Source organism: Microtus pennsylvanicus, chromosome 1 (assembly GCF_037038515.1).
Source record: "Microtus pennsylvanicus isolate mMicPen1 chromosome 1, mMicPen1.hap1, whole genome shotgun sequence".
In the NCBI taxonomy this organism is placed as follows: Eukaryota; Metazoa; Chordata; class Mammalia; order Rodentia; family Cricetidae; genus Microtus; species Microtus pennsylvanicus.
In genome coordinates, this window is record NC_134579.1 from 222,825,401 (window position 1) to 222,897,489 (window position 72,089).

At 35.6% G+C, this 72,089-nt stretch overlaps 5 protein-coding genes across 5 annotated transcripts; 1 reads left to right on the forward strand and 4 right to left on the reverse strand.

The window, feature by feature from the left end:
• Positions 1-5,081: 5,081 nt before the first annotated feature.
• Positions 5,082-6,008, reverse strand: LOC142842731 (olfactory receptor 4C11-like). The gene has a single exon (XM_075959431.1). It carries the CDS (start codon positions 6,006-6,008, stop codon positions 5,082-5,084), a length of 927 nt encoding a protein of 308 aa, XP_075815546.1.
• An 8,723-nt stretch (positions 6,009-14,731) lies between these two features.
• LOC142835377 (olfactory receptor 4P4-like) lies at positions 14,732-15,664 on the reverse strand. The gene has a single exon (XM_075948905.1). The coding sequence runs from the start codon at positions 15,662-15,664 to the stop codon at positions 14,732-14,734; it is 933 nt and encodes a 310-aa protein (XP_075805020.1).
• Positions 15,665-27,325: 11,661 nt separating this feature from the next.
• Positions 27,326-28,255, forward strand: LOC142842732 (olfactory receptor 4C46-like). The gene has a single exon (XM_075959432.1). The coding sequence runs from the start codon at positions 27,326-27,328 to the stop codon at positions 28,253-28,255; it is 930 nt and encodes a 309-aa protein (XP_075815547.1).
• An 11,747-nt stretch (positions 28,256-40,002) lies between these two features.
• On the reverse strand, positions 40,003-40,929 carry LOC142842734 (olfactory receptor 4P4-like). The gene has a single exon (XM_075959433.1). The coding sequence runs from the start codon at positions 40,927-40,929 to the stop codon at positions 40,003-40,005; it is 927 nt and encodes a 308-aa protein (XP_075815548.1).
• A 23,509-nt stretch (positions 40,930-64,438) lies between these two features.
• Positions 64,439-65,380, reverse strand: LOC142835487 (olfactory receptor 4C15-like). The gene has a single exon (XM_075949006.1). It carries the CDS (start codon positions 65,378-65,380, stop codon positions 64,439-64,441), a length of 942 nt encoding a protein of 313 aa, XP_075805121.1.
• Between the last annotated feature and the right edge of the window lie 6,709 nt (positions 65,381-72,089).

The following is a 72,089-nucleotide window of genomic DNA, read 5'->3' on the forward strand; positions in this document are numbered from 1 at the left end:
ATACCTTCTACAAATTCTAGCCAATTGATACCATATTAGACATTCAAAACTTTGCAGGGATGTGAATATGTCATTCCTATCACAAATAAAAAAAGATAATGAGAATACTCATTTTAGCTCACATAGTCTTTTGGCTTTTTTATGGAGAGTTTCTTTTGTCTATTAGTTCCAAACTCAACAGGTTGTTCAAAGAATATATGAATAGTTTCTAGTAAGGTAATTGAATATAGAATAAGTAGTTTTGTACTTTTTAAAAACATAAAAATTAATTCCACATACATTCATACATATATTCATCCATCCACCCATAGTGCATAAATACATATATGTACATATGAATTAAATAAAGACAAAAACTATAACATTAATAATGCTAAAAATAATTAAAACTACAAGAGAAAAAACTCTCAATCACTACTTTTAAACTATGTAAATAGAAAAGTAGAAATTCACAAAATGTGATAAACTCTTGGACAGCAAAGAACATTAAAATGCACATTGATAACCATCTGACAATTTTCAATTAAAGTCGCAACCAATTATCACTATTTATCTTCTTAAAAATCTAAATTGGAGGCTGGGAGGAGGTGGAAATTTTTTTTCTCAATAAAAAAAAATAAAAAAAAAAACCAAAAAAAAAATCTAAATTGGAAATAAGAAAAGGGGTACAGAGTCAAATTATAAAGTAATTAGAATTATAATTTTTTTCTTAAAAAATGTATTACTTTTTGTGTCCTGTTCCATTTTGTTTGAGGTAAGGTGTAACTGTGAAGAAGAGGATGGCCTCAAACTCAAAGCCAAGTGTTAGAATTATAGCTGTATATATCCATGAAAGTAGTTGCCTGGAATCTGACTCTGTGTTTCAAATTCCAATCCCATTGTTGGAGGGTTCCTCTCTCCATATTTAGCAGACTATCAGGCATAGAGAAAATGGTAAAATGAAACCCATGTGAATTTTAACTAATTCCAACACTAAGAAATGTGAAAATTTTTAAAGCAGTGAAATTTTGAGTTTGGACTCTTACATTTAATAAAAGTTTCCTGTTTCTACTTCATGCTATTATATTGCCTGTAAAACACAGCATCAAAATACTTGAAGGCTCTAAGAATAATGAGACACTGAACTACTAACATAACTATCAAGGACTGAAGCATTTTTAAATTTCTTATAAATTTTAGAGCTCATTTGTGTTGCTCATATCATCTGTGCTGAAAACTCATCATGAAAATTGGTGGCTTAAATTAAAGCACATTTAAGTGTCAGACAGGGACCATGACATTCAATAAAACCTTTTTTCAGATGCCAGAGTGGTCATAAGGTTAAGGTGGTAGTGTTAAAAAAAACAGAAAAGAAAAAGAATAAAAGCTTTGTTTCATAAAATATCTAATAGATATCAGCAAATATTTTCTAAGGTGTTAAATGAATGAATCAAACTTAATTCCACATAAATAAAATAAACATGATAAATAGTTATATTTATCATGGAATATAAAAATTAATTTCCCCCTTATTTGATTCAGAGTACAAGAAGTATCTTAGCTTAAGCTATAAGGAGAAGTATTTTGATTTTCACTGTCACTTTTACTAAAGAATGGGAAAGTCTTTGCAGATGAATTTGTAAATATAAAACAAATATTTTGCTTGATACTGTCTCACCAAGGTTTCATTTGTGTGTATATATACATAATATTATATGCATTATGTATACATTATATACACATATATACACAGAGAGAAAAGAGACAAACTTTATATCTTGGGGTTTTTTTTTCATAGTCATAAATTACTGCTAAAAGCTCTTTCTAAATGTATAGATCCCTCTTTAACAAAGTACTTTGAGAATTAAATAATCTCTCTTTCAATTATTCTTTCACTTATCATCATATGCATGACTATATCCCAAAATTATTAGTCATATTCCGAGATTTTATGCTGAATAATAAAACAACCAGAATACTCCTCCATAGATAGTGTTAAATAAAGATAGAGTATGTTTGTATACAGGAGTTTGTTTTTTCAAGGTTTATCAGCTATGCTACTATTGCCCAATTCCAACCTGTGAGCCTCATACTATTCTGAGCTGTCACTGGGGCTATGTCTTGTTCCTTGGCTCTGCCTGGACCTACTCTGATGTTCATGGCTCCTGAAACCACTGAATACAGTGAGGATAGGGCTGTGTAGAACTGGCAGTACCCTTCACCAGGTACACCACTTTGGAGGGCAGCACAACCCTGTACCTCCCCGGGAAATCAGAGCAAAACTGTTCCTGATGGTGGAGATGCATGTAAGCTGGCCCTAAGTATGCAAGAGTTGAAGAGCTAGTTCCTTGGTCTGTCATTCTCAAAGTACTTTGAGAGATATCCTCCTTGTTCCTAGTACCTCATTACTTGACACCTACAGCAGGGTGGAAAAGCTGGTTCCAGAATCATGAGGGTGGGAGAGCTGATCCTACCTCTCACCAGCTGTAGCACTCAGAAAGGCAGACTGTTGCACCTCGCCTGGGCAGCATAGTAGAACTGACCCTATTAACAGAGGCACAGGTAATCCAGCACCACAAATGCACATGGAAGATCTGACCTTATCTTTTGTCTGCCATATGGTGGAGGGAGCAATGGAGAGAAGACCTCCCCCTTGTAGTTTTTTGTGGATTTGTTGCTGCTGCCTGTTGTACAATTCCCATTCCCAGGGGGCAGGGGTAAGAAGAAATGGAGGCAACTACGTAGATTTTGAGAGATTTCAATCCAAAAGCTCTTTATTATAAAAGGGTCTGGGACTTTTATGGGGTTAGGGAAATTAAGCTGTGGCAGGAACATTTCTGGTTGGTCCTTTTGAAACTAGCAGTCACTGCTGGCTTGTTGTGATTGCTTAGGAGTGCGCTCCAATAGTTACTGTGCTTTTGGTCCACTGACAGTTAATTTTGGCGAATTTTCTTTATTCATTGTGAGTTTGCTTGCTTGTGCTTGCTCTGTTGCCCCACCTCACCCCCTCTCTCACCTCTCATTGCTTGTAGTGGATGCAAATTTGACACTGAGGTCATGAGAATGGGAGAATTAGCATTGTTCCCTCACCACCAGGAGCTTTAGGGAGAGCATGCTCTTAAGCTTTTCTAGGCAATATAGAGCTGACCTTGTTGGTGGTAATAAGAGAGGGAAAATTGAAACAATCCCTTCCCCTGTCATCCTGCATGTGGCAGCATGGATGAGTGAAAAATGTCCTTTCTCTGCTCACTCTATGACACCTGTGGCAGATGAGATAGCTGGGGCCCCTGGGCTAGAGGAAGAGGAAAACTAGCCCAGCCTCTCACCAGCTGGAACACATGCAAGAGTGAGCATGGCACCTCAACTGGGCAGAATACTAGAACTGGCCCTGCTGGCAGGGGCCCAGGTGAGCTGTGCATGTAGGTATGAATGGAGCAGAGCTGCCCCCACTCTCCCTGGTATGCCACAGGGTGGCGAGGGTAATGGAAATAGGCCCCTCCCTTTGCTGCAGGCTTTATTGTACCACCAGCCCCCAAATCATGGCACAGAGACTTATTAATAATTTAACCTCGACCATAGCTTCAGCTTGTTTCTAACTAGTTTTTAGGAATTAAGTTAACCCATTTCTAGTAATCTAAATCCAGTCACAAAGCTCATAGTCTTTACCTATCTTCTCCTGCACATCATGCTTCCTGTGCATCTGGCTAGGTACTTCACTATTCTTCTTCCTCAAGACCTCTCTGTTCCCAGAAGTCATGCCTAACCTCTCCCTGCCTTGGCCATCCAGCTCTTTACCACACCAACCACAATGATACATCTTTACAGAGTATAAAGGAAAATTCCACAACACCCCTCATCACTTGGTGCCTATGACAGGCAGGAGAGTCAATCTCAGAGACATGAGACCAGAAGAACTGTGTCTGCTCCTCAGGAAGTACAGTAATCAGAGAGTATGCCCTGTAACTCATCTGGGAAAAACAGTAGAGTTGTCTCTGGTGATCTGAGTACAGGTGAGCCAGACTCAAGCTGTGAGAGCAGGAGAAATGGTACTGCTCTTTGTTCTCTTCTCCTTGATCTGAGCTAGGCAGGGCAGTGCTTGAGAGCTCATCTGGCTGGTAACAATGAGGAAAAGCTGGCAAGATGACCAACCCAGCTACTATCCAGGCCTAGAACAAGGACTAATAGCTAGCCCAACCCCAACAACTATCTCACCTAGGAACTTCTAGAACGTAGGGGCAGATGGGCAGAACCAAAACTACAGGAACACTAGAACACAAAGCAACTACAAGATATCCAAGAGGAGGCTCAGTGAGAGTTGACTTTCAACAGCGTAGCTGAAGCCAGGGGCCTCAGTCCAGATCAATGACTCAATGCAGTGAATACTTACAAGTAAAGATGTGTTAACTAAAGGGTATACTGTGTGACTCAGGAGACAACATCATACCTTCCATTCTATATATATAGTGCTTTGCTGGAAGGGATAATTTTTTTTTTACCTTTTAAACTTTGTTTTTGAGAAAAGATTGAAAAGGCAGAGAGTAATAGTAAGGAAGGGAATGAGAGATATTGGGATGATATGAAATTCATCAAGAACCAATAAAAAGTTTCATAAAAAGAATAAGGAGTGTGTAAAAAGGAAGAACATGCTAACACATGCTCTCGCACACACACACAAACTCAAAAATAATAAACAATGACTGGACCTTGAAGGAAAACATCCATATTTGTGAATACAGTGCATGTCTTTGATTGAAAAGGATATTAACAGAAAATTCATGAGGAAACATTACCACAGCTAGAAAGAAAAAAATCTATACTAAAGGAAGTCATTTGAGAGAAGATAAACATTACAAGCTCTGAATCTAAGTTTTTTTTCCTCTCTAAACATGGACCTACTAGCCATCAAAATTTATAAAAATGTGACTGAGATAAATATTCACTTCTTCCTCCTATGTCTTCTTTAACAAAATAATATCTTTATATTTACTTCAGGATATATCAATTTTCCCATTCTCTAGAAGAAACCATTCTCAGGCCATTGCTATTCTAATCATATAACTGAAAGATAGATTTTCATTATTAATACAAATACATTTGATTCTTTATATATCTCCTGAAACTTTTCTGCTCCAGAGCTTTCTCATGGCATTTTTCACTTCTGCATTCCTGAGTGTGTATATCAGAGGGTTGAGAAAGGGTGTACAAATTGTATAAAACACCGATATCATCTTGTCCATGGGGAAGGTGGTTGCAGGACGTGTGTATATAAATATGCAAGGCACAAAAAACAAGATGACTACAGTGATGTGGGAGACACATGTGAACAGGGCTTTTTTCCTCCCTTCAGCACTGTGATTTCTCAAGGAATAAAGGATGATGACATATGAGACCATGAGCATGAGAAAACTCACTGTGCAAAGGGTTCCACTGTTAGCCACAAAGAGAAGGTTGATCACATAGGTGTCTGAACAGGCAAGTTTCAACAGTGGCTGCAAGTCACAGAAATAGTGGTCAATCTCGTTGGGACCACAGAAGGGTAAACTCAAGGCCAGAAGTGTCTGAACTAAAGCATGCACACAGGATCCCATCCATGCTATGGCCACCAGCATCCCACAGACCTGGCGACTCATGATGGTCGTGTAGTGAAGAGGCTTACAGATGGCCACATAGCGGTCAACAGCCATTAGGATGAGGATGAAGATCTCCTGGGCGCCAAATAAATGTAATGCAGAGACTTGGATTATGCACTCACTGAAAGAGATAGAGGCTGCCTTCGTAAGCAAATCCACAATGGTTCTAGGGGCTACAGTTGTAGAGAAGCAGGTGTCAGACAAGGATAAGTAGAACAGGAAGTAGTACATGGGACTCCCAAGTGCCTGGCTTGTCTTGATGGTGGCAATGATCAGCAAGTTACCCACTAATGTCCCCATATAAAAGAGCAGAAAAATGGCAAGCACTATGTTTTTCCTCCTGGGGTCCTGTGTCAAGCCAAGGAGAAGGAAATTGGTAACATTAATATTCAGCTGCATGACTCATGAATGAGAAGGAAAGAGTATAAAATGTGTCATCTGCAAAAGACAAAGGAACTAATTTGAACAAGTGGTAAAATAGATTATATAAAATAGAAGTATTTCTTTCTCATAACTATGCTTTCCAATCTCTGTCTTCAGTGTCGAGATCTTTAGTAGTATCACAGAAGCTGATGAAATTAACACTTTCTCCATAATACTATCCATATATAAACTCACTGACTTTAGCATGGTTCTGATTAATTTTGCAGTTCAATTAATATAAAATAAAATGCTCACTTTTCTTTATTATTTAACTAATTGTTTCATTGGCAAAAAACTCTGATGGGGCATCATTTATATAATTTATTTTCCTTTATTTAGAATATTTTGAGTGTCCCTTAGTCATGTAAAGTTGTCTAGACCTTACATTATATAAAAATCTTATTTTCAATTTATATTGCACATTAATGATCTACATTTATAAGCAATACTAAACTCATGTGTAGATAGTGTTCACTGAAATAAGAACAAGAAATGCCTGTAAAAAAGCAAATAATCTGGTAATATCTTAAGGAATTCTAAATATTATCTTGCAAATTGTGTGTGTAGATAGAAAACAGTGTTCCTTGATAAGGCTATTAAATATCTCAGTGTCTAATTTTCTTCTACTTCTGAAAAGCATACCTTAGACTATTCAAAGGTTTTGAGAATTTACTAAAATGAAGGGGTATTTTATATTGTCTAATTGTATATATTTGCAAAATAAAAATACTAATACTTAGAATACCCTAATGGTTATTGCTAAATTTGTTGTAATATCAGGGCACAGTAACCATCTCTAGTAAAGTATTTTATATTCAGGCATTTAAAAATTCCACATTCTCGGGTAAGAGCAATGTTTCAAAGATGATGATAAGTATGGTTTTATAGAAAGGGAAGAAGGGTAGTCTATATTTGACTTTTTGTTCAACCTAATTTTATATCTGGAAATTATGATGATATCAAGTATGAAATATCATTTCTTTAAGCAAAGTCTATTTTTTAGCAGGAAAAAAATCATAAAACTTTCAAAATAAACATTTCTAGCTTTTGCTTATGAAAATGTCATTATCATCATGCAAACTGAGATGCAATACAGTTAATATATTCTGGAAGGTTCACTTATCCAGAGTGCTCTTTCTGATTTCTGCTAACACCTGCAGTTCATTGTAATGAGAACTGTGAACTGCTCTAATGCAAAATCTGATAACTGAGACAGACACAAAATTACCTTTATATGCATGTTTCACCTCACCCTTGGAAATTAAATCACTTAACCAAATTTTAAAAAGATCATTCTCCCACTATTTTAAATGAATTACAGTTTTATGTGTATGAACATTTGCCATGCATGTTGTGTGAACTCCATGTGTGTGCCTGGTTCCTGAGAAGCATGAATGCTCTGCCTGCATGTGTATATCCACATCATACGTGTTCATGATTCCTGAGAGTTTTAAAAGAGATCACTGGCATTTTTTTTACTTCTTTATAAATTTATGCATTATTGGAGAATATAATTATGTGTATCTTTCACATAGCTCCTTTTGTGGAAATCTATGCATATTCAGCACTGCTCTTAGAGCTAAATTCAGTGTCTTTTACAATGTAGAATGTTCATGATGTCTCAAGTGAAATAGTCTCTATTACATTTTGAATGTGATGATACTTATCTAATATTATTAATGTCACTCACATTATAAAGACATTCATGCAGCTAATGTATTGATGATTTTATCTATTATGTACAGAAGATAACAAAGGCATTCAAAATTTATGAAGCCAAGAAAAAACTCCAAACTGAAGAACTACAAAACTGAGATTCATCAAAATATCTTAATGAGCTTTCTAATAGACTTGAAGTGGAAGGTCCCATGTGTTGTACAGCTTAGCATAGCATAAGATGTAGGCTTCCAGAAGAATGGTTGTCTTAACATAACAAACAGAGACATTAATCCTTAATCTTTGAGTTATGCAAGGATAATCTTTTAAAAAAAAAAGTATTCTCCTTTGACTGTAGGATGTGTTTTGTTTGTTTGCTTTTTGCTTTGTTTTTGTGGGTGTTTTGTTTTAGTTTGGGTTTTTATTTATTGTTTTTATTTTTATTTATATTTTGGTTTTTATGCCTATAAACCATATCTGTTCCCATACCTCTCCATATATAGCAATGAATTCAATTCTTACATTTTTTTCAGTCATTAAAATGTACCACACTATCCTCAAGACAAACAACAGCAGAATACAGCATAACTTCTAGAAACAACTGCACTTACCTCAACTATTCAAATAAGATAAAAACATTTTAGACTGGCTACACTGGTTAAAATATAGTAAACCCAGTTTGTAGGTGTTGGATGTGATGGATAAGATCTGAAATACCAGAAAAGGCAACAAATACAGAAGGGTGGAAATTAGTGACTGTTGGCTCCTTCCACGAATCTACACTGCTTTGCAGACACTGCACTGGGAAGAATCTGCTTCTCCAAGATGCTATCTTAAGGAATCAGCTATCCTGAATTCAGTGGCACTGTCTTTGTGTATTTCAGAGACTCTCACTCCTAAATACACTTCTATGCATAGGTTATCATAGTCTGAGAATATTAACTAACTGCCCTAATTTCTTTAGCATTTAAGTGCTTAAATGAAGAGTCACATAATAAACACTTCTCAAAACTCTCAAGCTAGGTTACATAATCCCATGATTCAAGCTAAAAGGAGAACTGGGAAACACCTGGGCAGAGATATAGAAACACACAAATTCAATACATTTAAAGTACACTTTCTGCATCAAACTCTCTTAATTGTCAGTAATTACTATGCAGTCACTCTTTTTGAGTCTATACAGATAGTAGGTGCTTTTTGAAGGATTTAGGACTAAAAAATGATACCTGACATTTTTGAAGAAGTAGCTTCTTATTGAGATTTTAGGAACACCCCATACATTACTATACTATACTATTATTATTATTTACATATTTAAAGGATTTCATCACTGTTTTGGTTTATCTGAATAACTTTTAAAGTAAATCTCAGGTGTATGTCTAATGTAAGTCAAAGATTTGTAACTTCATTTTAGAAACATGTAAAGAATATTCATACTATGCTATTATATACAGTACTCTGCTCAAGTATTGTACTTGCACATCACAAAGCTGCCACTTCCCAGAAGTGCTGTCCATTATTTCATATCAAAAGTTTCTCAAATTTTGCTATAGATACAATCTTTTAGGTTTATTGTGTATATGAATAGTTCTTAGTCAATCTAATCTCATCCAGAAACTTTACATGAACAGAATTTTTCTGTAATCATGTCAAGAAACAATCTTAAGTTTTAATATAGCAAATGCATCCTTTTCTATGTACACAATATTGATGGACTTTCACATACCTGTTTCTTATATGGAATTCATGGATTTTAGAGCATAGCTTTATTTCAAAGATAGGAATTAATATTTATCATAAAATAATCCTTTAAAAGTATACTGAGCTATTAAATTTACTGTTTCTTTTCCAAAGGATAGCTAAGTAATCTTTTATTCACACAGCATATTGAAACACATTAAAATGCATATTTACTAAAACTGTAATAATATATCTCTGAACTCACGATGCGTAAATAATCTCTCTCACCTGTTAGAGGACTGGCTACATGAGTCTCACCTGTCCAACACATTTGATAGCAGCTATCCCACAGGATGCTTAAAAGAAAATGTTTCTTCTGCCCTCCAGAGGGACTATATTAGCATGTACTGGTACAGAACATTGATGTTGTTGGTAGCATTATCACCTGAAATTTCTCCTCTCCAGATAGTCAAACCACTCCAGAGACTCTAATGCATCTAATTACACTGTCTGTTTAGATGATAGCAATATTAAATGAATCATTTTTGAATTCACTAGTAAGACAGGAGTTACGGTACAAAGGTATTTTAATTTACATTAAAGTTGCCAGAGTAGAAAAAAAAAACAAATCTATGAATGGGTAGTGGAGACAATAGTAGTAACAAAAAAATAGAAAATATTATTGGTACAAGAGAATTTGAATCATGAATCCTTGCTTATATGTATGGCCTTAAATTAGCCTTACTACCTTGGATTGGGATGTGGAGAGACTGTAGTAGTTTGCATGGTGAATTTGCAAGGTAGTTGCTAAATATTATCAAGTAGGGAAGTGTTGAGTGATGAAACCCAAAGTCTATTCTGTGGACTACAGAAGATACCTTTCAAGATATCAAAACTGTTAACAATTTCTCTGAGGATTAGTATCAATACAGAGCTCTGAATCTCACTTTAAGAAAAAACCCTCTACATTTGTTTTACAAACTCAGGTTATTAGAAACAGTTGGTTCCATTTTTCAGATCTTAGTGTTACATAAGATAAATTAAATATTACTCAGAATCTTGAGTTAAACTACATCAGAATATGAAAGAGAAAAATCAAACAAACAAAAACCAAATCAAAACAATAAAGTAGATAAGCTACAGATAGCTCCAGCTCCTTGTAGAGGAGTAAGTACAAAAAATTAGGCATTTTAAGTTATAATACAAGAAAACTCTCAGGTTTAGTAAGAGAATTCTGTCTCATGGGAAATGGAATATCTTCAGAAAGAATGTCTAGGGTATCAGGGCATGCAGCTTAGAATTTGGTCCATTGTGCTAAAATAGGACCAGAAAAGAGAGAAAAAAGGAAAGGTTTCTGGGTTGGAAGGCGTAGAACAGGTATCTTAGCAACAACGGTCTGTAAGCAACTACATTAGTAAGAGGGGCTTCTGGGGCATATGAAAGCCTATCTCATCCAGAATACAGTCCTCCCATTTTACTATGTTTTATGTGCATCATTCATAGACTTCTTCAGTTGTTCCATTGAAGCTCCCTGGAGTCCTTTCAAAAGGTATTTTGAACCGAATGTGGTGTGGGACATCCTTTTGTCTATTTGTTTGTTCTTGGTTAATGGATAAAGAAATTGGCTTAGAGTGATAGGGTAGAACAGAGTTAGGCAGGAAGAACTAAACTGAATGCTGGGAAGAAGGATGTAAATCCAGGGAGAAACCATGGAGCCTCCGGAGACAGACACTAAGAATTTTACCCTATAAGCCACAGCCTCGTGCCTATACACAGATTAATAGAAATGGGTTAAATTAATATGTAAGGGTTAGGCAATAAGAAGCCAGAGCTAATTGGCCAAGCAGAGATTTAATTAATATAGTTTCTGTGAGATTATTTCAGGTCCAAGCCAACAAACAGCTGGGCCCCTTCTCCAACAGATTTGGCATGCCAACGTGGTGGACTAAATCCGTATAAAACCTAAAAAAGCTAGAAAAGGAACTAAAGACACAGAAAAACAAAGTTTAGCCTCATGATTTTTTTCAGCTGGTGGTGTGCTGCAGCTCCCTTAAGGGAGGTTTTCCTTATTGAGCCATAGCAGGAAAAAAGCCAAACAGTTTTAAAATGCAGAATCCTGGGCTGTGCTGCCAGCACGAACTCTGGCTATGGAGCATTTGAGTAGCATTTTTCTCCACCAGAGGAGACTGGATCAGGTCTTCAAGGCTTGCAGAGGTAGGAGAGCATGATGAATTCCCGCCACCATACACAGAGATATTTCCAGGCTGTGCAGTGCTCTGCATGGCAGATTTAGCTATTACTCAGATAAAAAGGTTTTACGTGCTGAGTGCTCATTCTCAGAGTTAAAGTACTCAGCGTTATTCCTTCCTGGTGGCAAAAGACCTGGCAGTAATGGCACCTCCACCATTTTAAAAGCAGAGAGAGGCAGAGCCAGCATCCAGAGAAGCTGTAATCAATCTACTTACCGTTTTAAAAGCTCTTCAAAAAGAATTAAAGATAATGTAATAAGGACAGATTCAGATATAAATCTGAATTCGGTTAGAATTTCTAGATATATGAGATATATTTCAGTTAAATAGGTGTTCTTCAAATCAGATACATGTAAAACAACTGGAACAGATTTACACCTTGGTGTCAAAACAAAAGGCTATGGCTTTGGGGTTAAAAGATGGACATCGAAAATAAATAAATAAATAAATAAATAAATAAATAAACATTTTTCCTAGGGCATTGTTATAGCTAGATGAAACACACATTTAAATCTAAATTCATTGAACCAAAGAGGTTGAGTGAGTGGAGGAAGAGGGAACTGAATATACTTGTAGGGTTCTATAACCTCTCCTATGCTAATTTGTGTCTAAAAGCTGGGACAAGTAAAATCGACAGAAAGTTAAGCACTACAGAATACTGTTTGCAATCAGGGCCCTATCAGTTCATCAAGACTGCATTTTCAGTGCTAAAACTGTAAACCTCTGAAGTTACATCTGAAACCTGTTTATCCTCTACCACAAAGCCAGTGAATGAGGAACATCTGTCTGTACTCTTAACAGGAAACTTAACTAATGAACCAGTGAGCTACCAAGCTGGTTGTAGCCTTATGGGAGGAATTGGAAGGAAAGCTGCTAAACTGGTAAGGCTATCAGTATCCTACTCACCCAATGCCATCAGAGCTGAGAAGTGAGCCTAAGTGAGACAGATTTCCAACTACCTAGAAAGTCCCAAATTTCTCCGTGGTTACTGTGGGACCAAAGATCCAGAAGCAGTAACTGTCTTTAGATGCTGAGTTCAGAAGATCTGACAGACTTCTCTGTGGGTAGGAATTTGAGGAGAGTGACCTACTTTGACTTGGCAAAGTGGAACAATTGATCCTCCAGTGTCGTGTGTGTCTTGGCAAGGTCTTAACATTGGTTTAAAGAATAAAGCAGCAATACCACTCTTGGGAATATACCCAAGAGAGGCCTTATCATACAACAAACGTATATGCTCTACTATGTTCATAGCAGCATTGTTTGTAATAGCCAGAACCTGGAAACAACCTAGATGCCCTTCAATGGAAGAATGGATGAAGAAAGTATGGAATATATACATATTAGAGTACTACTCAGCAGTAAAAAACAAGGACTTCTTGAATTTTGCATGCAAATGGATGGAAATAGAAAACACTATCCTGAGTGAGGTAAGCCAGACTCAAAAAGAGGAACATGGGATGTACTCACTCATATTTGGTTTCTAGCCATAAACAAAGGACATTGAGCCTATAATTAGTGATCCTAGAGGAGCTAAATAAGGAGAACCCAAAGAAAAACATATAGGCATCCTCCTGAATATTAACCTTCATCACGCGATGAAAGGAGACAGAGACCAACATTGGAGCACCGGACTGGAATCTCAAGGTCCAAATCAGGAGCAGAAGGAGAGAGAGCACGAGCAAGGAACTCAGGACCGGGAGGGGTGCACCCCCACACTGAGACAATGGGGATGTTCTATTGGGAACTCACCAAGGCCAGCTGGCCTGGATCTGAAAAAGGCTGGGATAAAACTGGACTCGCTGAACATAGCGGACAATGAGGACTACTGAGAACTCAAGAACAATGGCAATGGGTTTTTGATCCTACTGCATGTACTGGCTTTATGGGAGCCTAGGCAGTTAGGATGCTCACCTTACTAGACCTGGATGGAGGTGGGTGGTCCTTGGACTTCCCACAGGACAGGGAACCCTGATTGCTCTTTGGGCTGACGAGGGAGGGGGACTTGACTGGGGGAGGGGGAGGGAATGGGAGGCGGTGGCGGGGAAGAGACAGAAATCTTTAATAAATAAATAAATTAAAAAAAGAATAAAGCAGTTTCTTGCTGCATAGCTGGTTTTGTCATATTTAAAAAATGCTTCTAGGTGAATGTTCTTCTCTGGCATCAGTCAGGAGATGCAGGATTTTTTTTTTTGCCTAGATGTGAACAATATTCTTCTTATAAAGATTCCTTAAGTAAGAATGGCAAAATTCCATGCTTAAGGCCATTGCATCTATTTTTTTTTGAGTTCAGACCTACTCCTCTCTTAGATGTAAGCCTGCCCTTTCTGATTATCTTACATCACGCACATGCAGGACCTCACATGAAGAAAGGAATGAAAGAATGTATCTCATAGGACATGACTTCTTATGACCTCAATTTATTAACTGAGATCTTCCATTTGTGAAATATTACAGATTGACACATGTGCCATAAACATATACTCATATGACTATTACAGGCTAGTAAGCACAGAGGACTAGAGTTCCACATATGGAATGTCTTCCCCAAACTTCCCAAATCCCAAAACCTATAATCATAATAATGTACCTATTTCAGCATAGTGAGTTCTCACATTTTGTATTTACCCAAATTAGCTGTGGAGTAGAGATATGATAATATGTAAGTATAATATGTTCAAAGTATACTAATACATATGAGAAAATTCCTTTAGAAATTTCAGTATCACGTACAATGAATACATGACAATAAAAAAATAAACTCAAAAATGACTAAAGACAAACAAGTGAGAAAGATGAATTAAATCCTATAAAAACAGTTCATGATATTTTTCTGACACAGAGGATTGAAGTACTTAAAGATGAGCTTCAATTTAGTGTGTGTGTTGAGGCGGGGGGTAGCTACAAAGGAATCTAGGACTTTCGTCCTAAGCAAAGACTCTACCAAACCAAGGCCATTTTTGCAGTTTTCACATTCATCTGATCATCTCTGGATGAACTTGTTGCTTTTTTGACCAATAACTCCCATTCCCCTCTCCCCCACACATACACATGTAACTTGTGCTTTCTGTGATCTTTCAAATGATAGCTGACCAGGCTCACAATCACAAGAATGTTTCATTTATTTAACTCTGAATGTGACATTCGAGACCACACCTTGTGCATGGAACTTTTCATCTCACTGTTTCTCAGAGTGTAGATGAGGGGATTCAGCATGGGGGCAATCACAGTGTAAAACACAGAAATTTCTTTATCCTTATTCTCACTTCCTGCAGGTAGAATATAAATATAAATACAGGGCACAAAAAATAAAACTACCACCATCACATGAGAACTGCAGGTTGAGAGAGCTTTGTGTCGCCCTGCAGATGATCTTGTCCTCAGATTATACAGAATGAGTATGTAAGAAGCAAGTAGTAGAACAAAAATGGCAATGACCACGATTCCAGCATTGGCAATTACTAAAATGCTAACAACATGGATATCTTTGCAGACCAATTTCAAAAGAGGCTTGACATCACACAGGTAGTGATTGATGTGGTTGGGACCACAGAAAGGCAGACTGAGCACCATGAGAAGTAAAGCAATAGAGTGCCAGGAACCCACTGCCCAGGCCATAGCAATTAGCTTATCACATCTATTTCTGCTCATGATTATCAAGTAGTGCAGGGGTTTGACAATGGCAACATAGCGGTCCAAGGCCATGGACACCAGGATGAAGATTTCCACACCTGCTAGCAAGTGGGCAGTGAAGAGCTGGGTCATGCATTCATTATAGGAAATGTTCTTTCTTGTAGCAGTCAAGTCCCTAATGAGCCTGGGAACCACAGTGGAGGTGTAGCAGAGGTCCATGAGGGAAAGGTGGCATAGAAAGTAGTACATTGGTTGTTCAATTAAGTGACTGCAAGTGATGGTGACTAGAATGATGGAGTTCCCCATTAAGACAGCCAGGTAACACAACAAGAACAAGAGAAAGAACAACAGCTCCATTTGTCTATTTTCCCAAAGGCCTATGAAAACAAACTCTGTGACATTTTTATGATTTTCCATGAACTCTAGTTCAAAATGCTGAATTGAAACCTAGTTCATCCGAAATTTAAAAAAAAATTAATGGCACAACTTTAAAGCATATTTAGTTTTATAGAAATTTGAAGATTGAATAACAATCATCATATTTAAATTTTTAATAGCAATTAATTTCTTGAGATAAAATGTATAATCATACTCCCAATGTTTAACTACATATTATTAATAATTTTTCTATGCATAGAAATTTTATAAATATTTTTCATATATTTAATTTATATAGAACCAGTTAAGTACTGTTCTGATATGCATTCTAAATGTAAAGAATTATAGAAATAGTCGAGGTAAGCTAATAAAACACATCTTTACATATGAAGCATATCTAAGTGCTGAATATATTTCCTGCTTCCATTCTATTAATTCCATTGTAATATTGTACAATAACAAGAATTCCACTATTTTTCCCTGTGAATAAAAAAGTTATATTATATTATAATTTTCTGGCATTTATTAAATATAACATATTTTAAATTTATTTTCTATGTATGTCATATATGACTTATCTATAAGAACCCAAAGTCAAAATTAGCGTTTCATAAATCATGTGGAATCAAAAATCCTTTTCCAAAATGTGCAAAGCTCTTAACCACACCAGTGAAATAGCCTGAGTTAGCTGACAAGACTTTCAGGGCTTTTCTTTGGATAATTCTAATAAAGCTCAAGGCACAGAGAATCTATGGTTAAAAACTTGTAACTATATGTTTGTCATTTCAATAGAAAGTACATTTTTATAGTCCTTTTAAAATATAAAGCACATTTTAAAACTCCAGAGACATGTTCATTTCCTAATGACATGACCTGCTCTTTTCATTGCATACTGAGAATATGGTGGATATGTGATGTTGACATTTTGGAAAACAAAAGGAATAAGTGTTTGTACCATGATTTAACAGTGTTTCAAGGTTCTCTTCAACAACACAATAATTTATTTCTTAAAGACTACAGATTTAAACAAATCTGGGTTTTCAGTAGATGCAGTAAGGCCAAAAGTTTGTCACAAGAACAGCTCAGATGCTGTGAATTTATTTTTCTATGAGTGAGGAAATCTCCATGCAACATGCTTCAACTGGTGAGAAGATGTGACTCTCTGGATTTTGTTTTTTCCAACAAGGAGATTGGTTGTCCTCATATTAAGCAACTATTAAATAGACAAAAGAAAATATAACTTTATATTAGTCAGTTCAAGTTCATATTATCTGAAAAAAAGCTGTGGAATGAAAATTCAAAGAAATATGCATAAACTAGAGAATCAAAACTGTACAAAGCACAAATCTTAATAGCTCAAAGTTTTCTGAGATATTGAAGGAATCATGGATTTTTAACATAAAAATCCAGGGTTATCTTACTTGCGATGATCAAATTATCTATCCAAATGAAGATCTGTATGTACAGAAATGCTCCAAGATTATTCCATAGAGTACTAGAAGTCCAATGAAAACATACCATTATATTGAAAGATCCAGAAGTTCTACTCTGTCCCAATGTCCATTTTGTTCTATTTTAAATTGACTTATAAGAAGCAGGGAATGAAGGAAGAGAGATAGGGAAGGGATAATGGAGAGAAAAGAAAGGATGATCCAAAGAAGGAAGGATGGGAGATGATGGAAGATCTCCTGGAATGAGGGAGGTTGGAAAATGTATGCTCATTTGGGGTCCAACTCTGAAAATACATCTAATGATGGCAGAGAAGTTATAGCAACAAGAACGTCTCTAACTATGAAGTCAGAAGTATAAACTGGATAACCTTGTTGCATCAATATCCAGGAAATGGAGGGAGTGTTGTTGTTCCATTGATAGCATTTTTATTTGTAGGCCTTTCCATCCTCCTCTTCTGCATGGTCCTTCATCCTTCTATGACCCCACCCCATCTAGCTAACCTCCTTGCTCTATTTATAACAGTTAGTTGATGATTGTCATGTCAAACACATGCTATTCTTTTTTTTTATTTTTCTATTCCTACACAACTGAGATCAATATCTTCCCCTTCTCTCCTTTTTCTCTCACCCCCTTTCCCCTCTTTCTACCGCACTTTTACTCTCCCCATTTTCTCATCTCTTCCTCTGCCCTTCTGCATTTCTCTCACTTTCTCCCCCAAGCCTCCTTCTCTGCCTCCCCCTTTTTGGTCTTTCTACTCTCTCCTTTTCTTTGTCTTTCTTACATATACAGCAACTTTAATAATCACATTTAGAGAAAACTTATTTTACCTTATTTAGTAATGTACCTTTTATGTAAGCCCTATTTTCTAAAAGCCTGCTATTTATTTATATTTAAATAAAAAGCCCTCGATCAAATTGTTTACAAAGATATGTTAACTGCTTTATTACTGGAAAAAATAGAAATGTAGGACAGCAATAAAGTGTAACACTTGATATTTAAACAAAAGGCTAAAACCATGAGAATATGTTATTAGTGTTAAATTTCAGGAAGAATGTTCTATAATTTTTATGCTTTATTTTATAAGCTTACCTTATTAGGGAAAACTGTAAAACTACATAATATCAATAATTTGTGTAATTAAAGGAAAAGAAGAGTTTACGTGTTTTATATTTAACATTAATAATTCTTTGAACACAGCATAAAATAGCTTTCATCACCTTTCTTATTTTTTCTTCATGGTGACTTGATGAGCCCTATGCATTTTAACTTTTGCCTGTTTTCTAAATAGACACATAACAGAACAAGCCTGCATAGGACAAACAGGGAACTTGTAGCTCAACATTGTTTGCCTATTTCTGAATATCATAATTTTAAAAATTATTTAAAATTTTAGCTGTCAAATTAAATATCCCTAGAATTGCCACATAATTTTAAGTGTCTTATTTAAAAAAAAACTGTGAGCAAAGATATGTCAGGAAGTGTATATATATGTAGCACTATTCACAATACTTACTTCTCTCAAGATCCAAATTTTTCTGGGATAGCTTATGTTCTTTGAAATTTTTTCTTTTTTTTCCTGTGACCTTTAGATGAAACAAAAGAACAGATGTCAAAAGCACCTATTTCTCCCATGAATCTTTAGTCCACTGTTGCTTTTAAAGATTCATTGCCTGAAATACTTTAAGCTAAAATACTGGGGAACCCAAGGGAAACAGTCTCAGGAGCATTTTAAGCAATATGTCTGGGCAGTAGTTACAGCTGTGAATGTAAAGTCAATATATGGAGTGTTCACACATTAAATAATTCTTTCATATATGCATTAGATCTTTGACATAAATTCTCCAATGTTTATGCTGGTGATAATAAAGTCCTGTGACTTTTTTCCTTTTCTGTTTTGAGATATATTTTTTAAAAAACAGAAGCTGGTGATATGTGATGGGTTTATGACATATGCAATAAATGTTGGATTACTTCTCAGGTAACTTTATCCCTATTCAGGGAAAAACTTTAAACTGTTAAATTATCCCTATCAATATTATCCTAAGGTCATCATTTTATGAAGGTTTGAAAATTATTCATCAATGTTTAATTAAGTCCACTGGAAATTTAGATGACATATATAATACTTTTTATTTATAAGTACTCACTAACATTGGTGTAATGCTTAAAAGTGGAAAAATCACCAGCACCTAAACAATTGTCCATGTTACTTTTAATATACATAATTACTTTTTCTCTTATTAGAAGCAACTTGCATGATATTTGCAACTTAAGCTGCACATTTTTGTGAATAATTCATTGGCGCTCAAATGCTTGGTAAGAATTTCCACATAAAGCCTGAGAAAGCTTTACAAAAAAGGGTACGAGACAGACAAGAACAGAGTCAAATGCAGCCTCTTGGTTTTCTCAGGTAGTCTGTTTTTGCTGTTGGTGAGCGGAAGTGCTCCTCTTTTAAGAGGGGTTTTCTGACGCAGCATTAATGGCATAAACCTCTCAGCTTTTTAAAGAGGGTCTGCCAACAAACACTTAAATGATGTTTATGAGCAGTCAGTCACTAGCATGCTTTTTGGTGATAGCATGGATCTAGAAACTCCACAGAGTTTTGGCAAAACATGTGCTTCTTGCCTGTACCTCTACAAGGTAAACTCTCAAAAACATAAGGAAAGGGATGGAGCAAGCTGGTAAAAACCAGCCACTTTAATCCTAGCTATGATGCTTAGCAAATTAATGATCACATGGTCAGAAAAAATAGGGATAAACATGAAGGAAAGATGAACATGATGGAAAAAACTCTAAATGATTTACTGTGTGTGTGTGTGTGTGTGTGTGTGTGTGTGTGTGTGTGTGTGTGTGTGTGTGTGTAGGGTTGGGAGGAAAAAAGAAAAGGGATAGAAAAAGTCCTTAAAAATAGAGGAGCTGGGCATGGTGGCACATGCTTTTAATCCCAGCACTTGGGAGTTAGAGACAGGTGGTTCTCTGTGAGTTTGAGGAGCAGCCGCGCATATCTACAGAGTGAGTTCCAGGACAGTTAAAAGCACAAAGAGAAAACATGTCTCAAAAAAGCAAAAATTAAAATTAAAAAAATAATTTTGGGCAAGGTAATTTTTTTGGGGTGGTTATTCTTGGTAACCATTCAGGAGGTTGTGCTTTATCAAATATTTGTCTGGAAGGATACCACAGATTCTCATCCTCTGTGGAAACAAAAGAAACCTTGTAAGAAAAAAAGCCATGGAAAATGCACAGAAAGTCTTAGTGCTGTGTGCTTTGTGTTGTCTTTGAATTTTTTGACTCTTGAGGAAGGAGCAATGATGTGAGAGTTCCCTCTGTGTGCTGTATTACCATTAATGAATAAAGAAACTGCCTTGGCCTATTGATAGGGCAGAACTTAGGTAGGCAGGGAGGACTGAACTGATAGAAATGGGTTAAATTAATATAAGAGTTAGCCAATAAGAAGCTAGAGCTAATATGCCAAGCAGTGTATTAATTAATATAGTTTCTATGTGGTTATTTTTGTTCTAACCTAGCCAGAGGCAGGGAACAAACAACCGAGCCCTCCTCTTACAGATTGGTGCCCTCATGGCAACTGAATTCACTTAAAACCTGAGAAAATTTGAAAAGGAATTCTAAAAACAAAAACACAGAGCTTAACACAGCTTCTTGATGTTTGATGGAGGTGTGCCACAGTTCCATTAAGAGAGATTTTCCTGATTCAGCCATAGCAGAAAAAGTTGGCTCTCTGGGCTATGCTACCAGTGTGACCTCTGGCTCTAGCGACAGACCATTTGGATCAGGTTTGTGAACAAAGTACTATAGCTTGCTTGGTGGCAAAGCGGACCAGCTAAGTGCCAGGAAGTAGGGCAGTGCACCTGTGGCTCAGAGACACAAGTGGCTCTCCCATGATGGGCTAGGTAGAGCAAGCATTGATTTACTGTATTTGATCTAGTAATGACACAGCTTAAAACAGGGCAGGGAACCCTGATTGCTTTTCGGGCTGAGGGGGGGGGGACTTAATTGGGGGAGGGGGAGGGAAATGGGAGGCGGTGGAGGGGAAGAGACAGAAATCTTTAATAAATAAATAAATTAAAAAAACGCAGCCCACTTGAAAACAAAAAAAAAAAATTAAGAAGCACTTACCATTTTAAAAAGCATTCCTGGACAGTAAATATTTAGAGATATGCAATAAAGACAAATTCAGATGAGTCATACTTTGGATAAATGGATGTAGTCTTGGAAGAGAGAAGAAAAGGAGTATAGAGTGTCATAAAATAAAGTTAATGCTTAAAAAGAGTAAAATCTTTAAAGAGACAGAGTACAAACAGTCACAGATTAAAAGGAATAAAGAATAAGCCACATAAAGAGGAAAAATTAACAGAGGATCTGGATTATGTATATTATTGTGATTTCTTTGGAATTTTTTAACTGTGAAGGAGCTAAGTACAAAGAGACATTTTATTGTATGGGCTATTAAGCTAAACCAGCTTGTATATTATAACGGTATCATGACTTCCAAATTTGGGTTTAAGGATATGTTGCTTTGAAATAAAAGGTTTCTCTTTTGTTTCCACAGAGGATGAGAATCTGTGGTATCCTTCCAGACAAATATTTGATAGAGCACAACCTCCTGAATGATTACCAAGAACACCCCCCCAAAAAAATTACCTTGCCAAAAATTACTTCAACCAACTGCTGACTGAGATGAACCTAGCACACAGGATACACCATGAAAAACCTGAATAACAATGCCCCAAACAGCAGGAAGCAGTATGGACAGAACTACACCCATATTACCAAATATTGTTTATAATTATTTGTTTAGATTAAAAGGGTGATATGCTATAGATATGAATAATTTGAATTGGTATGGATCTTGGTTTATTGATACAAATTTAAGGTCAATCTTGTTGCATGTATATTTATACTCTTGATTAAGGTATTGTGATTGTGTAGCTCATTTAAAAAATGTAATGTATAATTAAGAATTCATTAACTTTAGTTTGAAGTATATTAACTTAGATATTAGGATAGTTATATCAGCTTGCTTCTTATGTCCATTTGATTCGAAAATCTTGTTGCCAATACTGTACTCTGAGTTAATGTGTGCCATTGAGGTTGAGATGTGTTTCTTCTATGCAGCATAAAAATAGATCCTGTTTTGGTAGCCATTTTGTTTAGCCTATGACTTTTTATAGATAAATTACATCCATTGATATGAAGAGATATTAATGACCAGTGATTGTTAATTACTGATATATTTTGGCTTTTGTGTTGGCAGTGGTAGTGTGTGTATGTTTTTTCTGTCTTTGGGTTTTGCCTGTGTATGATTATCTATTGCCTGGGTTTTGTGGGTGCCGCTAACCTCCTTGGGGGTTTTTCTTCTAGTACTTTATGTAAGGCTGAATTTTTGGATAGGTAAATTGCTTAAATGTATTTCTTTCGTGGGAGAAAGAAATATCTTGTTTTCACTGTCTATGGCAATTGAAACTTTTGCTGAGCATAGTAGTCTGGGTGGGCATCCATGGTCTCTTAGTTTCTGCAGAAGGTCTAGGACAGATACTTTAAAATATATAGTTGGAGTATTTTAGTAGTCCATACAATAAAATGTCTCTCTGTTGCTGCTTCATCCACAGTCAAAAAACAAAGACAATATACTAGTATACATAATCCAGACTCTCTGTGTATTTTCCATCCTTATGTGGATTTTTTCTATCATCTTTCAATGTTTAGTATCTTTACTTCTTTACTCTATGTATTGTCTCATTAATAATTTTGTTCTATTTTTAACTCTATTTACTTTTTAAAATAACTCTTTATATTATTTTCCTCTTTCTCTCAAGCCTATGTATATTTTTTTAAACAGACTGTGCACTACTCTGAGGTTTATTTTTGTCTGAATCTGTCTTTATTACATATATGTAATCATTTTCTGACAAGGAGCACTTTTTTCTTTGCTAACCATGCATGGCTAGAACCAACTCCTGGGCTCTGCCTGTTTGATCCACCCAGTCCAACATGGTAGAGGCATATTCACCACCTCTGCAAGCCATGCTCATTGACCAAGTTCCAGGGATGCAGTGGATCATGTTGTCATTAATCAATCTGTAACATACTGCTCACAAACCCCATTTAAGTGTTCTGTAACTGCACCAGTATGAACTAGGATGCTGTCTCTCAAAGGGGATGTGCAGGTTTTGGTGCTAATGCTGAATCAGGAAGCCTTCTCTTATAGAATCCTATCTGAAAAAATGTGGCTACAAATAAGTCATACTTAACTGTTTTATTATATCTAGAATGCTTTCTCAAGCTTCTTAGGGTTTGTATGGATGTTGTTGGCCCATGTTGGTGCCATTTGTACACAGAGACTGCTCATTCAGTTCCCAGCCACCCATTCCAAATAATAACATGGAAACTATATTAATTACAACATGCTTAGTGAATGGCATATTATGAGCTAGCTATTATATCTTAAATTAATCCAATTCTATTCATCAGTATATTGCCACAAGGATATGGCTTATGAGGTAAGGTTTGGGGTTTCTGTCTCCTTTGACAGCTACATGTTGTCTCTTTGACGTTGCCTACTTTCTCTCTCTTTGTCTTCCAGCCTAGATATATTCTGCCCTTCCATATAACAAAGCCACATTAGTCATTAACCAATAAGTGCATCACATATACAGGAAGACATCCCTCATCAAGTGGAAAGATTTGGTTTGACATGGGTTAGGGAAAATATAAAGAGAGGTGTCAATGAGAGGAGTGATAATGAAATTGGAAATCTGCTTAAGCGCCATTAACAACTAGGCTCACAACCAAGACATAAGAGTAACTAGCATGTTTAATATAGATGTATTAAATTGTCAAAGACCTAGTTGGATTACTGAGAAAAAGCAGAAAAAGGCATCCTACACTTGGGAAGCAGAGGTAGGCAGATCAGCAAGCAGTTCAGCTAATTCTCTGATTCATATTGACTACAAGGTCAACATAAACTACATGAGATGATGGATTAGAAATGATAATTACAACAATTTAAAACTAATCATTTTAATGGATGATTAAATGTTGAATCACCAATAATACAAAGAGATAAGTTTGAAACCCACTGTTTGTGGAAGTTTGTTTGTTTTGTTTCAGACAGGACTCCACAAACTAGCCCTGCTGGTAAGTATAACATGGAGATGAGTATAATATGGAGATTTGTAGAGATTCTGCAAAGATCAAAAGTACCCAGAAAGGTAGAATAAAAAGTTTTTGCAGTTGTATTTTTAAAGGCTGGCAATTATATGCCTTCATTGGTTTAGATATTAAGCAAATTTTCAGAAAGAATATCACATTGGTAAAATGCCAAGTATACCCAATGTCCCATTTATCATAGGAGAAGCTGTATTCTACTGTTAAAACTAGAATGAGGACACTGTAGCTTATATGGCATTCAGTATTGTTAACAAGTGTTATATAGGGAAACGAATCTACTAAATGCTGTCTTTCCATTCTTGGGGAATTCTGTTTTCTATTGAAGACTGGGTAAGTCATACGTATTTTCCAAAATACTGTATTCTAAGAAATAGCTTTTCCATCAAAGAGATAATTAATTCCTGGGAGAGAAAGCACAGTAACGAGATTGTTGGCATTCACAGAAACTTCCTTAAATACCCTTGTAATTCAGGATACAAATGCAGTATCATTGCACATCACATATCCACAGAAATATTCACCATGGGTCGAGTAGTTTCTATAGAAGCTTATCTGCAATCTTGCCAGCCCCTGCCTTTTATAATGAAGGACTACTATCAGAGAATAAAGACCATCTCTACATAGTGTACTAAAAGAATTCATTATAGATTGAAACCCCATGTTGTCAGGGAAATATCTTTACATTTAAGAAAGAGGAAGAATTTTTCTATGGAGACACTATTTAATACATGCTTGGATGTCTGCAAAGATGCCAAGATTGCACACTGAAAGTCCACCATCCCGGTCTCTTCTGAATACTCAAAGCCCATACTGGAGCTGGATCTGTGATGGAATATCTTTAAGGACTGCTGATGATTAGTTGATACTGTGACTTTTTGTATACAAGAGTTAGTTTGGTTTGTCAGGTAAAGACAGAGTACTTCACCCTCACCCTAATTTTCACAATATTTGGTAAGTATCATTTACTTAATATCATACAATGTGAGACCCATAGATGAATAGGTGTACTATATCTCATTAGATCTATCACTGTTTTACCTTGAGACACCTCTTTTAACAACTAAGGCTAATCAGTTTGGCATGACCACACACTGAAAATCCTAAATATAAATATTAAGTGAGTAAATATATGCTTATGATTCCAAGTACAGGAACAGATAATTAATTTGGGGGTTATGTTTTATAGATATTTCAAGTCTATGTTGCTTCTTTGAAGTATTAAAAGGATTCCTCTTAAGTTGTTGGAAAGTTAAATGTTTCTTGATATTGGTGCCCATGCTATCAATTATATTTATCTAGTAATTGTATTTATACTTTAAGAAATAAATTGTAACCTTGTACTTGTTACTAAATGCCTCATTCAAACTTTCCCATTGTATTAAATTTTCATAGCATATAATGTTATACCATTATTATTATTATAATTTTATAAACTGAAGAAGAAGGAGGTGTGTGAATTGCCAGAAAATAAACCCAAGGTGACTAGAAGAAGAACTAGAATTCTCAAATTTTTCCTATAATTCTTGAATTGAAGTACTAGGTCACTGTTTATAGCATGTTTTCCCAGTGTTCCCAAGAGTTTTGCAACCTATCCTATATAGTGATATATAAGAAGAGTGACCAAAAGATGTGCTAAGATGAAAAAATCCTTCCAAGAATACAGAAACACTCATTGTCTTATTGAATGAAGTGTCAAACCATTATGCCTCACCCTATGACCTAGCCTATGTATATTCATCAAAGGAAATTGTTTCTGAAATGATATACTAGTAAGTCACTATGCCATATTTGAAGTAGTTTATAGACCAACATTTGTTTAACATAATAATATGGTTGTATAGTTGAATGATTTGAAGCATTTAATACTTTAAAACTGGAAGATAAAAATAGAAGAAAGAAGCAAAGTAGTATAATTAACATTGCCATTTTATCTGTTTATATGAGGAAGGAAACATAATTTCTTTGTTATAATATTTCCAAGAAGAAAACATGATAATTTGTAGAAAATATATTTCAACAGTTTCTTTGGTGTATATGAAGAACTGAACCAACAAGTGTTTAAAAAATAATCATTAGCTAACAGCCAGTGTTTTGTGATCTCATTTAATGTTTTTGTTTTTATACCTAGAGAGCATTTTCTCTTAATTGATAAAGAATAACAACAATACTAGCTATTTAAAGTGCTAAAAGCAGTCTTGGGTGCAAGGCACATAGTAGCCATGGCAGGAATACGGTCTTGTTATGGACTATTTCAGAATTATCATGTAGGCTTAAGCATTAAAGATTCTTTTACAATAACCCGTATTTTCTCTGTACCCTCAGCACTATCTACCCTAAATTTTTGCATCAGTTTCTTTTCTGCTTTGTTGCTTTATATTGTTGTTGCAAATACATATAACATGGAATTTGGACATGACTCAAAATATTTGGATTTTCACAAGTAATTTTAAAATGGTCCCATTACTATTCTGTTACTAGAACTTCTCCAACATCTAATGCTATTAGCTTACCTAGCAGCTACTAACTAGGGAGTGCCAGTGTGTTTCAGTCAAGGCCAAAGCTCAGTTTATGATGTTAGTGCTCATGTTTCCTTCTTACTCAAGTTCACTAATACATTTCTACTCAAATCATGATTTCACTTCTCTTACTGTCCATTTCCTACAAATAAGCTGTAAATATTTTCACTTTAATGGACACGACACTCCACTCAACAACTATACACCCCACTATGCTTTGTGGATTTAGCTGCCTCTGGGAATATATTTAGAACTCCTCTTACATTATGAGTCATCCCAAATATTCAGCACACTTAAGATTTTCTAGTATATTTATATACATTGCTCATATACATACTTCCAGTTATTTTCACTAAGGAGAAAACTTACAGTCTTAAGTAGTAATTAGTATCTAGAATTTTTTCTGAATTTTTTACAAAAAAATCTGGTTGCATTTTATTGATTAACAGAATTTAATCACTATTATTGTAATATAGAAATTAAATAAACATGAGGATGTGTTAATTTTCCCCCAGGAAATATGATTGCCTGTCTCATGAACTAGATGGAATACAGGAACAATGTAACTGAGTTTGTTCTCCTGGGACTCACACAGAACCCACACATGCAGAAAATTGTTTTTTCTGTATTTTTGGTAATCTATATCTTCTCTGTGGTAGGAAATTTGCTCATTCTGGTCACCATTACAAATAGTCAACTGTTGGATTCCCCTATGTACTATTTTCTGGCCTATCTCTCCTTCATTGATGCCTGCTACTCATCTGTCAATACTCCTAAGCTGATTGTTGATTCACTCCGTGAAAGGAAGTCCATTCAGTTCAATGGATGTATGACCCAAGTCTTTGGGGAACACTTCATTGGAGGTGCTGAGGTCATCTTGCTTACTGTCATGGCCTATGACCGCTATGTAGCCATCTGCAAACCTCTGCATTATGCAGCCATCATGAATCGACGACTCTGTAATATACTTGTGGGAGTGTCATGGGCTGGAGGCTTTCTTCATGGAGGTATACAAATTCTTTTCATTGTTGGACTTCCTTTCTGTGGCCCTAATGTCATAGATCACTTTATGTGTGATCTGAACCCTTTGCTTGATTTAGCCTGTATTGATACACACATCCTAGGTCTCTTTGTTGCTGCCAACAGTGGCTTCATCTGTCTGTTAAACTTCCTCCTTCTGCTCATATCCTACATGGTCATCCTGTGCTCCCTAAGGACCCACAGTGCAGAAGGAAGACACAAAGCCCTCTCTACCTGTGTTTCTCACATTATAGTGGTGATTTTATTTTTTGTACCTTGCATATTTGTGTACATGAGACCTGCAGCTACATTACCCATTGATAAAGCAGTTGCTATTTTTTATACTGTAATAACTCCCATGCTAAACCCATTAATCTACACCTTGAGAAATAATCAGATGAAAAATGCCATTAAGAGATTGTTTAGTAGAAAAACTCAGCCAGAAAACAAATAAACCAGCAATCATGCAACTTCAGATGAACTGGAGACAAAATGACGTGGATAGTTTGGATGATCTCAATTTGGAAGACTTACACAATTACATAAATTGTAATTACATAAATACATAAATAATTACATATATAATTGTCAAACGTGGTGTGTTATACTGGGGGAAGCAGAAATGAGTGCCCCAGATGCAAAGGGGCTACCTCAGGTTCTGTATTTGTTACAACAGACATATAACCTAAGCAACACACACACACTGTTCATCTGCCTTATGTCAATTTCCAACAGACTATATTGACACTCTTCTAGAAAAGCTCTAATCTGACAAGCTAAGTTTATAGAGTTTTTCAGGTCAGAAAATTCTGGCTACTACTTTCAATGTTGTTCATTATGTAACTGTGCAAACAACGCTTTTGGAAGTTATGTCCTGACCAGTGATCCTTTGCCATCCCATAATTTCATTAGTAAATTAGCGTAGATATTTTCCAATTCAGTGACTTTTCCCACAGTAAGGTTTGACTGAAGAGAATGATTAGAGAACTAGTCAGGGCATTCACAAAAGTTTACAGTTTTTTATCAAATTCATAGTCTCTGGATAAATTAGTCTAATCATGCAGGCATTTGTGATGTAGTATATCAGCTCACAGATCTCATTTTGAGATACATGTAAACCTAGACATAAAAGTGAATGTGGGCCGTTGAAGTAATTCCAAAGGAGGATTATGCTATCTTGCAGTAACATGCTCTCACAGAAGGCCATGATCGATTTCTCAGACAATGCGGGATTAATCCTTCTGACCTGAGACTACAAGGTGCAATTGAAAGACAGTTTTGTTGCATATGAGGACATGTTTATTAACCATTACAAATACTCGTCTTTTCCATTATATTATTTTAAACTCATTCAAGAATGTAAGCCAAAACTTGGGGCTTGACTCTTTATAATCTCTGTATAAGAAGTTTCTTGTTTCTATTTGAGAATTCTTTAAACCTGAAATGGGAATCTGGTTTTTTATTAATATTTTTATTATTTTACATATCAACCACAGTTTTTCCTCCCTCATCTCCTCTTGTTCCCTTCCCCACCTCCTTTTTATTCCCCATCTAGTTCTCAGAAAGGGTAAGGCCTTGCATGGTTGTCAACAAAGCTTGGTATAACAAGTTGAGGCAGGACCAATCTCCCCCCCACTGCATATGGGAGTCACAGAGATCACACCTTGATCCAGAAAAGTACACTTCTGAGTTTTTATGCAAAATCCTGGAAATCGGACTCCCAAGCTAATGAATGTTCTTAATGCCATAAAACATTACCCAAAATAAGCAATATATGATAGAGAATTATATACCCATTGCCATATGGTTGCATGCAGAAAATGTGATATAATAATTTAATGAAATAGTATCGAACCTTAAAAATCATCAATTTTTACAAGATATTTTAATCCTGTTAGTATTATTTTAAGAAAGTAAGATTTGTAAAACCTAACTTTGTCAAACTCAGGGCTGTATTAAACTATTCTCCTGATAAGCCTACTGTATAAGTTATACTTGTCAACTTTAACATAAATATTAAATTTTGGTTAAATATTTTGTACAGCACATATCATCTTCATGTATTTTCAGAGTTGACAAAATTATGAAATTATAATCAACAATGTTTTAAAAACTACTTCTGACAAAATGAAAGCAACTTATTTAGGACCACCTCAAAATTGTTGGAAATTGTGTTGTAAAAGAAAGCCAATATCTATATATATTTCTAATTTTATAATTTATATCTATTTACAGAAAACATAGCATTGTAAACTTAGAGTTAAGTGGCAAGTTTTTTGAGCTTTGTCTTACCAACTTGGCAATTAGATTCATAGATTTAGGACTCAGAATGTCATGTTTCCATTGGCAGCAGTTCTTATTTTACCTGACACTGTAATTAGTCCTAAAAGCTTCTATGACATGTTACTATATGACCTAGATTCACAGTGCTATACAATAGACCTAAAGTCACTCTTTGTGTCTAACATTGTCCTCTTACCTACATATAAACACCACTCCTTGATCTTTAAAATCCATGACTTAACCATTTCTCTGTTTCCTAAAGTCTTATGTTTCAAGTATAACTGTGATCACATGGTGTCTATCTTATGTCAAGCTTATTTCAGTCAACACAATGTCCCCATCTTGTTCTCATTGTAAATGATAAGATTTACTTCTAATTTACACACACATATATATAGCACTTCACTGTCTATTATATTCTTTGTAAAATTAGATTTTGATGGCAACTTCAGTTGGTTACATACCTTGTCTATTGCTAGTAAAGACACAGTAATCAGTGATATTAATATTTCTTTAGACATACTGTATTCTGTCATGTGTATATGTACTCAGTGTAATTGCTGGCTCATGGGTATTTGTGTGTTTGTGTGTTTAAATCTCGAAACAGTACTTTGTAATGGCTACATTAAAATATATTCCCTTACTATGTTTCAGTAGTTGAACTTTTTCTATATCTTTACCATCCTTTGTAATCTTTAGTATTCTTGATAGAAGCATTTGTAATGGGGTTAAAATAGCATCTCCTTGCAAATTGTCATTTTCATTCTTCAGAAACTGATGATATTGAACACTTTATGTTGTATAACAATATTTTTCAGAGATAGTCCATCCCACAGAAAAGCACCTTAAGACAGAAAGTAAACAACAAAAGATAGCTTCAGGAAGTTACTAATCTGACCTAAGTCACTAGGTCCTCTATATCAAGAGTAAACAACGGAAACTTACTGAGAATCACTTTTAGATAAGGCAAGCTGCAAGTACTGTAATAAGTCCTGCTGTCTGAAAGAAACAGAAACCACTTCTGCCAAGAAGAGGTTTAAAACACTGAGCAACCAGAAAAGGACACTCTTCAACCTGCTGATCTGCCTGCAGGTGCAAGATGCTGTAAGTTTTCAGCTTTTTTGAGTGAAGGAGACCCCACACATAGTGGGAATTTCTGGATAAGGCATAAACCACACCTAAACACCTATATTCACAGAGAGATCACTTATTAAGCAAGGAAGCAATGTTAAAAGTAGCTGCTTTGTGACTTATGAGGCCCAGAACAGCTTGGTCACCCCTACTGCTGTGATAGACTTGACAAAAACCAGTCAAGAGAGTAGTCCTGATTTTCAGTTTGCTGGCAGGAAACACCAGGTTCCAGGAAAAGCTATAAACTGACACCACTCAGGGCCTGGATAGTATATAAAAGAAAGTACCTGATAGTCTGAGCATTTCAACCATTACATAAGATTAGATAAGATCACTAGGCAACCCTGAGTCCAGTACACACCTATTCCCCTTTTGTTAGGACACCCATACAAATATCAGCCAAACAGTGTCTTGAACACTGGAAATCCCTTCACCCCAACCTTTACTATGATGAAAACCCTACCCTGCCCAAGCTCAGAACTCGCTGCATCAGACACATGGAGGATCTCCAAGCTCAAGCTTGAATAAAGGCTCTTTGCTTTTGCTTGAGGATTTAATCTCTGGGGTCATCTTTGAGGGTTACTGGTGTTTTGGGAATAACACGACTCAGGCAGAAAAACAGCAACAAATGACATAGCAGGTGTAATATTTAAGAGAAAAAGAAGAGTTCTGTGTTCGAATGGGAAGTGGTTGTGAGAAGATAAAAAAATTCAATTTATTGGTCTTATATTTCTTAATTGAGAGGATGGGGACTTATTAAAAAATGACTTCCCCTAGACTCCTGTACTTAGCATCATTAATGTAAAATACTCCTGGGAATGCAAAGGAAAAAGTCATGCTATCAAAATCCTGTGTGAAAACGGATTTTGTAACACACAAAATGAATCTGGACCAAGGTAAGTAACTTTCTAAAATTCTAGGGAGAATCTGCTGGAAGTCATTGAAATGCATATCTGCTGTAAATGCTCTGAATTCTTATTTCAATTTCCAGATAAGTGAATTAAGCTCCTACCTTTATCAACATGTGAAATAGAGTAAAATGTATATAAAAGTTTCTGTCTTCATTTGTAATACTCTAATAAAGGTCTTTCATTTATAAAAATTAAAATTACATATAGTTTTGAGTTAGGTGATATTAGGATGGATGGAAGAAAAAGATGATGAATGTTTATATAGAAATATAGATACATAAAAAGCAAGAAGATGGGTAGATAGATATGATTAAACTAAAATGGTTAACTGATTTATCACCTTATGTATTTTGCAGTAAATATATTTAAAATGTGCTCTGAATATTTTGAAATGCAGTATGTTACTATTGTTATCTATAGGTAACATTTATATAATAAATCTCAAGTTGTTACTCAGGTCTATGTTTGACCTGACCAACACTTGTCTGCTACATCCCAGTGTTTTAGAAACTATCACTCTGCTGTGAATCTGTCTTAGATTTTAGTATAACTGAGATTTTTCTTATGAGAACAAAGATGAGGACATTGTGTTGACTGAAATAAGCTTGACATAAGATAGACACCATGTGATTTCAGTTATACTTGAAATATAAGACTGAAGGAAACAGAAAAATGGTTAAGTCATGGATTTTAAAGGTCAGGGAGTGGTGTTTATATGTAGGTAAGAGGACATTGTTAGACACAATGAATGACTTTAGATCTATTGCACATCACTATGACTCTAGGTCATATAGTAATATGTCATATATTTTAAAAACTTCAGAAAATAAATTATTCATCTATCATCTTCTACTCACCTGTTCATCATGTATGTACCTATTTGTCTTCTTTATCTCTATCATAATTTTACATTTCAACTCATAGCCATGTATAATGTTCACCATGCTCAGGCTGGCTAGAGTTCTTTCAGATGGTATGCAGTTATAGTTAGACAGAATAATTTGAGATGCACATTAATCTTTAAAAATTGTGTCTGGGTGGTTTATCTTCATATATGCCAGTGCATCACATATCCGCAGTGCCTATGAAGAAGGCACTGGAACTGAAGTGACTGTGAGCCACCTGGTAGGTGATAGGAAACAATAATTTAAACAAGAGAGTACAAGGATCTTTCTCACTCAGAGTAAAGCAATTTATTTCTAATCACAGAGGTTTATTGTCATCTTGACACACAAAAAAATTATGTAGTCCACCTTTAGTATTCTTCAATGAAATGTAATACACAGAATACACCTTTTATTACAAAAAGTTGGAACAGGATTGCGAGAAGAAATGGTTACAACAAAACAAAAGAAAAATGAAACTGAACAAAATCAAAATTCTGTACCTTTCTTTCAAAATGTAGCAATATATTGTGAAGATGCGTGTGCCAATGGCCTTGAATGTCTGCATTGCCAAGCCTCTTTTGTTCCACAGAGGTTCTGTCTCTTGGGCCAACAACATTTCCTTGTAACAAATCTACTATTATTGTAATTGCAAAAATCTTTTGATAACCAGTGAAGCTTAGAGTTTATACCCCCAGTGGCACATATCATTTTAGCAGATGGTCTGCAGAATATGTCCTAAAACTTTGCTTTGTCTTCCAGTCTAAGAAAACTTTGTGCAAAGCTCCATGATATAAGTGCATTCTGCACAGAAGCAAAAGCTGCCATTAGGGGTCTGAACTCAGGACTTTGGGTTCTGGGGGCAAGAAAATTTGCCTGCTGAGTCCATTTAAGACTCCTGCCTCCTCTCTATCTTACCATTTATAAAAAGCACAGGAAACCTCTCTTTTCTTTTTCTTTCTTTTTTTTTTCTAAGACAAAGTTTCTCCGTGTAACAGTCCTAGATATCCTGGAGCTTGCTTTGTGGATCAGGTCGGCCTTGAACTCATGGAGATCAACCTGACACTTTCTACCAATGCCAATGAATATAGACATTCATCAGGAGCAATTGTGTCTCAAGTCAAAAGAACCCCAAGTTACTTAAATGCCGTATTCTACATTCTTTGCAGAGGTTGAAGATTACCTATCTATGTGGAATACATTCTCTATGTATCTAGAGAACCCAATTAGTCTAACTATCAGTATGATAAACATGGATGACTATTGACCTATTGTTCTTTATACCTATATAGCTTAAGGACTAAGTTTCACATTATAATATTAGACAATCGTTAAACAAATGAGGACAATGACCTCAAAACATAAACAATGTATAAGTATTTTGATCAGAGGTAGAAATGTATTCTTTATACCTATATAGCTTAAGGACTAAGTTTCACATTATAATATTAGACAATCGTTAAACAAATGAGGACAATGACCTCAAAACATAAACAATGTATAAGTATTTTGATCAGAGGTAGAAATGTATAGTGCAATATGATAACTATGTCCTAAAATTGTATCAATATAAAATGTCTTAAACAGTGGTAGAAACTTGCATGCACAAAACATGACAAAGTAACTGCATAAGTCTACAACTATTGTAAACAGAAATAGGTACATATTCAATATAACAAATATAATTTGAATTTGTAAAATATACAAGAATCTATAGCAATGTAAATTGTCTATAAATAAAAGCTCACAGGTATTCACTCTATTTCTCACTATTATTATTAGTGTGAGTAAACTCACACTAATCTACCTATTATCCTCTTCCTGATTTTTTTTCAAAAGAAATTCCTGAGCCTACATAATTTTGACCGCAACCCGCAACTCTATAACAATTATATTCAATCCCTAATTGTTATTCCTAACCTTGAGGACAAACTTTGTTGGGAGAGGGGATGTCATCTTATAGAATAATTTCCATCTGTCTTAGGGGCAATGTTCTTTCTATGGAATCCTGTAGAATAACTTTTCAAAAACAAAAGCCTGTGTGAGACATTTTATATTCACAATACAGCAAATTATTAAGTGTCCTTTTTTTACAAACCTGAGTTAGCAAATCAAATAAAAATTTATTTTTTAAAAAATCAAGGAAATAAATTACTTGCTATGTAATGACTGAGTGTTTTTAGTAATGTTTACAATACTTGCTATAAATTAAATTTTTGTTCTGTAATGATAATATATGTGCTGTAGACAGAAATTCTTATTTGAGAGCATAAACTCTCTTCCCTATATTCTCCAAAATCTTGCATTTTTTACTTTCAGATTAATATTACATTTTACCCTGATGTTCACAAACATACTTCAAGAATAATTAGAGACCAGTAAATCTTTCTCCCTGAAAAAGAAATTTTGCCTTAGGAAGACCTGTAAAAATTATATTGGTGAATAATGGTTATATAATTTCATTAAAATATATTTCAAAGTTTTAATTTGTTTTTTCTCATTGGATAGGATAGCTTCAATATTTGTCTTGAATTATAAGAGTTATAGTAAATCACATCTAATATGTAGTCTTGAGTGTCACTCAGAGGGCTTTACTATAGAGTAGAATGTATGCATGGATTAATAGACTAAATATTAAACCTCTTACCAATTAGTGTGAATGCATTTTAAAATACTGATAATTTAAGTTATAGATTTGTAATGTAAGATATAGAATGTTGTAATCCAGAGCATCAATTTAAGGTAAATATAAATTATCCTTTTAAAATGGGATTACTAGGGTTCCAGAAAGGTGGCTCAGTAGTTAAAAGTGCATACTGCTATTGCAAAGAAGTTGAGCTCAGTTTCAACTTTCACAACAGGTGGTTCACTGTGTTTTACTCTATCTCCAGGGGACTTGACATCCTCTTATGAACTTTGTGGTTACTTGCACTAATGTTCACATATCTATATACACACCAATACATACACAAAAAATTTAAAATTAATAAAAATACTTCATTAAAAATGAAAAGAACAAAACTTAAGGCATTGAAAAAGAAAGCTGGGTTGATACAGGTACAAGATGAATTTTTTTTAAAAAAATTGAAATGATGAATCACAGGGTGCTTCTAGAAAGATGAAATTATACTCTCTGGTCCACTAGTAGATGATTCATGACACAATGTATCCATCAAAAGGCATGACCATTTAGAAAAAAAATACTGTTGAAAATGGTAACAATGCAAGAAGCCCTGCTCTGAGTAGCCTTGATCATTGTCATTCAGGAAGGCACCACCCAATTTGCATCTGTACTCACTGTGGTCAGCTTGTGGGACTGGGATGATAAATAGCTACACTGAGTCTCAGTATGATACTGGTTATTAGCAGAAGAAAGAAGTATACCCTTGAGGCTGTGACTGATACATTTGGAAATCATGGGGACACACACATACAGAGATACACACACACCACAAGGGGAGGGAGAGAGAGACAGAGAGAGAGACAGAGAGAGAGAGAGAGAGAGAGAGAGAGAGAGAGAGAGAGAGAAAGAGACAGAGAGACAGAGAGACAGAGAGAGGAAGAGGGAAAGAGGGAGAGATTGCTTGGTAGAACTAGAAGCTGGGCTTAAACATACTATTATCCCTTCTGAACTGTATAAAGGAGTCTAGGAGACTTATTTTAATGATGCTCTAATAAAGGCTTCTGAAAGACATTTTATTCCCTAATATGAGTTTTATACAATAAATCACCTGAAACTAAGGTTCAGGGATCAATCATCAGGTTGCAACCCTGGTCAGAAAGATAGTAAGTGCCACAAGATCATGGAGTTTGCTATACTATCATGTCTCCTAGTAATGTCAAAATCTACCCCAATGAAGCCTCAGCATCATGACTGACTAAACATGAGCTACAACAATAATAGACAGGATACATATGCTAACTTGGACAGGGAAGTCCTGAAAGTTCACGAAGCCTCAATTCCACAGAAAGAGCTACAGGAAACTAAAAAAATGCTGAGAATGGGAGAGATAAACTTCCCCATGGAAGGGGAATTAGTTACCTAGTGGTCAGCCCTGAAAGCATTACACAGATTGAGAAGGTTATGTTAATGTACATAAGGATATATTTCAACAATTAATTTAAAATGAGCAATGACCAAGTAGAAATCCACTAACACTCAATGGGACATGATGCCAACACTAAAGAAAAAAGATCTTGACTAATTTGTGACTATTTCTAACTAGAGAGAAAAAGGTCACACAGCCTTCCATTTTTGATATCTTCTCTGGCACACAGAGGGCTGACAAGCTCAGTCTATACATTCTATCCTAAAATAAGTAGCTCTAGAAATTGGGCAAGTTCAATTGTAAATGCACTGGTTACTAGTACTGGTGGTCAATCCTGGCTATTGAATGAGACTAAAGACTAGTACAATAAGGCAAGGTTAGATCAAATATAGTGGAAGCATTTTTGGTACCAGAGAAATTTTAAGAGCACACTCTATGAGCGTAAGCTAACTCTCGTTCTTGCTTTACTTTGTTTGGAAGCTGAATTAGTAAACTTTCTGTTATCTAAATCATTTATATCTATCTAAATCTATATCTATACCTATTTCTATAAAGTTTTCCATATATAAAATATAATATACTACATAATATATAAATGTATATCTATATAATATGTACTAATGTATTATAAGTAATAACACTTATTTGGGCTGTTTCAGAGGCTTCAGTCTGTGATCATTTGACTCATAGTATTTAAGGATGTGGTGAGGCAGAATATTCAGGTATAAAATGCATAGTATATCAAAGATGCTCACTTCATGATAGCCAAGAATCAAAATGAAGGAAATGAGTTGTAAATCTCACCATATTTTTCACAAGCATACTTGAATATTCTATTTCCTCCATTTTTGACCTCCCAATAGTCTCAATGGCTGAGGATCAATCTGTAACTTATAAGCCTTTGAGATACCTTATCGATCCAAACTATAAAAGAGGTTAAGTTAGTAGTTCTAGTCCAATGACTAGGCTCTGGATTCCAGGGCTAGTTTAATACACAGAGTAAAGCTACCCATCACAGATTTCATACTGTTAAATATTGCTTCTCCAGGGCAAAATAGTGTGCTTACCTCTCTCACCTACAGACACTAGCAGATGCCTTTCTCTGTTCCAGGGTTAGGAAAAGGATGATAAAGACAAGATGGAATTTGTCTTAACTCTAGCTATAGTTATTTTTGTATGCTTGTGCTAATCTTCTAGGCAGTTATCTTCCATCTACTTTAATTGTTCTCATTAAGGCAGACTGGTATACACATTGATAGTCCTTCAAATTCATGTTTCATTATAGGGGTCAAATGTTGGAAATCCCTATTCATCAACTTACCAATGAGCAATAAATAAATGAGATGCCATCATTCTTAATATGAAAGTCCTCATTAAAATAATATACTAGGACTCAAGGTATTAAATACATTATTGGACATAAGAATTAAAATAATAGTATACTTACACTTCAATGGATGATTTTAGAAATGATTGTTTAAAGAGTCTAATTGCATAATTACAGGGTTTTGTGAGATTATATTATAATTACATTTCTCCCGTCTACTTTCTCCCTCCAAAACTCTCACATCCTCCTTCCTGGTTTTCTTCAAATTGATTGTTGTTTCACATACACATTCACTCACTTATACATATATTCATATTGCTATACAAAAAATATAGTTATATGTGTACACATATATAGCAATAAATATGTATTACTAAATATAAACTGTTCTATTTATATAATCTTACTATTTTTTGCTTTTTGAGACATGGTTTCTCTGTAGATTTGAAGCCTGAACTGGAACTAGCTCTTGTAGACCAGGCTGGGCTCAAACTCACAGAAAGCCATCTGCCTCTGCCTCCTGAGTGCTGAGGGTAAAGGCATGCACCACCATCATGTGGCTGATATAGTTACCTTATTATGTATTCACAGTTGACCATTTGGCTCTGGACAACCAATTGCTATGTTCTTTGGTGGATTATATCACCTATCCCACTTCCAAAGGAGAGAGGCAAAAAAGCTTTACTCAGCTATGACACTTATAAGCCACGTTGACAAGCAGCATGGCATGATAACACTAAGGGTGAAATAGTGGCACATATGTATAGATAGTAACTAAAAGCTCTCTAATTGAAGTGAAGACTCATTCAACTAGACAGAAATTATGCCTATGAACAGCTAGCTATCTCTCAATGCTAGTGAAGTCATGGTTGTTGAAGAGAAATCTATAACCAATGATTAACTAAACCAGCACAATCCTTAAAAGCATTATAATCATTTGTCCTTATGTCCACAGTCATCAAGCGTCATCCTCACCTCTCATCAAGGAAACCCCTCTTTAAAAAAAGAAAGGTACCACTATAGAAAGCACCTACCAATCAAAATTCAGAGCTTTGGAGCCTGGTCTCAATGGATATATCTACAAAATATTCCCACAACTAAGGCTCAGGCAGAAATGAAGAAGAGAGGGGAAAGATTATGAGAGCCAGAGTATCAAGAACTTTTCTTTAAGATTCTGTCTCCTAATAACATCATAACTTTTCAGCAACATGGTTGTGAAACATGAGGTATATGAGGATAATACCAAGTGACAAGACAAATACAGTGTTTTGGTTCTTTTCCTTCATTTATTTTGTTAATTGTAGTAGGAGCATGAAAAAGTATGTGATTAGAACTTCTTTATGACAGCTATCTCAGACAAAATATCAGTATCCCAAAGTAGAGTGAAAATTGCCAAATTATATAATTATTCTACATAATAAGACAAAGTAAGTTCTATTGAATCAAAATAGAAAAGACTTGTAATTAATTAAGCCATACTTACAGTCCTTGTGGCTAGATTTTTTTTCTCTTCATGGCTTGCATCTTTTATCCATCTAGGTATTTTTTTTTTGTTTTGCTCACAGTAATTCTATACATAGAGCAAAACTGAGCAAAAGGCTCCACCAGAAGAAATTTCACTTTCCTTCAGACAGTTTTTCTTGGCACCACACCTTCCTCATGGCATTCTTCATATCTGTATTCCTCAGTGTGTAGATAAGAGGGTTGAACAAAGGGGCAATCACAGTGTAAAATAGAGCAAACACTTTGTCATCCCCAACGGGATCACCCAATGGGACATAGGTAAAGATGAGCGGCAAGAAGAACATGAACACAACTGTAATATGTGAGCCACAAGTAGAAAGAGCTTTCCGTCGGCCCCTGGATGAGCGCATCCTCAATGTGGACAAAATGATGATGTAAGAAATGACCAAAGCAACAAAGGTCAAAATAGACAGCAGCCCTGTGGTGGTAATGACTATAATAACAAGAAGTCTTGTGTCAGTGCAGGCCAGTTCCAGCAGGGGGAATATGTCACAGAAGTAGTGGTCTATCTCATTGGCACCACAGAAGGGAAGTCTGATAACAATCAGTACATGCATAAGTGAGTGCATAAAAGCACCAATAACTGAGACTATCACAAGAACGTAGCACACTGGTCTGTTCAGGGTGATCATATAGTAAAGGGGCCTGCAAATGGCTACATAGCGATCATAGGCCATAACCACCAAGATAAATATCTCAGTGGCACCAAAGAAGTGGGCAGAAAACATCTGGACTATGCAGCTATTGTAGGATATAGCATTACACTGTACCAATAAGTCTATAATCAATTTAGGGGCCACTGTGGAAGTGAAACATACATCCATGAGGGAAAGGTAGCTGAGAAAAAAGTACATTGGATGCTCACTAAGATGGCTGCCCCTGATGGTGAGAAGAACCACCAGGTTTCCACAGAGAATTGCTAGATAACAAAGCAAGAACAACACAGAACACATGGCCTTGACATCCTCATTATGGAAAAGTCCCAGTAAGATAAATTCTGTGAGGTTTACATATCCCATAGTTTATACGTGCTTGATTATTTATATGGCAAGAATGCTGGGCTTAAGACTTGGTCTTTCAAAAACTTTTGTTTATTTTCAAAGTCATTTTAACCAATAAGTATATGCATTAAATGTTTAAGATAATTCAATTGTAAATCTCTTAACTTAGATAGAACAATGGCAAAGATAAATAGAATACTTTGAAGTATAGTACAGTTCATTCATGAGAACAGATGCATAGACTGATACTCTAAATAATAAATTTATTGTAGTTCTTAGAGGAATTCAAAAATCTTAAAATTATTATGAAGATCTAGGTAAGTATTTTAAAAATTAAACACATACTCTAAGTTCAAAATCAAGATGCAAGTACACTCTACTGGTTTGATAAATGTTTATATTATAGGTGTATATGTTGACAGCCATAGAATTATCTGTTTTTATTTGAAAATGAAGTTATTGATATTCTCAGCACATCATAATGATTAAAATTGTTGAATTCTGAAATGTCTGCTAGCACTCTACTTCAACGGGCTGTCACATTATTGAACCTCTTTACAGCAATCTCAAGAGTGCTACTAAAACTTATCTTAAAAATTTAGTAATGAAGGTGATAAAGAATGGCTAGGAAAATTTTTGAGAAGAAGGTAGATTCTTTCCAGGTTCCAGGATGACTATGATTTCGTAGTTGTCACCTCATTTTCCAGTTTAATTTTAAATTTGTTCAGGAGACTCTTGTTGTTGTCATCAATTTCTCATATTCAGGCATCACCTTGGATGTTAACATCTGCGGGAATACAGAGTATATCCAAAGAACTCTCCTTATGGCACATTTTTCAACAACTTGACTTTCTACGTTAAACTACATGATTTACTTTACAAGACACTATGCTTGTGCATAATGACAAATTCTAAAATTTCTCAGAGAAAAATACGATAAAATATTTTCATTGTTTTCTTATTTATATTTTTAACTGTTGTAACCTGCTCTATGATGTGTCACATAAATGCTGAATTCAAGAGAGCTTTATAAAAGTAAATGAATTTATCAGCCTTATTCCTGAATGGCGTATCACTATGCTACAAAAAAAAAATGAATAGGTAAAAATCAGGTTTTTTTGCATTGTAGAACTTCAGAAAAAGTACATTTGAAACTGAAAAAGAATTGTGAATAATATTTTAAAGGTTGATTCAAATTCTACCCACTGATCTCAAGTTAAGACATTCCGGTATAATTACCCCCAAAATCTCTGAAAGTGTCACATGAGAAAAATTCCAGTTACAAAATTAAAATCAGGAAAACACATATTAAACAACAATGTTATATTATTCTGAGTTGTCAGCATTATGTATGTATAACTTAGCATACTTTAAGTCAAAAGTTAATTATTGATAAGAAAAAGTACCTCACTAAACACTGGAAAAAATATTCAATACAATTTGATGAAAATTTGAAAATGGGAAAGATTTAATACATAATAGTAACAAAACAAAATAGAGTATGCTACTTTCTTACTGTGGAATACAAAGTAGAAATTTCAATAGTTTAACTGGTTAGGAATGACAGTAAGGAGAATCACATACAATGGGCATAAAATTACAAAGATGGCCCAAAGATAATGAGTTTGTGAAAAAAGCACACCCAACTAATATCCAAGAGTACCTGAGTGCTTTTAAATGAATTAAGAAAGGAGTAAAGTGATAAGGTTATATTTCAAGAATAAAAAAGATACCCGGGCGGTGGTGGCTCATGCCTTTAATCCCAGCACTCTGGAGGCAGAGGCAGGCGGATCTCTGGAAGTTTGAGGCCAGCCTGGTCTACAAGAGCTAGTTCCAGGACAGGAACCAAAAAGCTATGGAGAAACCCTCTCTCGAAAAATCAAAAAAAAAGAATAAAAAAGATGATTATCAAAAGATACTATAATTATAATTAATGTTCATTTTTTTACCAAAGATATTTTTCTTATTTCTTTAACTAAGAACTTAAGCCCATTATTTTAAAATGATTTTGGAAAAATTCATTATGTATCAGATGGAATTTCAATCAATAAAGAAGAAATCATAGATCTCTCATTAAAATTCTGCAGAAATTTCTTTATTATTTTATACTTCATTTCCCCCTTTACTAAGGTAATGCAGAAAAACTCTAAACATTAGAATCCACAAACTGTCACACATGATGTGAAAGTAAATACTCTCCGGCCTGGTGTATGGACATCCAAAGAAATAGTCCACATAAGGAAACAAGGAACACATTTGGTCAGCACATGCATTTACACAAAACCTAAATCCCGTTATTCTTTTAAATGCCTAATAGGATTCGAATAAAACTCATGATATCTTAGATCTAAAGTTGACAATGTGCATGTCAAATGGGAAAGTTAATCAACTGCAGCATTTCACAATATGTTGGATTTCTTTTCTCTTGCATAAATTATTTTATTCAGAAATATGCTTTACCAATTATCTAAGATACAATTTCAGTCTTTTGTTGCTTCCACTTGAAAGCAGTCCACCACTGTAATTGTGCTCGTCAAATTGTAAAAAATTGGCTTTTGTCATCTCTTACTCTTTCATATCTCATATAACTCTGAGCTTTGATTTTTCTCATATAAAATAATACTATCTAATATTTTTCCACAGGGGTTTCTTATGAAAAACAGAAATATCCACAATAAACAATAAAATGTACACATATATTGCTACTATGTCATAAGAGCAAGGTAAAGATTAAATATCTTGTCATTATTTTCTTTTCATCAAACTGCATCTTCTTTATTTTTCTTATTTTTAAATGAAAGAATTCTCCACATTTCTGAGGAATTTGTAAGACAAGGAAAGCTCTGAGGATATATTTTCTTCCACAATTTTAATCCTACCAAAAATATGGATTTCTATAGAAGTTGTAAACTAATTTAACCAATAAATATTTAGTAAAAATATCATATTAATAAAAACACAAAGTCCTTGAGAAGAACTGGTATTGTGGATGAAGGAACTAAAATCAGGGGAAACAATTTACACAAGAAACATGAATCTAATGCCTGCAAAAGATTACCCCGGTTATATAGTGGAATAATCAGACCAAATAATTGCAAAAACTGACAATCTTTTTTTGTATTAAGATTATTTATTTCATTATTTAAAGTTTCCTGGGATTTCTTACATATATTTGTTTAATTTTCTTTGATTTCTTTATACTATTTCTATGTGTTTTAGTTTACCATCACTTTTCTATTTCAAGTAATTAAAAGCATTTTTCTCTTTCTTTCATGTCCTATCCCAGCGTTTATCAGTCCCAAATTTAAAATTATGATTTCAATAAAGTACTCCAATGATAGATTTTCTGTTGGAATACATCCTTCAAATTTTCTTGCAAATGATTGAAATATGAAGCTAACATACAAATGAAAGTCATTTAAGGTTATCAAAAGCAGCTGACAAACAGTTCTTTTATCAGAATGTAAAGTTAATAAAGATTACAATTCTTCTGGAAAACAAGAAAATAAGAATAGATTATCCTATGACTTTCTTTTAGGCTCAGGGATTTTTAAAAAGCAAAGGAACGAAGAAAGGATGAAAAATAGAAAGCAAAATAGCAATGATTACACTTTTGGGGTTGACCAGTTCCCATCAGCATTTGAAATAATATCTATGATTCATAAATTCATGGCAAAGTATTTGAGAGTCATTAAAACTTACCCTGTCAGGACTCAGAACAAGAATGAGAAGCACATCAGATTTATGTGAAAAATTTGAAATGCATTTGGACTCTGTGCCCTCCTGTCTTCCTTCCTTCTGAAATTCCAAGTCCAGCCCTGCAAGGTTCAAAGCTTTTAGAGAAGCTGCAATTCAGTAGAGGAGAATTGAAGGGCACTGGAGGGATTTGGACACAACCCCACTGGTAATTCCCAAAGAAATTTCTGAAATAACCTGGAGAAAATAAACTCAAGTAATTTTAGCAACGTGTGTTTAGGTTTAAAGCTTTACCTTTAACAATATTTTAAATTGTTTAGATATAATGCACCATAACACATGATTTATTTTAAGGGAAACTGAGTCATTATTTTTTCCTTTTTGCTCTCTTTTATTATTTTTATTGGACTGTACATTTTTCTCCACTTCCATTCCTTCATTCCCTCTCCCTTCCTATCCTCTTCCATGACCCACAAACTTCCAGTTTACTCAGGAAGCCTTGTCTTTTTCTCCTTCCTATTTAGATCTACGTATGTCTCTCTTAGGGTCCTCTTTGCTGTCTAGATTCTCTGGAGTTGTGGATTGTAGGCTGGTTTTTCTTTGCTTTATGTCTAAAAGCCACTTAAAAGTGAGTATATATGATATTTGTCTTTCTGAAACTCAATCAATATGTGTTTTCTAGATCCATCCTTCTGCCTGCAAATTTCAATATGTCATTTTTTTTACCACTGAGTAGTACTCCATTCTTAAGGATCTCAAAACAATATCTATGATGAGTTTCCTTGGGTGGTCTTAATTATTATTAACTTAGGCAAGAGTAGTTTTTTTTTCCTCAAAATTCTGAAGACTAAAGTTTGAGATCACACTACCAATCAAATAGGTTACTGCACAGAACTCTGAGGAGAATCCATGTCGTGCATCTCCTAGAGCTGGGAAGCTTATTGGCACATGTAGAAATTCTTTGGCTTTAAAAGCATCATTTCAATCTGTCATCATTTGCATATCACATTCCTTTTTATGTGCCTATCTTTATTCCTTACTTTCTCATCTATCTCTAAATAAAGTTGAGTAAGGTACAGGGAATCAGGACTCATTGTGCTTATTGGCACATGTAGAAGTTCTTTGGTTTTAAAAGAATTATTTAAATCTGTCATCATTTGCATTCTTTTCTATGTGCTTATCTTTATTCCTTACTTTCCCTTTATATAAAGGTTCACTTTAAGACTGTTTTAGCATTGTTATCTCTGTAAGGACACTATCTCTAAATAAAGTTGGACAAAGTACAGGGAATCAGGACTTATACAATTTTTTTGGAGCAAGCAACCAAATCACAATAATATCCATTTTTAAGTCATGACTGGGTGTCTCATGTGAAATGATTTGTTACTCTCTGGATTTGTATTCTGATACCCATTATCAAAACCTTCAGTTCTTACTCTAATGGTGAAGTTCTCACCAAGTCCACTTTAGCACCTACTAGCTAACTCTTATTATTTCCTGACATATTATTATATGTCACAAATCTTAAAATAGGTCTGTACTTTCCTAACCAGGATTTTCTAAGATGTTTCACTGAGTTGCTGTTGGAGGTAAAAAGTGGTGTAGGAAGATCCTTGTGAGGAAAACAAACACTACTTAAACGCAGGTTCTTCTCATATTCAACAGCCTTGTCTAGATGTGAAAAAATAATCTCTTTCAAAGTGGAGGGAGCTGTTAATGACAACATAGGAGATGTAAAATATTCATTAGGTCACAGCGCTCATTTCCTCTCACCAGTATTTCCATTTACTACACAGATTTTCATCTTTTCCTCATGAAAGTGTTTTCTTCAATCAAAATGCCTATCGGAGTTGCATAATACGTCTTATTTGCATCTTTATTGCAAAATTCTTCAAATGGTATAGTGTAGCGTACAGTCTGCAGCAGGTATGTGGCAGCAAGTATAAGGCCTCTTGGTTCACTGTCTGTTCGGAAGTTATGTTAGATAGGAAATAAAGAAGGTCGCTATAGTGAGGGAAAGATGACTCAGTGGTTAAGAGCTGTTCTTGGAGAAGGCGCGGGTCTAATTCCCAGCACCCACAATGAAGTTTACAACCTATTGTGGAGTATTATTTTAACTGGGGAATAATGTGTTACTTTTATTTATGCTGCAGAATATTACTGTAACTGTGTAAAGGTGTGTTAGTTTTATTTATGCTGCATTTTTTAAAAATTATATGAACCTGTGCTGCATTTGTTTCACCTTGTCTACCTGTGTCACTTGATTGAACTAATAAAAAACTGAACAGTCAATAGCTAGGCAGACAGAAAAGATAGGTAGGGCTCGCAGGCAGATGAAATGCCATGGTCTGTAGCACCAGGATTTATCCCTACTGCTTGTACTGGATTCTGGGGAACCCATTCTCTTAAGATGGATACCTTGCTCTGCCTAGATATAGTAGGGATGGCTTTGGACTTTCCCTGATGTGGGATTTCCCTCTGTATGCTGTGATTACCATTAATGAATAAAGAAACTGCTTTGGACCTATAGCAAGGTAGAACTGAGTTGGGTTGGGAAAACTAAGCTAAATGCTGGGAGAAAGAAGGTGGAATGAGGGAGAAGCCATGTAGCCCCACTAGAGACAGACACGAGAACTTGACCTGGTAATCCACAGCCATGTGGCAATACACAGATAACTAGAAATGTGTTAAATTAAGATATAAGTGTTAACCAATAAGAAGCTAGAGCGAATGGGCCAAGCAGTATTTAAATAATATAGTTTTGTGTGATTATTTTGGAGCTGAGCAGAAGGGAACCAACTCAAACATGGCTCTTCGCAACAGCTTATGCCTAGATGTCATCCTAGCTCTTGCTAGAAGTAATGGCTGCTCAGGTTAGAATGATTCTGGCAGTCATGTGGCCATCTGATGCCACCAAGGCTTCAGATTTTAACCCCAACCCTGGACGTCTATGTGACCAGTGGTGGCAATGCACAACCCAGACTTTAGCTTATACCCAGCCACAGTAGGACCATGGACTCAAACATCGTTCTTGGAAGCAGCTGTGTCTGGATGTCAACGCTGCTCTGAGTAACGTAATGGCCCTAAGTCACTAATTTGGTCCTTAATCTGGAATGTATGTGGGAGCCTATTGGTACACTTGGAAGTTCTTTGGTTTGTAAAAGCTTCATTTATTTTATTCACTTTTATTTCTACTAAAAATATTAAGTTTTCGTTTTACATACTAACCCCAGTATTTATTCCCTCCCTCCCCTTCTCTGAATTGACCAGCTGCCTCTTCTTTTCCCCCATCAATTCCTCTGGGAGCATAAGGCCTCCCAGAGAGTCAACAAAGTCTGGCGTACCAAACTGAGGCAGGACCAAGCCCCTCACTCTCCTTTCCCATATCAATGCTGAGCAAGATATCCCACTGTAGGGAATGGGCTCCACAGAATAGATTCATACACCTGGGAGAGTTCCTGATGTCACTGCCAGCCCCCACTTCCAAAAAGATCAAACCACATAACTGTCACCTATATTCAGAGTCTCTAGTTCAGTCCCAAGCAGGTTCCCCAACTGTCAGTCTGTGAGCTTCCACTAGCTTGTATAAGCTGTATCTGTGATTTTCCCCATTATGCTCTTGACCCACCTTGTTCATTTCATCCTTTCTTCCTTTCCTTAACTGAATTCCAGAAGCTTAGCCCAGTGTTTGGCTATGGGTTCCAGCAAACTTCAGTTACTGAATGTTCTATGACGACAATTGGGGTGGTCTCTAATCTGATTAAAGGGGAAGGCTCTTGGTCCAAGTCTCTTGCCAACCCTAAGATGGCTCCCTTAATTAAGATATGTGCTTCCCTGCTCCCCTATCCAATCTTCCTTTATCTCAATCATCCTGTTTCCCCAAGTTCCCCACATCCCCCCCTTACACTTTCTCTCCCCATCTCCCCTTACCCCCTCCCACTCCACCCCCAAGATCCCATTTTTTTGCCCGGCAATCTTGTCTACTTCCCATAACCAGGAGGATAGCTATATGTTTTTCTATGGGTTCACCTTCTTATTTAGCTTCTTTAGGACATCAAATTATAGACTCACTGACCGTTATTTATGGCTAGAACCCAATTATGAGTGGGTACATCCCATGTACATCTTTTTGGGTCTGGGTTACCTCACTCGGGATAGTGTTTTCTATTTCCATCCATTTGCATGCAAAATTCGAGAAGTCATTGTTTTTATGGCAGAGTAGTACTCTAATGTGTATATATTCCACACTTTCTTCATCTATTCTTCCATTGAAGGACATCTAGGTTGTTTCCAGGTTCTGGCTATTACAAATAATGCTGCTATGAACATAGTTGAACAAATGCTCTTGTCATATGATTGGGCATCTCTTGGGTATATTCCCAAGAGTGGCATTGCTGGGTCCAGGGGCAGGGCGATGTCCCCAGTTAGTTCCTGGGGCAGCTGAGGATAGGGAACCTGAAATGACCCTATCCTATAGCCATACTGATGAATATCTTGCATATCACCATAGAACCTTCATCTGGCGATGGATGGAGATAGAGACAGAGACCCACACTGGAGCACCAAACTGAGCTCCCAACGTCCCAATGAGGAGCAGAAGGAGGGAGAACATGAACAAAGAAGTCGGGACCACAAGGGGTGCGCCCATCCACAGAGACAGTGGGGCTGATCTATTGGGAGTTCACCAAGGCCAGCTGGACTATGACTGAAAAAGCATGGGAAAAACCGGACTCTCTGAATATGGCGGACAATGAGGGCTGCTGAGAACCAAGGACAATGGCACTGGGTTTTGATCCTACTTCATGTTCTGGCTTTGTGGGAGCCTAGCCAGTTTGGATGCTCACCTTCCTAGATCAGGATGGAGGGGGGAGGACTTTGGACTTTCCACAGGGCAGGGAACCCTGACTGCTCTTCAGACTGGAGAGGGAGGGGGAGAGGAGTGGGGGGAGGGGGAGAGGAGTGGGAGGAGGGGGAGGGAAATGGGAGGCTGGGAGGAGGCGCAATCTTTTTTTTTTCAATAAAAAAAATTATAAAAAATAAAAAAAAGGGGGGGAGAAGGCTCTTTCAGATACCCTCTCAGCTATTGCTAGGAGTCTTAATGGGTCATCCTTGTGGATTCCTGAGAATTTCTTGAACACCAGTTTTCTCCCTAACATCATAATGTCTCCCTTTACTGAGATATGTCTTTCATTTCTATCCCTCTCCATCTCTCCCCTATCATCTTGATCCCTCATGCTTCCATCCCCCACCCACCCTTTTTACTTACTTCCAGTTTACCAAGACGATCCTAATTATATGCCTTCTTGGCAAATAGCCCTCACTTCTCCACACCAATGTTTCCATTTCACTACTCAGATGTTCATGTTTTTCTCCACTCAAGTGTTTACTTCAAACAAAATACCTATTTGAGTTACATATTTTGTCTAATTTGTATCTTTATTGCAAAATCCTTCAAATGGTTTAATGTAGGTCACAATCTGCAGGAGATGTGCAACAGTAAACAGTGAGCTCTATGTTCACTGCATATAAAGAAGTAATGTTAGATAGACTATAAAGAAGGTCCAATAGTGGTGAAAAGATGACTTGGCAGTTAAGAGTTGTTCTTGAAGAAGACTCAGGTCTAATTGGCAGCACCAGCATTGAGGTTCACAACCTATTGTGAAATATTATTTTAATTGGGCAAATATGTGCTACATTTCTTTATACTGCAGAATATTTCTTTAACTGTGTAAAGGTGTGTTATTTTGTTTATGTTATATTTGTTTAATTATGTAAAGTGGTATTGCATTTGTTTCACCTTGCCTGCCTAAGGTACCTGATTGGTCTAATAAAAGGTAGAACAGTCAATAGCTAGGCAGAGAGACAGGATAGGTAGGGCTGGTAGATAGAAAAGGAGAAACAAGAGAAGGAGGAGAAAACAGGGAGACACCCAGGGCAGGAAACTAGGCAGATGCCAGCAAGTACATATGAGAAGCTATGAAGGTAAGATATACAGAAGTAAAGAAAATTACAAAGCCCCAAGGCAAAAAGTAGGCAAGGAGAAGCAGGATAATTTAAGTTAAAACAGTTATCTTGAAACTAATCTAAGCTAGGCCAAGCATTCAAAACTAATAATAAATCTCCTTGTCATGATTTGGAGCTGGATGTTGGCCCAAAAGAAAAACTCTGTCCATCAACAATTTGCAACTGCAGTTCCAAGGCATCCAATTACCTATTCTTATGTCTGTGGACACCAGGCATGTACACACTGTACAGACATATATGAAATCTAAACACTCATATACATAAAGTAAAATAAACATCATACCTTAATTACAAATGATTTGCCAAGTCTACTAGAAGCATAAATTTGAAACTTTTAAAGTACTGTGTGAGATATCACAGTTCTTTCCTTTCTAGAATACCACCTAGAAGCATAAAATAGATGAACAGATGGTCCTTCCAAAATGATTGATTGATTGATTATGCATTCAATGTTCTGTTAACATGAACACACCAGAAGAGGGCACCAGATCTCAATACAGATGGCTGTAAGTCACCATGTGGTTGCTAGGAATTGAACTCAAGACCTCTGGAAGAGCAGCCAGTGCTCTTAACCTCTGATATCTTTAATAGATTTGATACCTTCTAAAGTCAGATTCTTCGTGCAAAGTTGTTTAAATGTAACAGAATTTTTAGAATGTGAAATTAGGATCTCCCTAATAAAATGATTATTTTCAGTGTATATCATAATTTAAAAATCACTACTTTGCAGGTAATCAGGGATGAGTAGGCATATACCTGCTACTTCTCCGTAGTATTATTTATGTGATCTGTAATCTATATGCGAGTAATAATCATTAAAGTGCATTTTTCTAATGCATCCCACACGCAGATACCTTAGAATGTGAGCTTCTGCTTCAGGAATATGCAGCAGGGAGGAGACAGAGCATACCCAGAGATGCTTGCCACACTGTGGTCAGTGTCTTTTTCCCACATGGTCTCTTGGTCTCCAAGGCTGATGCAATACTTTGTTTACAATGCTTGTTGCCAAAACCGCTTCTGCACTAACAGGCCTCTTATCAAATCCCCAGTGATGGATTCTAGTAGCTAATAGTTTTTGGCAAGGAGCTATAGATTTGAGCTACTGAAAATGACTCCTGAAAACAATGCACAATTCCCCAAACATAACAAAAGGTTTTCTGAGCTGATTAAGTTGGCAGCCTTGTGTGATGTTTTGGTCTCCAGTGCCCTGCCTGGTCAAGATGTATTATAAATGCTGTTTATCCGTTTTCCTTTCTCTCTGTGAATCCTTGCCAACCCTGTTTTTACAATAACTGCTTCTTAAAATGACTCTTTTTCCCTCCTGTCATTCAGAACATGCCAATCTCCATCCTCATTCACAACCTATGTGTTCCTAGGAAGTCTCTATATTTATATTTAAGGCACCTAATAACATTTTCTTATTTTTACATATTTTTTTCTTAAACTTGAGGTCTTATTGAAGTCCTCCCAATAGGGATGTCCTGAAGCTTAGCCACAGGCAACTATCAATCTTGATTTCAATATTTGACAGGTTGAAATTGAGATGCCTACATGACTGTCATTTCTTATACCTCTATATTTCAACAATATAACTGTACATTCTACTACCATTTCCAAGATTCACAATGGTACTATTACCACTATGCATGGAGATTTGATTTTAGTTCAATCTTCAAATATATTTTCTCTTTTATTTATGAACACCCTGTATATAACATGAATATAGGTCTTTTTAAAATATATTTTCCCAGTGTGGCATCTTATATTAAACATTAACCAGATTGACATTATGAAAATAATAATAAAAACAATTAACCTGTTTTCCTACATTTAATCATAATAAAGGACAACATAACTGTACCTGAAATCAAATCACATCAGGTTGGTACTAGAACATGGTCACAAGAAAACGGAAATTGTATAACCTACCCTTGCTTCAGATTTAAAGCAATACCATGTTGAAAAGCAATGGAATACTATTATATGCTACTGTAACAAGCTAATTAATAAAATGTCCTGGTGAGAAAACGACAGTATTGTGATACTTGTCAGTGTTAAAGTTTCAATCAGGAGTGTCCTCTGGAATGCCTGTGCTAAAGTTTGGTCATCAACCTGTGAGACTAAAGGGGGATGGCAGAACTTTCAGATGGTAAGTTTTATGTTCTAGAAGGAATTTGGTTTATACATTTGTACCCTTGAAGTAAATATTGGGTTTCTCCATTCTCTTCACATTCCAAGAATTAAATAAACCCTCTCTATTAATGCTCTTAATATACTTTACTGTTCTGCTACATGCCCAAAGCAGCAGATTCAAGGTAACATGAAGTAAAGCCTGTAAGTCTATGAATCAATGTAAACCTTTCTTCCATTTAAGATTCTTACCTCAGACATTTTCTGAGAGTAATGCAATTTTTAAATTTTTTTTCATGTTTTAAAATATATTATTTTATTTAAATAACATTTTTTTCATTTATTTTACATAACAACTAACATATGTTCTTACCCATATGTATTCATATTCAGACACATACTTTAAAAGTTATAAAAATTTATACTGCATTAATACATTTGGTTTTGGCAAAGAAAGAGAGTATTAAAGGGGACTGCTGTTTCTCCAATAATATTATTTCCAGGTTAGGCTAGTTAAGAAAAAGAGGACAAAGAAAAGTCTTAGTTAATTTCCTACTTCTACAGTGCAAATGAATGGAAATTAGAAAATCACATTATCATCTCATTAGATGCAGAAAAGGCCTTTGACAAAATACAATACCCCTTCAGGATATGAGTCCTGCATAGACTGTGCATACAAGGGACACACCTGAACATAATAAACACAGGCTATACCAAGTCTATAGCCAACATCAACTTTAATGGAGATTAAAATCAGGAATGAGACAAAGTTGTCCACTCTGTCCATATCTATTCAATATAATACTTGATGCTTTAATTAGATTAATAAGTCAATTGAAGGGGATCAGAAGGGCAGAAATGAGAAAGTAAGAAGTCAAAATCTCATTTATTTGCAGATGAAATAGTAGTATATATAATTTACCTGAGAAATTCCATGTAGAAACTCCTACAGCTGACAAACTCTCTCAGCAAAGTATCTGGATGTAAGATTAACTCACAAAAATCAGATCTCTTATAGAGATAAAACACAGACAGAAGAAGGGAACCAATAACTTTTACCATACTTAAAATAATGTATATTATCATGGGATAACTATAAGAAAGTGAGTTAAAGACATGTATATAATAAAATGTTCAAATATTTGAAAAAATATCAGAAGATGGAAAGATTTTCCATGCTAAAGAATCATTATGATAAACATAGTATAAATGATCTTCCTACCAAAATCAATCTACAGATTCAATGCAATCCTCATCAAAGTTGATATAATTCTTCAACCTTGAAAGGACAATTCTCACCATCATATGGAAAAATACAAAACACAGTTGTAGCTAAAGCAAAAAAAGAAAGAGAGAGAGAGAGAACTACTAGAGGTATCAACATCCCTGACTTCAAGTTGTAATACAGGGCAATAGGATTATAAACCACGTAAAAAACATACATATTGATCAGGGGACTCAAACTGAAGATGAAGACATAAACTCACATACCTATGGACTGCTGAATTTTGGTAAAGAATCCAGAAATACATACTAGAAAAAAGTAACATCTTCAACAATGGTATTGATAAAACTGAATGGCTGTGTGCAGAATACAAGTAGAGCCATGCCTTTCACTCTGAACAGAGTTCAAGTCCAAGTGAATCAAAGACCACATCATAAAATTTGACACAGTGAAATTGATAGGTGAGGAAGGGGGCATAGCTTTGAGCATATTGATAGAGGAGATGAATTTCTGAACAGAACACTGTTAGTACAGGCATTACTCTCAACAATTAATATATGAGACCTCATAAATGTGAAGGATTCTGCAAGAAAAAGGACACTGTCATTCAGATAAACAGTACTCTACAAAATGGGAAGATTTTAGTAACTCCACATCTGACGGAGGACTACAATCCAAAATATATAAGAATTCGATAAAGTAGATATCAGATAATGAATAATCCAATTAAAATGGTTTACATACCTAAACAGAGAATTCTCAATAGAGGAAACTCAAATGGCTAAGAAACACAAGAAATGCTCAACATCCTTAACCATCAGGAAAATGTAAATCAAAATTACTTTGAGATTCTGTCTTATACCTGTCAAAACATGAGAGGCAGCAAATGCTGGCAAGAACGTGGAATAAGGGAAACCTCAACTTGCTGGAGGGGGTGCAAACTTGTGCAGCCACTATGGAAATAAGTGTGACTTTTACTTAGAATGTTGGGAATGTATTTACCTCAAGTTCCTGCTATGCTACTCTTGGCATGTACCCTAAGGATACTCCATACTACCATAAGAAGCCTTGATCACATATGTTCATTGTGGCTTTATTCAAAATAATCTGAAAGTGAAAATAACTTAAATATCCCTGAACAGAAGAGTTGGTAAATAAAATGTGGTACATTTGCACAGTGAAATATTACTCAATTGTTAAAAAGAGACATCATGATATTTGCAGGCAAATGAATGGATCTAGGAAAAATTATTCTGTATGAGATAACTGAGACCTAGGTAGATAAATATGCTATGTATTTGTTTATAAGTATATGATAGCCATTAAGCAAATGATAACCCAGTTTCTACAACTACATGCAAAATATCTGTGCACTTTATTTGAGGTTGACATTGAGTAGCCTTACCATTTTGACATCTGGGAATGGCCTCCTATAATATGGTCTTAGGAATGACAGTTGGGATGGATATATGGGAAATACACTCACATTACAAGATAAAGATTCATGAGTCATGTGATATTCACATGACATAGAAAGACTCATTAGTCAGTGTCTTATTTAGGGTTTCTATTGCTGGGAAGAGACACAATAAACACAACAACTTTTATAATGCTATGCCCAAGTTTCTGATCCTCAAATGAATTCATGAAGCAGGTTTATGTTGCAAATTATATGAGGGTTTTAATTAATATTCAAACTCAAGACTACACCTCCATTAGATCAAAGCAGTGGGTAAGGGAACTGTAGCTCCAAAGAAGAGGAAGGGGAAACGCCATGGTCTGGAAAGTTTATGTCCTCTAGTCTTGTGATTGGGTGAAGCATACATAAAATAGGGTAGTTTCTGAACACACACATTGGTCAGTTTTGGGGCATGATAAATTAACAAAAAGCTATAAATTATTGACAATGTATCTTCTACCACAGGATGCCTCCCAAGAACATCTGGAACTCGTTAAATTTTATGGTCCTGTTCTTAATTGGCTATTTTGATGGTATCTGTTAAAATTTCTGCTCTAAGAGCACATTTCTGGAGCTGAGATCTGCTTTCCCCCAGGCTCATTATAAGGCTTAAGATGAAGCCCCTTCTATAAACTGGAGTTTGCAAAGTCAGGTCTTCACAATAAAGGAAAAAAATTAATTATGGTGGCTTATATTTACAGATCTTTAGTCAATTATCATAAAGCTGCAACATGGTGGTGTACTAGCAGACCTACTCTCAGAGAAGTAGCCGAGTGTCCTACATTTTGCCTTGCAGACAACAAGATGTTGTCTGTCTCGCTGAGCACGGTTTGAGCATATATGAAACCTCAGTATCCACCTTCACAATGACACACATCCTTAAACAAGACCAAACCTACTACAACAAGGACATACATCCCATTAGTGCTAGTCCCGTTAGAGGTCATTTTTTAACCTCCACATTTAAATCATTGACACCCAAAAACTTATAGCCATATCATCATGCAAACATGTATCCTGACCAACTACAAAAGTCACCATTGTCTATCACAGTCTTGAACTTATCTAAATGTCTAAAGTTCAAAGTCTCTTCTGAGATCCATGCAAAAATATTAATTGTAATACCCTGTAAAATCAAAATCAAATAGCAGATCAAATACTTCCAACATGTAATGACACAAGATATACATTACCATTCCAAAATGTAAGAAAGGGAGAATAGCAAGAAAATACTGAACCAAAGCAAAAGTGAAAACCAAACTGTACATTTTCATGTCGGTTATCAAGTGTTCTCCAGATCCCCAACTTATTTAAGCTTTGTTGACTGAAACACATTTCTCTTTCTTGGGCTAATTCCATACCTGTTAGCAGCTTTCCTTGGCATGTATTCTACCACTATGTCATCCCCAAAATTCTGGTGTCTCCAAGTCAATCCAAACTTCACCTTAGCTTCTTGTAATGACATATTTAGGCTATAATTCAGGGACACCCTTGATATATGCCTGACCTCTGCAGCTCTCCTTCATCACTCCTTAGTTCTAAAACCAGGAACACATGGATGAAGTTGCCAAGTTGTGGTGCTTGTTAGGGCTGGAACATGTCTCCCTTATTTAATTACATCTTCACCAGCTTTGTTTAATGGTTTCCTTTACTGCCTAAACTTGGCTCTTTTGCAGCTTGCTTTGTAGACCAGTCTGGCCTTAAACTCAGAGATCTACCAGCCTCTTGCTTCTGAGTACAAGGATTAAAGACATGCACAACTACACCTGACCTTAAGGTTTTATTTAATTCTTTTTCACAATTTGGAAATTTTCCTGGGTGGGATCTGGCCATAAGGTCACTGCTTCCTTTATCTTTGCTCTATTTGCTATGACTCATGAAGCTGTATTTAAAATATTTAGCTTCTTTTGAAATCCACAGTCCTAAGGTCCATATTCCATCTAACAAAAGCATTGCCAGACCTGTCACAACATTAAGCTTATTCGTGATACCAATTTCTCTCTTACTTATGGTTTCTATTGCTGTGAAGAGACACCATGACATGACAAACTTTATAAGTGAAAATATTTAGAGTGCCTTACATTCTTAAAGGACTAGTCCACTATCATCATAGTGTAACATGGTGGTGTGTAGACAGATACAGTGCTAGAGAAGTTGCCCAGTATCTTGACTTGCCAGCAACAGTAACACAAGACCACACCAACTCAACAAGACCACACCTTCAAGTAATGCTACACCCTTTGTGGACATTTTTTACAAACCACCATGGTTAGTGTATTACTTAGGGCTTCTATTGCTGTGATGAAACACCATGACCAAAAACATGTTTGAAGGAAAAAGTTTAAATAAAGCGTACAATTTTGTAGCATTGTTCATCATAATGGAAATCATGACAAGAATTCAAACAGAGCAAGAACCTGGAGTCAGTTGATGTAGTCAGCAGTTGATGTAGAGACCATGGACAGGTGTTGCTTACTGACTTGTTCCTCTTGGCTTGTTCATCCTGCTTTACCATAGAACCCAAAACCACCAGCCCAGGGATGGCACCAATAATAATGATACATGTCCTCCATAAATTAATAATTAAGATAATGTTTTACAGGCATTCCTTTGGCTTTATAGTATGCAGACACTTTCTTAATTGAGTTTCTCTCCTCTTAGCTGATTTCTCTAGTGTCAAATTGACACAAAATTCTCCAAACCAGTCAGATTTGCCCTTTTCTCAAAAAAAAAAATGTATGTTATACAATTCACTCTACAAGAGCAAGGTCTTTAATCCAAATTCAGAAACTATATAAAGAATCTAGGAATAATGGCAAACTTATAAACACGGAGCTGTGGAAGCACAGATAGGAAAAGCCCTAGAGCTCACTGGCCAGCCAGTTTAACTAATTGGAGTGTTCTTTGTCAGTGAGAAACACTGGCTGGCTCAAGAAAACTAAAAGGATACATTCTGAGATACAGCATTGGATGCTGACCTCTTATCTTCATGCACACAAGCACACAAGTGAATATACTCAAATGTAGATGCTTGTGCTTTTGTGCAGGCACACACACACACACACACACACACACACACACACACACTTCTTGAATACTTTTCATATATTTGCGTCCATGCCTGGCAAACACAAGGCACTAGGCTGTTTCCTAGCACTTTAGAACAAGGCACAATACTGACTGAATTTTCACACTTTGTAGGTAGATGCAAGATATCAAACTGAGGGCAAAGCTAACTAAAACATTCAAGGAGAACCTGAGCTTTTTGAGAAATGCTATTTCTCTTGCTCTCTCTCTGTACATGCATATATGTATACAAATACACATACATAAGTCTTCAATATACATAGAATACACACACACACACACACACACACACACACACACACACACACACACATATATATATATATATATATATATATAGAGAGAGAGAGAGAGAGAGAGAGAGAGATTTATGTGACCCCAGATATTTTTAAAATCCACACTTTAACATTGAAAATCTGCCATGAGTCATGTGACTTCCTCATGAAACAAGGCCTGAGAATAGCATGAACAAACTCTTCTTGCGGCACGACTCTGGAGACTCTGACCCATTTTTGGCAAGACCAATGGATAGTTAGTTCACTGAATAATTCTGAGCATGACCCTTGAAGCACACATACTACCCGCTTTCTTTGTTTTCATTATGCAAATCATATTGCTGATTGCATATAGTTTTGCTTTCTAGGAGCTATGGATAGGATAGATACTATATAAGAAAAGCTTCCCACTGATGACTCTCCTCTGGGTGAACCAGAGGAGATATTGTTATGATTACAGTGGACTTAATTCATCTACTAAAGCCTTTTATGTTAAAGTGTTACCATAAATTTAGGATTCTTATGAACAGGATATTGCCTTTCCAATGCACCTCATGACTAGTCTGAATGAGTCACAGAAGTTCATGTCAATATTAAAATTTACATAACTGTTCTGGAAAGAATAATTTTAACCAAAAAAGTCTAAGAGAAATTTAAAAAATAGATTGCATCAGGTAATAGGAACAGTCTAAGAACAGAAAATGAAGCAAAATCATAGAAACCCACAAAGCCCTCATTTTTAACAGCTGTGCCAGGACTGTAGGAAGTTGAGAGGAAGGGAACTTCAGAACAAGGGATAAGCAAGACCAGCTATTAAGAGTAATTCTCAAAGTTATATTGCTTATAGGATAATTAAAAAAACCCTTATATTCCTTGAAGAGACAGAGTAGTACAGAATGCAGAATAAATTGATTCAGCTTCAGGTGATGAGCTGATTGGGAGAACCGAAACCCTACCAGTTGTAAATATTAACCACTAGAGAAAAAAACTTTCTCTTTGTATGATGTTGTAACTACACATTCTGCAAAATGGACACACTGGTTCTGCATATAGGTGTGTCTGGTTAGATAACTTCCTTTGTTGTTTGCAACACTGCCTATGCTTCTAACACTAGAACTATAAACCAAGTAGGTAATGGTTAGTGGTGGGAAAGTTAGGGGACAGAAGGGGAATGAGATTAGGGAATCAAATTTGATTGTAAAACTGTTCATGCAAACCATTTAACTGTATAAGTTAAAAACAGTCCACGCTCTCTAGTTCACTTTGAAACAGGTTGTCACAGTTTCTTTACCGCACCAACTTTACACATTCATTCCATGTCATTGGAACATTTGGAGCATGGCTCTCTGCAGAAATAAATTATTTAAATTCATTTAAATACTTATAGTAACTGCAGTGAGCTAATTGAGTGTGAACTCAACATATTTTTTTGTCCAAGAGTTAAAAATATGAAAGTAGTTTTTCCCATGCTTATGGTAACTCAGCTTAGAAAACAAAATGAAAACCTAAATCAGCAATTGTTATAGGACCTTTGTCAAACCATTAACAAAACTAGTAAGAATAAAAAGCATTGAGTAACCGTCACTAAGCATTTGCTTATCTCTGTGAAAAGTGTTGCGAATTCTTCTCCTTACATATCCTTGATAGATTTTATACAGAGGAGTGAAAGGATAAAATTATAAGCAGGTGCTTGATTTTAATTGTGGATTGGAAATAAATCTATATCGATCACTACAATCTAGCCTGAGTAAAGCTTTATTGTTTTGTGTTTCAAAATATGGATCCAAAGTATCATTAAAAAAATTGAGCCAGAATTAGTTTGCCTGGTTACTTCTCATAAGTAAATGACGTGATCAAGAGCAACAATTCTTGTGTCATGGGGACAAAGACATCAAAAATCAAACCATGTTAGGAGGAAGAAAGATGATGGAGCACAGAATTGGAGAAGTGAGCCCTGTTTAAGCCCCTGAGGTTTTGTTACACATGTGATCATATGTAATGTAGCAGCATGTTTCTGATGATTGTTAGACTCTAATCACGGTCCTCATGAACTCTTTCCTTATATTGATTAAATCTTATGTCATATTGATATTGAGGGGGAAAATGCACTCTTTTACTCTGTACTGTCATGAAAGACTAAGAAAAGAACAGAATGGATTTTTCTGTATTGTTTCTGCATTACATGGTTAATTGACAATTGATCAATGTTCATATAACAATAAATTCATTTTTTCTGAAAAATATATTTGTTTCAGAAACCACATGGCTAACTAAGACTAATGAAATTTATCTAAGGGGTTTATATGTAATGTGTGGCAGAATTAAAATGTCATTTTACTGATGATTATCACATTAAAATTGTTTTTATTTCTGTAGCTAAAGATAAGAAAGTTAAGCCACCATCTACTTTTAAAACCAACTTTACGTTTTTTAATTCTTTGGCTACCATGTTACTACAGAAATTATGGAAATAGGGCCACACCATTTCCATATGTTACTAATACAGGGTTTGCTTAAGTTTTCTCTTTCTTGATACTTGAATAAGAAGCATCATGCCAGCAGTATAGACACTGAGAGAAACAGTTAATAAATGGGACCTCCTAAAACTGAAAAGCTTCTGCAAAGCAAAGGACACAGTCAACAAGACAAAATGAAAGCCTACAGAATGGGGAATGATCTTCACTAACCCCACATCAGACAGATGTCTGATCTCCAAAATATACAAAGAACTCAAGAAACTGGTCATCAAAAGAACACATAATCTAATTTAAAAAATGGAGTACAGACCTAAACAGAGAACTCTCAACAGAGGAATCTAAAATGGCTGAGAGACAACAAGGAAATATCCAGCATCCTGGTCATCAGAGAAATGCAAATGAAAACTACTCTGAGATTCCATCTTACACCTGTAAGAATGGCCAATTTCAAAAACACTGACAAAAACTTATGCTGGAGAGGTTGTGGGAAAAAGAGTGAACACTTCTGCATTGCTGGTGGGAATGCAAGCTGGTAGAGCCCCTTTGGATGTCAATGTGTCGATTTCTCAGAAAATTAGGAAAAAAACCTTTTTTTTTTTTTTTTTTTTTTTTTTTTGGTTTTTCGAGACAGGGTTTCCCTGAAGCTTTGGAGCCTGTCATGGAACTCCCTTTGTAGACCAGGCTGGTCTCGAACTCACAGAGATCCGCCTGCCTCTGCCTCCCGAATGCTGGGATTAAAGGCGTGCGCCACCACCGCCCGGCCTAGGAAAAAAACCTTCCTCAACACCCAGTAATACCACTTTTGGGTATATTTCCAAAGGATGCTCAATTGTGTCACAAGGCCATATGCTCAACTATGTTCATAGCAGCATTGTTTGTCATAGCCAGAACCTGGAAACAACCTAAATGCCCCTCGACTGAAGAATGGATAAGGAAAATGTGGTACATTTACACAATGGAGTACTACACAGAAGAAAAAAATTTGAATTTTGCAGGAAAATGGAAGAGCTAGAAAACATTATTTTGAATGAGGCAACCCAGACACAGAAAGACAATTATTACATGTACTCACTCATAAGTGGTTTTTAAACATAAAGCAAAGAAAACCAGCCTACAAATCACAACCCAAAGAACTTGGACAACAATGAGGACACTAAGAGAGACTTACATAGATATAATCTAAATGGGAAGTAGAAAAAGACAAGATCTCCTGAGAATTGGGAGCATGGGGACCTTGGGGAGGGTTGAATGGGTATGGGAGAGGCAGGGAGGGGAGCAAAGAATAAAAGGTAGAGCTCAATAAAAAAGTTAAAAAAGAAGCATCTTTCCCAATTAATTGCTATACCAAATCAATATGAAAGAGTTTCTTACCTGTCACTAGAGGAACACATCCACATTTTATTTAATCAAATTACACATTTCAATAAATTCAAATGGTACTCACACTATGTAGCTCCTGCAGATATGCCAATACTAAATGCTGGCACCCTATGACACAGAAACGTGTATTACTGAGTCCTGTGAGTTCTTTGCTGTTCGCCTGTCTTTAGCCCTGACTATTTCCAGGAATTAATGAAATCCACAAAATTTTTAGAATTGGGATTAATGTAGAATGAATGACAAATAACTAGATCCATAATTTTTTCATTTTTCTAAAATTATTACAATATAAGAAAGCACAAAATTTTAACCTTTTTAATATACACTTGAAAATAATGAGTTACCAGCTAAGAACTGATACTCAAAATAAAATTAGCACATCATTTCTAACCCTTTTAAGATATTTCGCTAGTGATAGGTATAACTTGTTATAGTCAAAAGAGAACTCAGAACGTCTTTATCAAAAATCATCTTGGCTTCTTTACTGATGCTGCAGTGCCAAGCATCTTGAAGGCACTGATTATCAAAGCGCCAGTGCTTGAACAACTTGGACTGGCTCTTCATTGCCCTTGGTGGCATTTACAGCAAAACTCTTGCCTGTGTTTTTGACCTGTTTATTATTTGTCTCCCTTGCTATTCAGTGTTTCTCACAGCTAGATATGGGTTAATGTAGCAATTCTTATAAAAGCTGATATTAAAAGAACAAAATCTATGGTAGTCCACCTAGGAGAATCAGCTATTCAAACTATTGAGTGTTCTTTAGAACATATTATTTAAGTGGTATTAGTAAACATGAGACACAGGATCTGGGAAAAGACATTAAAGAAAAAGATTAGGGAAAGTTTATAAGCTTACTAACTAAAAATGAATCATTGGGTTTTCACCTTGTGCCTCAGAAACACTGAATTATCATGGGTAGGAAGATATTTTTATTATAAATCTAATGAAAAGCCTTGGTACCCTCCTGAAAGTAAAGTGAGAAGTTTTAGGCATTTTGATTTTCTATTAACATTTCCAGAATTTTAATAAAGACAGAGAAGAATTTGAAACAAAGATTTATGACAAAGACACAACAGGAAATATTCTGGTTTAGTGAACTGCCCGGTTTTCTGAGCAGAATTCTCAGATCAAGATTTTTCTGATAATGCATAAAGAATAAAAAGCAGAACACATCACTTCAAAAGTCAAAGGAAAGGTTGTGGTGTTATATCAGATATGAAAGACAAATAGAGAAGAAAAAGAAAAATTAAAAAGGAACTGAGTGGTTATTTTTCTGTAGAATAATCAGATATTCCTTATAGTAGGTTAATAAAATAATACAAGATAAGCTTGATAGAAGAGGTTATATGAAATAACTTCTGATCTATTAATTTAATTAAACTTAGAGACATTCTGTGTAATATTTCTGTAACCACAAGCTTTGTGACACTAATTTTCAGGAAAAAGGCATTGAGTTAAAAGACTAATTTTATTATAATGTAGATCATAGTTCTTATGAGCTCTGCCGTTTACTCATTTTTCCTCTTCTACTTTGATATGCCTATTTAGTCCAAAAAGACTTTAGAAAATCTATGAAGAAATGATTTGTGTATAATAAAGTCTATCAGAGATTCAGGTTTCCATAGTAGGTCACGTGATGTACTTCCTTCTGCCCATCTCCTACAAAATGAAAATAAAAAGGTTTCCTATTTCTGAATTCTCCTTTACTGCTTTTGTATACACCCACTTCAGACCCTGCCCTCATCCAGAGCTGGACTATGGCTCTTATAAAGTTCTACATCTCATCTCCATCAGATACCTCCATCAATCTCTTCCACAGTTTCTTTATGGAGCTTTTCATGTCCTTATTTCTAAAAGTGTAAATCAGAGGATTGAGCAAGGGAGTTAGGATAGTGTAAAATATTGCCACCATTTTGTCAAAATAAAATGCAGATGGAGGTCGGGCGTATATAAATATGCACGGAACAAAGAACAACACCGCAACTGCAATGTGGGATCCACAAGTGGAGAGAGCTTTCCATTGCCCTTCAGAGCTATAGGCTCTAAGAGAGAACAAGATGACACCATAGGATACAAGTAAAATAGAGAAGATTATTATGCAGATAGACCCACTGTTGGCCACCACCAAAAAGCCGAATATATGTGTATCAGTGCAGGCAAGTTCCAGTAATGGGAACAAGTCACACATGAAATGATCAATGACATTGGGTCCACAGAAGGGTAATTGCAAAGTAAAGATAATTTGTATGACAGAATGCAAGAATCCTCCTGTCCACGCTATTCCCATCAACGTGACACAGAGCTTCCAGTTCATGATTGAAGAGTAGTGCAAGGGCTTGCAAATGGCCACATAACGGTCATAGGCCATGACTGTCAAGACAATCACTTCTGCTGCAGCAAAGAAGTGTTCAGCAAAGAGCTGTGCCATGCATCCGCCAAAGGAAATGGTTTTCTTTTCATAGAGGGAGGCCACAACCATTTTTGGTGTGATGACAGAAGAGAAGCATGCATCCAGTAGTGACAACAATGCCAAGAAGAAGTACATAGGGGAGTCAATCAGTGCTGGGCTACAGACAATGGTCACCACAATTACCATGTTGCCCCCAACAGTTGCAATGTAGATGAAGAAAAATACAATAAAAACTATTTTCTGGACTTTAGAGTTCTGTGAAAGTCCAAGAAATATAAACTCTGTTACAAAACTCTGGTTTTGCATAATTTCAAGGAGAATGTAGAAGTGAATCTGTGAATAGTAGGAAAAAAATGCTTCAAATAAGTATGCTATTATCATCAAGTTGAGGTAGTAGTAAATAATTTTTTTCTTAATTGAGAATATAAAAAAGTACATTGCCCAACACATATACATCACTAACTGAATTGAAGAGGATATATATATATATATATATATATATATATATATATATATTTGCATATGTAGACAGATAGATGATGGGAAGATAGATAGATACATAGATACATAACAGGTAGATACGATAGGCATATATATTAATATATTACATATATTAATATAAGTAATATAAGAAAAGGCAATGAATTTGGGGGAAGTAGAGTAGAAATTTGAAGGGGAAAGAAGGAAGTAAGAGTGGGAATAATCTTGATAAGGTGTACATGTATGAATTTTTTAAAAAAGAAAAAATAATTTCCTGGAGTCAATATTGAGATGTCATATAGAATTGAATTGCTGGTTATTTTTATTTCCCAAAGCAACCACATGCAGTTTGTCTTTGAAATGCTGAAATTTATGATTCCCTGGTGGATTCCCAAAGTAGAATATCAAAACACATTTTGAAGCCATTTCTATGTTATACACATAGTTAACAGACTGTGAATTAATAATGTCTGCTATTTGCTTGGAACAAGACAAAGGATAATATTCTGAAATGTCTGATCAGAACATGCATCTGCCAACAGAAAAATGGACAAAATATAGTTTAGAATGAAATTGAAAATCATCACCACATGTTAAATTGTCTTGATCATTCTGAAGATTTTTTTGAATGTCAAATGAATTAATTTATTTTTTAAAAAAGCATATAAACCTATTATGTCTGTTTTTGTTTATAACATAAATGTTAAAAATGTACAGATTTTTTAATTCATCATTTTAAACTCTGTGATATAATAATGCCTTTTGTCATGATAACTGAGATAATACAAGTTAAGCTTCTGCTTTGAACTTAGGTAATGAGAAGTTGTAGGTTTATTATTATTATTTTCATGGAGAAAATTTTAGTAAAATATGTTAATTTCAAACTCACAAAAGACATTATATGGTATTTTAACAGAGGCTTTATGTTTCTAAAATGCACAATCTGTCTTTGAAATGAGCACAAAAGAAAGATGATTTATATTTTCAGACAAGAACTACCGAGTGGTGGTGGTCTTTATACACTTTATTTCTAGGTATAAAAATTGAAGTATCTTCTTTCTTTGTTGGTGTTTGATTGACATATCTTAATAAAGTTAACAGGAAAAATGATGAAGTATTAAAAATCAATGTTTCAATTATGCACATATAGAAATTGGCCACAGGTACATAGAAGAGAAACTGTAGATTGAAGAGTCTTAAAATTTATACTTTCCAAATATTTGTTCAATATTGCCTTTTTATGCAAACAAAGTTTTTAAGATATAAGATTTGAAATTTTTAAGACTGCCCTATAGCAGGGATGTTAATAAATAGCTTACCTGTTCAACTGAAAGGTTTATGTAAAACATAAAATGTAAACAAGTGAAAAAGGATTCACTTAGTGTCCTTACCAACTCTAGCTATAATTCATCTCTACAGTCAGCTGTCTTATTCTCAGTTTTCCCATGAAACCACCAGATAAATATTCCAGCTCTTGAATTCATTTTCACAGGCAGAGACTATTTCAACTGTGTCTGAGTTCTCTCTTGTGAAGAACACTGAAATATATTAGTAAATTTATTAGTACAATTTTATGCCCACTTGTTTTCATGTACATACACACACATAAGCACATACGCACACACACACACACGTATGTTTATATATGTGTGTTAAAATATCTGAATAAAAGAGTAAGATATATATTCCACTGTCTATTTATCTATATATAAATAAAGAAAGATGAGCTTATTTCAATGAATGTATCTGGTTTACACATTATTATATGTTTATAGAACTACAGGACTGGCCGGGCGGTGGTGGCGCACGCCTTTAATCCCAGCACTCGGGAGGCAGAGGCAGGCGGATCTCTGTGAGTTCGAGACCAGCCTGGTCTACAGAGCTAGTTCCAGGACAGGCTCCAAAGTCACAGAGAAACCCTGTCTCGAAAAAAACCAAAAAAAAAAAAAAAAAAAGAACTACAGGACTTAGCTATATGCTTTTGCCTTAAAGCAACAATTCCCATGTGTTCTCAACTCTAATATTGACCAGTGACTTTAACACACGCTCCACCTCAATTTAACAGTGACTAGTTTATCTTCAGGACAGAGAAAAGACAAAAATTTGTAGCAAATAAAATTGAGAGCTTGGGGGTGGGAGTGGAACGGGGGTAAGGGGAGATGGGGAGAGAGAAGTGAAAGGGGGAGGATGGGGAGAGCTTGGGGGAGTGGGACAGTTGGGATGTAGGAGGAGTGGATATGGGAGCAAGGAAGTATATATCTTAAGGGAGCCATTTGAGGGTAGGCAAGAGACTGGACTCTAGAAAGGTTCCCAGGTGTCTAAAGAAATGCCCCCAGTTAGTTCCTTGAGCAGCTGAGGAGAGGGAACCTGAACTGGCCCTATACTATAGCCACTCTGATGAATATCTTGCATATCACCATAGAACCTTCATCTGGCGATGGATGGAGATAGAGTCAGAGACCCATATTGGAGCACTGGACTGAGCTCCTAAGGTCCAAATGAGGAACAGAAGGACAGAGAACATGAGCAAGGAAGTCGGGACCACCAGGGGTGCGCCCACCCACTGTGACGGTGGAGCTGATCTAATGGGAACTCACCAAGGCCAGCTGGACTGGGACTGATGGAGCATGTGATCAAACCAGACTCTCTGAACTTGGTTGACAATAAGTGCTGACTGAGAAGCCAAGGACAGTGGCACTGGGTTTTGATCCTACAGCATGTACTGGCTTTGTGGGAGCCTAGTCTGTTCGGATGCTCACCTTCCTAGACCTGGATGGAGTGGGGACCTTGGACTTCCCACAGGGCAGGGAACCCTGACTGCTCTTCGGACTGAAGAGGGAGGGGGTGGGGGAATGGGAGGGAATTGGGTGGAAGGGAGGAGGTGAAAATTTTTAATAAAAATAAATAAATAAATAAAAAATAAAATGAAGCTAAGTGGGACTTTGTAGGGGTGTTATGATATTCATTTACCACAAAATTAGTAAAAATAAACATTAAAGAGAAATATAAATGTTCTTATTTCCTATTATCAAAAAGATAGTAATAATTAGTAGAAAAAAGCCCATGAATTTGAAAGGAGCAGAGAGGGATATGCAGGATGCTGAGGGGCAATGAAACATAGGAGTGAAATGATGCAATTATATTATAATACTTCAAAATGAAGTAACATATTCATTAAAGATAGCAAAATAATTACATGGCCTGAATTCTAGGTAGCATTGAGAAAATTAGTCCACCTCAAACTCATCAGTTTTCGAAAGGCTTTGAATATAATTCTTCATAATAACATTATGAAAAGTGTAAGTCCAAAGGAAAATGTGAATATCTGCAAATACAAATTTATATCTAACTTTAATCAATCCTAATATGTCCTTATTAAAATCATACTTTGTTATAATGTATTCATCCAAATAATCTTTTTAGAAAATATATCAATAAATAATTTGAAGATCACAAAAATCTTCGATCTTTTATATTAGTAACCCAAGTTCCAAAATTTTATTCTACAGCTAAAATGAGATGGGGAAAATTTCATATCATAATATGTTACTGCATCACAAACATATTGAGAAATTAAAATAACTTAACAATTCAGTAACAGTGATATCTAATTAAACAAGAATTTTATTAAAATTCACTAATGCAAATCACTAATATAAGTAAAATTCCAATTGTATGAAGTTGGAATGATTGAACAGTATAATAGTCTATGTGAGGAAGTGGAAAAAATCTAATATAGATAGTATACATGCAATTTATAACCTAGAAGGTAGTATATCACAATAGGGGAAACTTTTAATTTTTCTGCATTTGTCGTCATAATATTTGGAGTAGAAAATATAGTTGAAAATTCCCTTTTCTTCTTTTAAAAAATTGAGTGGGAAGGGAAGAGGGGAGGATTTGGGGTGAATTAAGGGAAGGGAAATAATAAGGACAAAATATATTGGAAGAAAAACTTTGAATAAAAATGTAAATACATAATCTACTTTTTTAAATTCTAAATAAGGAATAAGATTTGTGGATATGGAAGTCAGGCTAATACTACAGAACTGTTTTCATTAACACTGTAAGACTGTTATAAACTTTATAAACAGCAATACCATGGACCCAAACCCCAACCACAGTATGTTCTTTGAAAAAGATTTCAAATCCCCATTCTCATTTATGGAGTAACTTATTCTGTCCATGTCTCCAGAAATATTCCATAATTTTTGTTTCCTTAAGAAACAAAATCTTATGTAAAATAAATGAAAAGATAATAAAAAATTAAAAAGAACCAAAATCTTGAAAGTTCTACGTCAGTATCTGACCATGTTCAGGGATCCTTCACAAAAGATTAGGCCACTGAGGTAAATCCTGGAGAAGGGATTTCTGGAATAATGCTTTTCTGGTTCCCACTGTTTGCATTGGCACTACTTCCTTCGCATTAATTTTAACAAGTCTATTGTTAGCAACATTTTTGTTATTTTTCAAATAATAGGATTTCTATATTAATGAAAAGTTATATATAACACTCAAGTTTATTAGAAGGATTAGTAGCACTTTGTCAGTATAAATACTATTTCTATAATATATAGTTCAAACAAATACTGATTTTACTAAGGAAAAGAATGACTGAACATCTTGTTTGAAATGGATTTATGTCAAATTCCTTAAACCTATCCTATTTTGATCTAAGATTATCACTAAAAATAAATGTTTTGTATGACTTCAGCCAAGCAAACATTTTTCTATGATGTCTTTGTTCCCTTCAGTTACTAACAATCACTCTCTCTTCTCACGGTTGCACTTTAGATTTCCCTAAATGTCCCAGCTTTAGAGTTTTACTATTTATGAAATGTAGGGGAAGGTACCATTATCTGTCTCCTTTTATCTTCTTCTTAATAGATGACTAACTTTCTAATTTTCTTCTCTGAATAACTTATATTTCTTTTGGAAGGAGACCATGTCATGCCTAAAGCACTAACCTAGTTCAGAACATCAACCACTTAACATTTTTCTGAACAGTCTTGGGATGAAAACCTGATGATGTCTACAGAACCAGCACAGTGAGAGAAAATTAAATGGACATAATTGCCTCAATAGTTGGAGTCACTCTGATATTTAATGTTCTTCTCTGTGCTGTGTGTTAATATGTATTTGTAGAAAGTATACACTTTATCTTCTCTCACAATAAATATATAAGGTGGAATATCACTTCAAACTCTGACACTGTCAGTATTCTTTATAAAGTCTCAAACTATACTATATTTATTAAAAAGCAGAAGAATGATGAGAACATTAGTATACTAGATTAATGATACTGTGATTGCTAAAACCAAAGTCCTATTTAGAGATAGAATAAGAAAAATGTCTATTTAATGATTTTTTTTAGTTTGCTTGGTTTCAAGCTAAAAGTTTAATTTTGTAACAGTTTAAGAGCTTTTGAAACATCTGTTCATAATGAAAAAATGAAAGAAAGGAATATAGAAGAAAGGAAAAAAGTAATGTAGGAGTGAGGGAGGGAAAGAAGAGAAGGAAGAAGGTAATAAGGAAGGGAGGAAGGAATGATGGAATGATAAAAGGAAGAGGAAAAAATTAAAGAGGGAGTTTGTACTCTAACAGTTGTTACATATTTGACACTTACAAAATGTTGTCCTATTTGTTCCACATGTTCTCTTCATTCTTGAATATCTGCATTGTGCTTGCTATATGTTCTATACTAAAGATGAGAACTCTAAACACCAGAATTTTGTAACTCTCTCAAGAACAGTTACAAAGTCAAAGGCCCATGACTGCATTAAACACAGCAGTCTGCCCACAATCTGTACTCTATCATTTTTTATAGTTATAGCAGCATTGTTTGTAATAGCCAGAACCTGGAAACAACCTAGATGCCCTTCAATGGAAGAATGGATGAAGAAAGTATGGAATATATACATATTAGAGTACTACTCAGCAGTAAAAAGCAGTGACTTCTTGATTTTGCATGCAAATGGGTGGAAATAGAAAAAACTATCCTGAGTGAGGTAAGTCAGACCCAAAAAGAGGAACATGGGATGTACTCACTCATAATTAGTCTCTAGCCATAAATAAAGGACATTGAGCCTATAATTCGTGATCCTAGAGAAGTTAAATAAGAAGGTGAACCCAAAGAAAAACATATAGTCATCCTCCTAGATATTAACCTTCATCAGGCGATGAAAGGAGACAGAGACAGAGACCCACATTGGAGCACCGGACTGAAATCCTAAAGTCCAAATCAGGAGCAGAAGGAGAAAGAACACGAGCAAGGAACTCAGGACCGCGAGGGGTGCACCCACATACTGAAACAACGGGGATGATCTTTCGGGAACTCACCAAGGCCAGCTGGACTGGGTCTAAAAAAGCATGGGATAAAACCGGACTCGCTGAACATAGCGGACAATGAGGAATGCTGAGAAGTCAAGATGAATGGCACTGGGTTTTGATCCTACTGCACGTACTGGCTTTGTGGGAGCCTAGGCAGTTTGGATGCTCACCTTACTAGACCTGGAATGAGGTGGGAGGTCCTTGG

Excerpts from the sequence above, each read along its gene's own strand:
- LOC142842731 (XM_075959431.1), bottom strand. The coding sequence starts at position 6,008 with ATGCAGCTGAATATTAATGTTACCAATTTCCTTCTCCTTGGCTTGACA.
- LOC142835377 (XM_075948905.1), bottom strand. The coding sequence starts at position 15,664 with ATGGAAAATCATAAAAATGTCACAGAGTTTGTTTTCATAGGCCTTTGG.
- LOC142842732 (XM_075959432.1), top strand. The coding sequence starts at position 27,326 with ATGGAATACAGGAACAATGTAACTGAGTTTGTTCTCCTGGGACTCACA.
- LOC142842734 (XM_075959433.1), bottom strand. The coding sequence starts at position 40,929 with ATGGGATATGTAAACCTCACAGAATTTATCTTACTGGGACTTTTCCAT.
- LOC142835487 (XM_075949006.1), bottom strand. The coding sequence starts at position 65,380 with ATGCAAAACCAGAGTTTTGTAACAGAGTTTATATTTCTTGGACTTTCA.